At 41.6% G+C, this 60,948-nt stretch overlaps 1 protein-coding gene and 1 long non-coding RNA gene across 3 annotated transcripts; both read left to right on the forward strand.

The window, feature by feature from the left end:
• The first annotated feature begins 8,387 nt into the window (after positions 1 to 8,387).
• LOC140579252 (uncharacterized) lies at positions 8,388 to 15,501 on the forward strand. Its single transcript, XR_011983355.1, has 3 exons — positions 8,388 to 8,813; positions 10,808 to 11,108; positions 11,432 to 15,501. It is a non-coding gene; the product is annotated as an uncharacterized lncRNA (long non-coding RNA).
• An 8,174-nt stretch (positions 15,502 to 23,675) lies between these two features.
• Positions 23,676 to 60,728, forward strand: LOC111844871 (uncharacterized). Of its 2 annotated transcripts, none has more exons than XM_072701366.1 (14): positions 23,676 to 23,901; positions 23,997 to 24,047; positions 33,687 to 33,726; positions 34,610 to 34,758; positions 38,519 to 38,650; positions 39,928 to 40,071; positions 41,151 to 41,173; positions 45,476 to 45,501; positions 46,697 to 46,725; positions 47,069 to 47,166; positions 54,618 to 54,817; positions 55,361 to 55,665; positions 57,390 to 57,437; positions 58,474 to 60,728. In XM_072701366.1, exons 1-14 carry the CDS (start codon positions 23,877 to 23,879, stop codon positions 58,776 to 58,778), a joined length of 1,575 nt encoding a protein of 524 aa, XP_072557467.1. In that variant the 5' UTR covers positions 23,676 to 23,876; the 3' UTR covers positions 58,779 to 60,728. The 2 variants fall into 2 exon arrangements, with proteins under 2 accessions (XP_072557467.1, XP_072557468.1); XM_072701367.1 differs by having other exon boundaries at positions 58,313 to 58,616.
• Positions 60,729 to 60,948: the final 220 nt, after the last annotated feature.

The following is a 60,948-nucleotide window of genomic DNA, read 5'->3' on the forward strand; positions in this document are numbered from 1 at the left end:
ACTAAATACACAAGACTAGGCAAATGGAACAGGCAACAGGTGAGAACAATCAGGGATGAACACGAGGTAACGAGGTGGGCGTGGCACACATTAGGATCGGACGGAGCTGGGCGTCACAATATGTACTTACTTTTATTATTACTGTATAATCATTATTATTATTGCCTACAAATTTGACTTGAAGACAGGCTTAGGGAATAAATCTCATATGTAACCTGGGGACTGCCTGTATTTATGTGTAGTACCATAAGGAGCCCAAGGAAAAGTATTTCAATGCACAGTGTCCTTATGTGTGGATGTGTTGACAATACACAGGTCTTGTGTTTTGGTCCTCGTAGAACAATGGAAGACAGTCATCTATCTAGTGGAGGTGGGATGCCGAGGCATCATGGAAACATCTGTCCATTGCCCACCATAATATTTTCTGCGTGGGTGAGGAGGTCCACAACCGATGATGAGATCTGCCGAGTGGATTACTGTGACGGTTCAACTGGGGGGCAGGGGTGCTGATGAGGAACTGCGCAGAAAACTCTGGGTGGGTGGAACAGTGAGATCTAATAGACTATTGGATGTGAAAATAACAGAATGAATTAGAGTTTGGAAGTTTATCTCGGGTGGGTGAAAAAGCCAAAAGCTCTGGCACTGGAATAAATATAAAAATGTTGGTAGCACATTCATTTTCACACAATTAACTCGACCAGCTAAGGACAACCGAAGAGTATTCCATATCTGAAGGTCAAGTTCAAGCTTATTAATCAAGGGTATAAAGTTTTTTTTAACAGAGAAGACTGTGTGTTATATTAATTCCTAGATATTTAAATCCTGACCTAGAAATATGGAATGATACGGTACGTCCGTGTAAAGTGGAGTGGGTGATTGGGAAGCATTTGTTTAGTTTGTACCCTGAGAATCTAAAAAAATATTTGCAGTGTATCCAAACATGGTCAGGAAAAAGGGTCAGAAATATACTCAAAGAGTGTAATTCTCATTTCAGCCTCATTTTATTTTGGCTATTATGTTCCTCCTAATACTCACTAGGAGAAATACAGGCATAATTGAGTTATATTTGAGACAAAAGAGAGTTGGTGGATTATGAAGGAAAGAGCTCTCAAAACTCTCTCTTCTGAAATAGACTTAATCTACAGTAAGTTAACTTCATGCAGGTGTTTGAAACTGGCTGGGACAAGAATAGATTGAGTTCACAAATATTTCCTCTCGTATTTCCCCACGTTTGTGTTGCCCAGGCTGCAGTGCCTGATCAAATGATGTGTAATGATGTGTAAACCAAGTCCAGGATAAGGGAGCGTGCAACAAATATCAGTGCTGATCCTTCCCACCCAAGCAACCATCTATTCCAAAAGCAACCTTCTGTCACGTGTTTCCAGCCATGGAACATCAAACCAATATGCTACAGCATACAGCTTCTTCTTGCTTGCGATAATACTGATGACTCAGTCTTGAGGTCATTGTGTTAATGTGTAAGAATGAGAAAGATGCCCCTCAAAAATGGTACTAGACCAGAAAATACTATTAAGTAAGTTACTCAGTTAATCAGAATCATTATGTTCATAAAAGTCACAGAAGATATTCAATAAATCCCCTATATTTACTTCTATGGGTTTCTAAAGGATCTCTAAAGCATCATAGTGGAACCTGAGGTGAGGTGAGTTTTCCATGGTGCATGGCCTGACATTCGTGGCGGAATCTCATGATTTGTGTATAATTTAAATATTTCCTGCAGTGTACACACTTAAACTGCCATATTAGTGAAGATCAGGTCACATCTGGTTGGGTAGCATGCAGTAGTACAGTGCATTACCACAGTCACCACAAGACGAAACATGAATGTCAATAAGAACAGAAAGATGAATATTACTGTCACGATCGGCAAGAAGGCGATCCGGGAAGCAGGGAAAAGGAGCCATCCAGTCGGGTAAAAACGGGGATTTATTAAGTCTAGACAGGACCGGGGAAGCACGACAGCGAACATCATTGACAAATCTAGGGAGACTGACTCAGACTAGGACTAAATACACATGACTAGGCAAACGTAAAAGGCAACAGGTGGGACCAATCAGAAGTCAACATGAGGTAATGAGGGGGCGTGGCACACACGAGGATCGTTCGGAGCTGAACATGACAATTACTTTACATGTTTTAATTTTAACAGTAATAATTTATGGAAAAAAATAACACGACTACAGAATCACCCCATAATGTGATGTCATGTCACACCTCTGACCCTGATATACCCAACCCCCCCCCCCCCCCAATGGCCACCTATAATTATCAATAGCTGGGATGTTTTGGCTAGTGGCATGGATTCTTTTGCATCAGTTACTAAGAGCTGATCTCACTGCATGACAGGGACGGGTGTAAATCTCATTCATACAAGATTCAAGATTCTTTATTTTGCCACATACATAGTTATACAAAGTACAACACGTAGTGAAATGCATCCTGAGCCGCTCTTTTGTAGACTGTGCAAGTTAAAAATCCAATTATGCTAAAGTTAAAGTGCAAAAAGGTTAAATGCAAGCTAAAAATGCAAGCAGAGAAGTATGTTCAAAATGAACAGTAACAGACATAAAAAAAAAGTGACCAGGGTAACAGTACAGATATGATGAGGGGTACAAGGGCACAATGCACATCAGGGTGTGAGGTGCAATGGCATGTCACACCCTTATGGCCTGGGGGTAGAAACTCCTCCTGAGCCTCTCAGTCATGATGTTCCTGAGTTTCATACGTCACAGATCCTTATCCCCCCAAGTACACTTCTGTATATGCAAAACACGTTTTTAGCAGGTCACTGTGGTTTTTGCAGAACAATACTGTCTGATAAGATTGCTGGGTAGGCGGGAGATGTTGTGCAACAGATATAATATAACCATTTGCGGTCCAGAAATGTTAACGTGGATCATGTTTGAAAAAATATTAGCACTGCCATAACAGATTAACATTGTCAGTGAAATGTACTTTCTGCGTCAACAGGCAGATGTGAGTCATGTGTATAGTACCAGTAGTCTGCTGAAACAGCTGAAAACTCAGCTAATTGTGGGAAATGGGCCTGAAATGTGCAGCTGTACTGGAAGAAAGCCCAAGTATTTGGACTAAGTCCCTGTTTATAGCATCAGACTGCTCTTTATAGGGAGGTCATTTGTACCTGCATGCTCTACTGGACTATGGCAAAAAAATTCTGTGGAAGCAGAATTTTTTAAATAGATTTGTTATTCACATGCCTGATTATTGAGTCCCTGATCAGCACGGTCCTCTATGTGCCTGTATCCATGGGATGGTGGTCTAGCTGGCTTGCAGAGCGGCTAGGCTGTGCGCTGCTAAAGATCGCATGGTGCCGGGGATGATGGGGGCTGTCAGGACCCCCACAGTGTTGGTGCTGCGAAGACTGAGCATGGGGAACGCAGGAGCGTGAGCTCTCCTCGATGAGATACTCCGACTCAGACTCCAGCTGAGACTGCGCTCTGGGGCCCTTTACGAAACTCCATGGTCGTAAATCAGGGCAACTCCAAGGCTGCTTGTCGCTTTCACCTCTCTGGATAACCATCCAGGCCTCTGGCTTTGTCACTCCAGAGGTAGATGATGAAATCAGCTTTGGCTTACACCCCAGCATATCCCACCTCTGGATTTGTGCTGAGTCCATTCCAGGGGAGGCTAGCATCCGGGTCTGTCACCTGTGTTGCTGTTTATTGAAATAGTCCAAAAATTCCATTTACAGTTCCCTAATTACTAAGTGATTACCTGGCAAATAAATGTGTAGCTGGTAGAATAAGAAGGCAATTTGCGCATGTGCAAGCATGTACACAGGTTTTTTGAAATTGGCTTTTAAATGGGCAGCGTGGGTTCTAAAACAGAGGACCTGTGTACCCATTAAATTGGAAGTATAGAATTGTTTAAAAAGTTCCCTTTTCTGGAACTAAGGGGCTTAGCCCAACCGCTGATGAGCAGCCCCATACCTTATCCCTGCACCACCAAACTTTACAGTTGGCACAATGCAATCAGGCAGGTGACGTTCTCCTGCTATCTGCCAAACCCAGACTCGTGCGTCACACTGCTAGACAGAGAGGTGTGATTCGTCACTCCGCAGAACAGCTTCCCACTGCTCCAGTGCCAGTGATGGCATGCCTCACAGCACTCCCTCTGACGCTTGGCTTTGTGTTTGGTGATGTGAGACTTGCATGCAGTTGCTCGGCCTTGGAAGCCCATTCCATGAAGCTCCCGACACACAATTTTTATGGCCGGGTTATTGCCAGAGGAAGTGTGCAACTCTGCAGTTACTGAGCTAATACAGCGCTGGCAGCTTTTACGCACTACAGTATGTGCCTCAGTGCATGGCGACCCCACTCTGTGACTTTACGTGTTCTGCCACTTCATGGCTGAGTTTCTGTTGTTCCTAAATGCTTGATTTGGCCGTAAGGAAAACAGACCTGGAAGACCATCCTGTAGCTTATTATCTTCACGACATGGTTCTTATGAGGAAATGGACTCCTAATCATCCTAAAGAATAGGCTGCTGTGTTTCAGGTTGTAGTTCCACAACCCAGTAGAAGTCTCTAGCTCACGACCATCCATTTTCTGGTCATTTAAGGTTTAGGAAAATGTTTGCCCGAATTCTCAAACATTTCTTTTGGCCCAGTATAAACTCTGATGTGAAGCGGTACTGTCGTTTGTGTCACGCTTGTCAACTGGTTGGGAAACCTAACCAAACAATTCCGCTTCCTCCCCTGTGCCCAATCCCGGTGATAGGGGAGTCATTTTAACGTGTTCACTGATTGTGTGCGTCACTTACCAAAAACTTGTTCAGGGAATAGCTATTTGCTGACTTTTATGTGCGCTGCTACTAGATACCCCAAAACAACACCTATACGTAATTTGAAAACCAAAGGTGTGGTGAAAGCTATGATTAAGTTTTGCACTATCTTCGGTCGACCAAAATACCTGCAGTGAGACCAGGGTTCAAAGTTTTCCTCCAAGCTGTTCTCAGGTGGTACGGAAGTTAAATATCCAAAATCAGCTCCCCAGTGCTTATCAACTGGATTCCCAGGCAGCTCTAGAGCGATTTCATCCGTTCTTTAAGACTATGTTGCGCACCTGTTGTTTAGAGGCAGGGAAGGACTGGGATGAGGGTGTGCCTTTGCTTTTGTTCGCCATTCAGGACACCAGGCAAGGGTCCCCTGGTTTTCGGACACACTGTACGCGGTTCTTTGAAGATACTGCAGGAGACCACCTCCTCAAGCTAGGAATGTGCTGAGTTATGGATGAACTCTGTGTGAACGTCTTGGTGCAGCCAGGGAGTTAAGCCAGGTGCTCCTTAAGCTCCTCACAGGAGGTAATGAGAGAGTAAACTTTCCAGGAGGGAGATCATGTCTTAGTCCTCTTGCCCCTGCCTGGTTCTTCCCTCTTCCCTCCAAGCCCGGTTTTCCGGTCCCTATAGGATACAGGAAAAAGTAAGTCCCCTTGGATTATGTGATTGAAACCCCAAACCGCAAACAGAAAACATGTTAAAACCATATGTTGATCGCTCTGACTCTGTTCCCTCATCCGCTCCTATCCCACTCCCTGCTGCTGTGGTTAGTGTGGCGATCCAGATCCAGATCCTAGATATCTATCCCTATTCACAGACACCCCTTTGAGAATCCCAATCCTGGAGCATGATATAGATGTTGGAGATCATTTCCCTATCAAACAGCACCCCTATCATGCTAGTCCACAGAAACGGGCTTTGTTGAAAAATAAACTGACTACCTGTTGGAAACGGGTCTAGCAATTTCCAGTTGCAGCCCCTGGAGCTCGTTCCAAAGCCTAATGGTACCTTTCAGTTCTGGACGTACTGTATGAAGATAAATGCAGTAACCAAACTCGATGCTCTTCCCCTTCCCAGAATGGAGGATTGGGAACCGTACAGTATATGGTCCGCTCATTTAGTAACCAAGCTCAATCTCCTGAAAGGATATTGGCAAGTGCCCCTCACCTCTCCTGCTTCAGAGAAATCTACCATTGCTACGCCTGTTACCTTCCTACAGTATACAGTCATGCCTTTTGGGTTACGTAACACTCCTGCCACCTTCCAGTGTTTAATGAATAAAGTGGTAGGAGATTTGAAAAACTGCAAAACGTACCTTAACAATGTATTCATATATTTGGTCTCTTGGGAGCAGCACATTATGTCCTGAGAGTAGGATTTTAGGCGGTTACAAAATGCTTTGCTTGTGCCCAGCCTTGGAAAATGTGAATTTGGACAGGGTAGAGTCTGCTACCTGGGAAGCTGGTGGGTCATGGGATGGTCAGGCCATGGATGCAAAACCCCAAGCTATTGGCTTGTTCCCAGTTCCGCGAACCCCGCAAAATGGCAGGCTTTTACTGCGTTTCTGTAGGACCTTTTCTGACATTGTTTCGCCCCTTACCCATCTATTCCATAAGAACACACATTTTGTTTGGTCCCCCACTTTTTCAATCTGCCTTTAGAATTTAGTGATTATTGTCAACACACCACAGCACACAACAACGAAATGTGACCTCTGCATTTAACCCATTTTTGACTTTCGTGACATAGCAGGGGGCAGCTAATTAGCTAATTCAGCGCCCAGGGAGCAGTGCTTGGGGACAGTACCTTGCTCAGGGTACCTCAGTGGTGACTTGCTGGTGGGAGATTCAAACCTGCAATCTTTCAATTACAAGTGCGCTACCCTAACCATCAAGCCACCACTGCCTTTGATTCCATCAAGTCGTTACTCAATAGCTCTCTTGTGTTGGCCACACCATATCTTACCTTTTAAATTAGCAGTGGATACCAGCGGTTTGGGTGTGGGCGCTGTCCTTCTACAGCAGGGGTGTCACACTCCAGTCCTGGGGGGCCAGAGCCCTGCACATTTTTGGGTTTCCTCTCTTAACACACCTGATTCAACTGCTTGTGCCCCTGGTCTACAGGACGACGACCACAGTCCCAACCACCCCATTTGTTATTTTTCCAAAATGTTTGTGAAACATCAGCTAGCCTATAGCACCATTGAAAAAGAAGCCCTAACACTTCTGCTTGACTTATTTGGTAGGACATCCAGCATGTACTATCCCGCCTACTTTTATGTGAGTCATATCTTGCGCTCATAACAAATTTTCTGTAATGATCTCAACGCTTGAACGCTAAACTAATATTAGATTTTGTTCTATACAAAGATGAACTGATCTTGACTCTGATCTTGGGGGGGGGGATCCATCTGCAAGCAGCAACAACAGCCAACAGGCCAGGGGGGGAAACACTGACTATTCATGGAAAACTTTCCATAGAATTCCATTCATTCCATGAATACTATACAATATTACATCTGACTGGATAGAGACAGGGACACGAAGTTTGTCTGTACATGGCCACTGTCACCAAGCAGGATTCCACTATGTTGTCCCAAGGGACCAAGAAGAATTGTAGAAAATTCTTGAATCAGAAGTTGAACCTTTCCAACGTGCAACAATGTTGGGGAACTCCGCAGTGGGAGTGTGTACTCCTTGTAGATTTATCGAAAAACATTTTTTTACGATTTCTGAAGTCCTCAGCATCTGCTGTAGAGGGACATTCGATGGGAATCTTGCATCCATCAATACAGCTGATTACCCCAGGGAAGGTCCCATATTCATATAAATCTACCTTGTAGGTTGCCTGTTCAGCAGCGTTGGGGAACTTGATGAAATCTTCTTTCAGTTCTCATATACAGTAGCATTGCAGACATTATTTTGCACACTGTTGATTCACTTACACCAAACAAACCTCCTGTTTCATGATGGAATATTCCACACGCCAAAAACCTCAATAATTCATACTTGTAAGAAAGGAGGAATAGGGGTACCCCTTACTATGTTACGTGAAAGCTTGGGCTGAAGCAGATTAATTATTCATGTTGCATTTTCTTTCAAAATATATGTCATCGAAATCATTCAGTGGGTTGCTCCTATCTATAAGCAACCTTCTTTCAGGTCTTGGCAGTGGTCTCTGATCATTATTGAAATAAGCAAAGTAATCCGTTTTCTTCTGTTGTGAAAGTGAGCCTTGCGGCAAGCAGCCTTTAATCTGAAGTTAAACCTGACTCTGACCAGGTTTAATTTAAGTCTTCATTTAGATCTAGATTAGCTCTAATCTTACATCTGGAAATCCAATTGCATAAATCAAGACTAATGCAAGTCTGAGACTATTTTAACAGGGCTAGACATAAGCCGCGGCACCGCGGCCAATCGCCGTCGTGCCTTTCCAAATTGGCCGCACGCCTCCTCAAAATTGAAGTACCTTACGGCCAAGATTGGCCTGCCTTTAATGTTTGTCTGGCCGTATGCCCCCTTTTTTTACCGAAAGTAACGTTCATTACACAAAAGACTTGCGCACGACACGGTCCACTTTACCTCGTCAACAATCGATGCATCTGTACTGAACCCGAACCCAACCTTCGATACGAGAAACGAGGTCGACCCGCACATCTCGTAATTCCCAACTACTGAATGAACCGCAATGAATTCTGGACTAATACGATCATGTACATGTTCGTCGCATGATTGGCTGGTACGGTATGTATCGTCCAGCCTACTATGGAGCCACAGCAATGACAATGGTGCATCATCGGGGGTTACGTTTTTGATTGGAAAAGCCATCCGACGGTTTCCGAATAACAGATAGGTGTCCTCTTCGGTAATCATCGTGTAGTTGTCATCTGCTGCTTATGCTGTCACCATGCCTCGCAAAGATCGAGAACGTAAAAGAAAGCAAGCTGAACTCGTGGCTACTGCCGCAAAATGTTGCAAATTATCTACTTTGTTCAGGTAAGTGTCAGATGGTGTTGTAAAAAAACATTTGCCGAGGCAGAGCAGATTTGACTCAGAGAAGTACCAAGCTCTGCTGGGAGGATATAGGACTGGTAGCGTGCAGTGTGCAAAAAACGAACGTCAAGTCAATTGTCATGTACACTAAAAGAATACGGGTGTTCTGAGCAAACAAATACAAAAATATTGACGGCTCCTTTATTGTTGGATTTTGTTTTTTGAAATAAAGCTATATATATCTATAAATATATATATATATATTCTGTCTCAAATCGAAGGTCGTATTGCGTAGGTTGTCTAAACTTGGTAATTACAGTAATTGGTAATTAGTGACTCAGTATTGGCCCAATGCCTTTTTGGAAAGTTTCTGCTTTTTTGAAAATAAAAAAATGCATCCTTTATGGAAATAAAATTCCTCCACAAGGCCCGAGGTGTCCTATGAAATTTAAATAAATGAAAAAAACATTTTTACTCCAGATTTTGGCCTTGTGCCCAGGCTTAATGGCCTTGTGCCCTAGAAAAAATATGAATAGCCAAGGCCAAAGTGGCTGTGCCCTCCTAAATCCTTATGTCTAGCCCTGTTTTAATCTTTGTGTGAGAAAGCCACTTCCATAAATCCATGTTTAAAATGAAATTTAGTCTATTACTACACTTAATCCCTGTACAGGAATCCAGGCCACAGTGTACATTTTTTGTAAACAAAAGAATTAAGTATTGATTTTGTTATAAAACCAATAAACTTGCAATATTTTTACTGAATTAAGCAAGCATCCCAAGACGTTCTATGTTCACTGCATTTTACTTTATAGTATTTTTCTTAATTTATGGTCTATGCTACTGTATGTGTGAATTAATTAATGTGAATACCATTACTGCAAAAACACATGTGTAGTGCATGCAAATGGAGAAAGAAAATGATTAACAGTCTCATCTTGGTTTCCTACAGATCTGATAATTGTCTAGGAGAAATCAATGAGGCAGTTTTGAGAGCTCTTTTCTGATTTTCTTTTCCTCTAGGCTTGCAGGTGGGCTCACCTGCATCACCTTTTTCTGCTTACATTCCTGCAATCTCTGGGAGTGTCACTTGCAGTGTGAGATCAAGGGCCATATTATGTCTGCAGGAAATTCTTCTGTTTTAAAAATAGCAAAAGTGCATTTTGCTTCCGTGTAGGAATTTGTATGTCATCAAAAGCATGCCTTTTGTTATAATCAAGTCTAGGCTTGAGCCGAACAGAGCAGTGAAAAGGGGTGAGAAAAGAAACAACGGGGTTTGGTTACATGAAATAAACAGGGAAGTGGAAGAGAGTAAAAATGTGGACCCTTTGGGGGTCCCTGGGTGTACGATAGGCTGACAGGTTCTGTTGCCTCACAGACTCAGCACGTGCGAGGGGGAAGTTCAAATGTTGTGCTGAAGTCTAAGTTCAGAGTTAGTCTGTGTGCGTGAAAGGCCAAATGTAAGTATAATAGCCTCTAATTAAGTTACATGTTTGTATCACCGCTATTTTATTTTGTGATTCTTGAGGGGTGGTGTGGTGGTGCAGTGGTTAGCGCTGCTGCCTCACAGCAAGGATGCCCCGGGTTTGGTCCTGGGTCCATTCTGTGTGGAGTTTGCACTCTCTCCCTGTATTCATGTGGCTTTTTGCCAGGGACTCCAGTTTCTTGTGTGGGCGCCCTGTGGTGTGTTGGGCACTGCCCAGGTCCCCCCTCCGTGACCCCAGTTGCGACTAAGCGGTTTCAGAGGATGAATGGGACATTCTTGAGTGGTATTAATTGCCAAATGCTGACATCCTGTTTAAACTGTTACAGTGAGCCCATTGTTAGCATATATATATATATAAACTGTCTAGTACATTAGAAAGTTCAACTATACAACTTACAAGGGTTCAGTGTTTATGTAGCTCCAAAATGGACAGTAGAGAGAGATAAGGGAGGCGATGCTTATATGATGAACAAGCCAGAGCGATGAAACGGGCATTATCACCTTCACCCCACAGAGTTAGTCGGGACATCACCTTAGATGAATGAGAAGCATCTTCCACTTCTACACTACAGTGACAAGACAGGAGTCACGGCTCCCACTGGAGTCAGAAGGGCTTTAAGGAATTTCCGCACATGCAGCCACGGACCAATGCCAGGCCTCTCTCCGCCGCATCCGTAGGACATGATGAGCAATCGACAATCTCCCCTACACGACTTGAGCTGAGATACTGGTACAACGTCTGTGGGACAAGCAGAACGGGCGGGACGATCCACATCCCCCACATGAATTGTTGCAGCCCTGGAAAGAATGGCAAGGTGAGTTCCGATTGCTACCAGGCATAAGCATACCTCGTCCTCGTCAGTGACCTCCATGTCTTCTGTGAAGCCTCAGAGAAGGCATATGGGTTGGTGGCTTACTTGCGTGCAGAGTACCAAAACAACCAGGTCCGTCTGTCTTTTGTCATGATACGTTCTCAAGTGGCAGCCAAGAAAATGTTGTCAATACCACATTTAGAGCTCTGTGGAGAGGTCAGCGGAGCTGAACTGGCCCAGCTTCTGGAGAAAATGTTTTGGACTTACTCCACCACCGTGTTGAGTTGGCTACAATCTGACTGAAACCCTGCTGATGATCTTACCAGAGGGAAGACCTTGAAAGAGCTTATGGAGCCCAATAGGTGGAGTCAAGGGCCTTCATTTCTCTTCCAAAGCCTGGAAGAGTGGCCGGTGAAACCAGAAACTGGTGGTGAGATAGACACCACTGAACTTCGTAAAGCAGCCTTCTGTTGTGTGGTGAGTGATGGAGCAGTCAGTGGGTAGCCAGCGTTTGACTTGGCACAAGTTCCCAAAAGAGCAGCCCGTCTTCAGAATGTCTTGCAGAAAGTCTAAGTATCTTTCACAAATGCTAAAGTACAGTAAGTTTTGGGTCCAGCACTGTACACAAACTCATACATATTCTAATTTTTCCATCTTTATTGATATTTTGTAACACAACATTCATAGTAGTTGAATACCAGAGGAAATAGGAGCATTTTATTTTTTTACACTTAAAATTACCACTCTTGCACACGCAGTCAAATTTCAGTGAGGCCACTTGCAGTTATTTAACAGAAGCTCTAATCCAACACAACACGTATGTTTGAGAATGTAGAGTCAGACAGTCCCTGTAACATCTGGGGGTTAAAGGCCAGTTAAAGGCTCTGACCAAACACAGATTGGAACCTGTAACCTTCTCATTTCAAGCACAGCATCCTAACCCACTTACCCACAAGCCTTCTTGGAAGCACACTAAGGCCCAATCCCAATTCTACCCCTTACCCCTACACTTACCCCTACCCCTCCGTTTGGCGCATTCACGTGTAGGGGTAGGGGTGTCTCAATTCTCTTTTGATTGGAGGGGTAGGGGTAAGGGGAAGGGCTAGATAGCCCTCAAAACGAAGATTTTTCGGGACCTCACTTCAAACGAAGGGCTAAGAGAAATTTACAACATGGCTGCCCACTCGAGCAAGCAGACCCATAAATGTTAAGTAATTTTTGCCATTAATAAGGATTTTTATGACATTTTTTCATTACATGTATATTACCATCAATCTTGTGTTTGTGTTTACGGTGATGTTCTGTAAAGAAACGTTTGAAAAAAAATCGCTAAAGTTTGCTTGCGGATAGCACTGATTGCACAATATTAGGAAATATATTTTTATGTCATATAACGTTACCCGGTAACTGACTGCATGTTGTAACGCGTTGTTTTGTTTTGCTTACGGCCATATGAGTACATGTAAATGAACGGTGCTTACACTATTCGTACTTATTGCAACATGACAACATTTTTGTAAATTATATTCTGTATAGGGACAGCTGAGGAAACCCGAAGGCTCATACGTTTTCGAGGTGAAAACGAACATCTGTTTTTAAAGTACAAATACGGCGCAAAAAAACTTTGGGAGTGAGTAATCTTTACATGCTACGATGCTGATGGCGACATCTTGGAATTTGTGATAAACATCGGAGCATGTCCTCTGACGTAACGTTAGGAGGTAGTGACAATGGATGATGACGTATAACAGCGTAGTAGTGGTGTCCCATTTCTTAGGGGAAATTTTTTAACCCTACCCCTTTCCACTTCATTTCAAGGGGCAAGGGGAAGGGGTGAGGGGTAGGCAAAGGGGTTTAAAATAGAATTGGGATTGGGCCTAAGTCTCCAAATGCCTATAAGTTTCTATGAATTAATATGACCCCATTATTATATTTCCTTGGAAATTGCATCCAGCAGATGAGATTATACCGCGAAATATGATTCAAACCATATTTTTCGTCTAATTGAAGTTGTATGGTTTAGTCAACCACTGTCTCCTGTTGTCTGGAGTGTGTGAATGTTATTTAAGCCAATTATACAAACAATTGAAAGGAAAAAGCAGAACTAGTACATGCTCATTGCTGGTAATCTAGTTTCACTCCCTCTTTGTTGTTGCCTGCATTCCTCCAGGGTATTCGGTCTTCTGTCCTACAAATTCAACTTAAAGACAGACTTAGGACAGAACTCCCTCATAGCCTGGGAACTGCCTGTTTGGGTTCCTGGCTCCAGCTCAGATTGTGCATAACTTGCATATTTTCCTCATTTTTTGGGTGGGATTGAATCATAAAGAATGATTGCGTGAGTGGGCATATCGTGCAATACACTGACATTCCATCTATGATGTACCACTCCCTTCTGCCACATCCTTGCTGCTAAAGATTCCAGACACGTTGTTCAATCTTGTATGCTTTGTTGGCCCTGAATACTGATAATGTGTCCAAGTTGGGCACCTGTGGGTACCCGGTGCCAATTACTGAGCTGAGTTAATAAACTCAAGCAGGAGTACTGGACGAATTCCTCAACCTGACTAGAACTATGCTGTTTACACTTTACCTGTAAGTGCCTCAGATGGTCTATAAAGTGTTGGGGGGTGGGGGGTGAACGTGATCTTAATCCTCTATTATTTTTATGTTTCAGGGTTAGCGGCCAAGAGCCGCCTGAATCGAGTTTTTCCTCGCTGGTGGTGGTCCACACTTTGTCTTGTATGGCATAACATCACTTGGCTTAGCTACAATGAGTGTGCATTCCAGTTAATTATTTCTGGGGTACAACAGTGATTCTGTCTGGAGTTCAATTAAGTATCAGTTTGAATCACATTTCTCTCCTCCTTCAGTTAATCTAACCTATGTGCTTCTGTACTATTTGTGTTAATGTGAGGATATCCCCGGGTCCAAGGCCCAGCCTGACACATTCAGCATTCGGTTCTATTTTAGATCTTAGTAAACTGCTCCACCATATATGCATTCATTGTATTGTGTGCTTTGTCCTTTTTGTTTAAAATGTTGTCCGTTTGTCCTCCATTTGCTCTGTGCAGGCTGTCCCAGGGTTAAGAACGCAAGACTTACAGACAGCTCATACAGTGGTACAAAGGTTGTCGAATAGCTCCGAGCTTGAACAACACACCACCCGAACAGCTATTTTTTATTTATTTTTTTATTTGCTCAGTTTTCATAACGTTGCTCTATAGTCAAACTGAGACGCTTTTAGTTTTGACTAATTGCACACTTTTTTCCCCCTACCCCTCCTGGGGTATGCTGCCTGGAGACCCCAAATTATCAAGATATCCTGCCCACCCTGCTACATGCGATGTCTCCATTACCCATGACGTCCTTCTGTCCAGCTCGCCCTTCTGGCTGTGTCGTCCTCCATGTACGCCCGGTTGCCATACTACTGGTTGCCCGGCGATCTGAAGGAGTGTGAGCACCGGCTTGTCATCACCTCCCTGCTCCCCGGTTGTGCCTCATATTTTACGACTTAGACCAGGTGTGGCCAATTTTATCCGCAAAGGGCCGGTGTATATGCGGGTTTTTGCTGCAACCCTCTAATCAGATTACTAATTAGACGTCTGATTGGCTGAAGAGTCCTAACACCTGGGTTTGAACAGCTGACCTACAGGTTATCCCAAAAACCTGCATACACACCGGCCCTTTGCGGATAAGATTGGACACCCCTGACTTAGACAGTGTGACTTGGCACTTAGTCATCTCTCCAATTTGTCTCTCCCTGCTGCCCCCCGGAGGATGGGCTCCCCCTTTGAGTCTGGTCCCTCCCAAAGTTTCTTCCATCTAGGGAGTTTTTCCTTGCCACTGTCACCTCTGGCTTACTCACTGGGGGCTTTGGGTGGGGATGCGGTAAAGCGCTTTGAGACAATGTCAAATATAGTTCCACTTGAGGCTCTTGAGGAGATTGTAAGAGGTGTAGTAAAATACCTGATTATTAATTTCCAATCATATTCTCTCCATGGTTGACTATTAACTCCTGTATGACAATTTGTACATAGTTCTCCCCATAAATTATCTGTAATTATAACATTTAGCTCGAGTTCCCATTTTTCCTTAATATTTCCAGTATTTTGCATTTCATTTATAAGTCTTTTATATATATGAGAAACATGTTTTTTAGTTGGAAAGTGTTTTTCTGTAATACTAATAAAGTATCTTCTATACTATTTGGGATTTTACTAACCTCCTCTCTTTCTTTATGATTTGTGATTCAGTGCCTTATTTGAAAGTATCTATACAGATCACTAGATGGGAGCTGAAATTCTTCCTGAAGTTTGGTAAATGACTTGAACTCTGTTCCATTAAATAATAAATTAATTGTGCTCAGGCCCTGCTGGCCCACCTTCTAAATGTATAATCCCACACAGCCGGAGGAAATTCCTCCAGTGTCATGCCCCGATCATCTGCTCCTTCTGTGTGCCATGCCCCCTCATTGACCCCATGTGGATCCCCCGTGTTTCCCAGCTGTTTCTGATTGTTGTCATTAATCCAATGTATTTAGTCCGCGTCTCCGTTTGGTTCCCCAGTCCGGTCATTGTAGTGTTAGTTTATCTGTTTGCCTTCCCTTTTATTAAACCTCGTATTTTTCCTGATTCCTGACATTCTGCTCTTTTGTCTGTGCTTTGCGCGCTGTGCAACGTGACATCCAGTATTTACAATGGTCATTTACCCCTATATTAATTTTCATAACAACAGGGCTATGGTCAGAAATATTGATTGGTTCAAATTGTGGCTTCTTTTACTCTAGATAATTGTTTCTTTGAAATACAGGAAAAAAGCATTTGAGACATAAATGTAAAGTTCCTGTCATTAGGTTTTAGGCGGCACCAGACATCCACCAAGCCCAGTTCTGTCGTCATACCTGACAGGCTCTTAGACATTTTGGATTGAGGTCCTATTATTACCGGTAATCTATCCAATTTAGTGCTCAAAATACAATTAAAATTCCCCCGATACGTATAGTTCCTTCACCTTTATCTGCCACAACGGATGCAATCTTTTTAAAGAAATGTGGGCATACGCATTTAAGATAGTTATTTTAATGTCACCAATTGTTCCTATTATCATGAAAAAACGGCCTTTGTCATCTTGAAAAAAAATGTCATTGTTGTAATAAACAGATTTTTGACCTCCGAATTATTACTATTGTTATTATGTACTGTATTATTATTATTTTTCCGACTTACCTACAAATTTGACTTAATGACAGACTTAGGGAACAGAACTCATCTGTAACCTGAGGACTGCTTGCTTACCTTTCGTAAACATTCTACATTCTATGTATGTGTCAGGCCCCGGTCATCCTGATTCTCCCAAGTGCCACGCCCCCCTCTCTACCTCGTGTGGAATCCCCATGTTCCCAGCTGTTTCTAGTCATGTTATTTACTGTGGTGTAGTTAAGTCCATCTCAGTGTGTCTTTCAGTAGTACAGTCATTGACGTCTGTTCTGCATGCTACTCCATGTTCCCAAAGTGTGCCTTTCCCTGAATCTTTAGACTCCTGTGCCTGCTTCCCCGCTCTGTACCAGTGTCATGACAGTATGCGGGTTTAGATTCCTACCTCCAGCTCAGATGGTGCATAAGTTGCATATTTTTCTAATGTTTTACTTGGATTCCTCAAAAAAAAAAAAGGGAGTGTGTCATGTAATAGACTGACATTCCACCCAGGGTGTACCACTCCCTTGTGCCACGTCCTTACTGGGAAAGATTCCAGACACATTATTCAACCTTTTATGCTTTGTTGGCCCTGAATACACATGTTGCATACAGTATGGGCACCTGTGGGTACCCTGTCCCAATTACTGAGTTGAGTTGATAAATTCGAGCGGGAGTACTGGACGAGTAGAGCTATACTGGGTGTTTGCTGATGACTTCAATTATGAAAGTGTCTGAGTTGTGGGAGAAGAGTCAAGAGTAGTCCAATAAAGTGAGTAATCTGAGAAGAGGGTTTCCACGATGTAATGACTGTTTCCTGTATTCATGTCTATCCCAGGCAGATAGGAATCTGGGTGGACATAAGGAATCTAGGTGTGAAAGAAATAGAAATGTATGCTGGTTTAAACATAAAAACTGTTTCCATCAATAATAAAAAATACTTTGTAGTCACCTTTTCAGTTCACACATTTCATAATAAGCTTCTTTATCAGCTTCATCTACTACCCCTCCTGGGGCATAGGATGCTAACAAAGGATGTCTCGTCTCTTGTTGGTGTTTTTGTACATAGGAATTTTTTGATGGGTTGCGGTAACTTAGCCCCATGCCCAACCCACCTCCTTTTTCAGTTGGGCTTGGGACTGTCCACGGAGTTAACTTTATTATAGGAACACTCTTATACCTCACGTAGCTTACACAGCCTGTTCAGAGAGAAGACAAAATTGTACATATATCGTATAATAATAATAGAAGTTCAAAAAAGAAGTTAGATATGGCAACGTTTGGGGATTAGGCGCCAAAGTCGACCATATCAACGCTACAGTGTTCGGGGATGTAGGCCTCCTGAACTGTAAGCCTATTGTAATTCAACTGTAGCCCAATGCACAGCCATACAGTTTAGCCAGACCATGGAAGGTGCCATTCCTAATAATGCAAAAGGTAGATAAGGAGGTTCAGAGGATGCTCTCTACGGGCATAATAAGGGAAAATCACTGAGCCTACACCATATGGTGTGCCCTATGGTTCCAGTTGTAAAAAATTGGAAAACTAGAATTTCTGTGAACCTCAAGCACCACAACAAAGCAGTGAAGAGGTAGGAGTTCATGATACCTATGCTAGAGGCCAGGACGAGCACGTTCTCCACCCTGGATACGCGCGTCGTCAGGCTTCTGGCAAATCCCCCTAAACCCAAAGTGTGCAGTGTTTACTACCTTTATAATACCCAGAGGCTGATTTTGTGTCCAAAGGTTCCTCTTTGGCATTAGCATGGATGATATTCTGCTGTATGGAAAGGACAAGGCAGCACATACGATAGGAACCAGGAACAATACAGGGTATTGGGCTTAAGCTAAAGAGAGATAAATGTCACCTTGGGAAATGCAAACTTCGATTCTTTGGGTACATCATTAGTGCTGAGGCTTGTCAAGCCGGGTCATTAAAGACCCAAGTGATACTGTTACCTGAAAGTTTTTTATATACAAGGGTTGATTTGCTGCACTTTGGTAAATGTTTAGCATATGTGTTGTCATTTGATTACAGTGTTTTAACAGTTTATAGTGCATTGACAGTAGAATTGTGATTTCCTGGTATCATTCACACATGTGACCAATTTTTCATCCTGACATTAAATATTCTGTTTCCTAAATAAGAGACAAACCACTTCAGTGCAGTATCCTGGATGCCAACACTACATTTCTGGCAGTATAATAAAATAGTCTGGTCGACATTATCAAAAGCAGAATAATTAAAACAGCACATCTACCAGAATGAGCAGCTAAAAGTACGTCATTAGATACCCTCAAAAGTGCTGACTGACAATATAGCTCTGTGAAACTGCAGCCTGGTTATTCTCTTGTTCTCATTAATGAAGGGCTTCTTTGCTGCTTTATTGGACTTCAGTCCTGCTTCTGGTATGCACTTACAACTTTTGATCTTAGCAGTGCAATTCACATCTGCACTTAATGTTTCCCATTCCTTTGGAAGGTCATTCGATATGATCCTCTGATTCATGAGAAACTGCCGGATAAGTCTCCTGTTTAACACCGTCCTTGTGTACTGCTGTCTTAGTCCAATGTATTCCTGCTGCTCAGTGTAGCCTTCTGCAGGCAGAACCAGAATTAAACTAGGATTTTAAAATGCAAATATTTAAAAAATACAGACTGGTCTCTTCATTTTCTTCAGAGCTGCATTATATGTATTTATAAATGTGGACAGCTGGTACAAGACATCTTTCTCCAAGACCTTAGACAAGAATGACAGCTCAGAAATGGTCTAATTGATTAGAAGTGATGGGTCTAAACACATTTCTTTTAAAAGAGGCTGGACTATGGCTTGTTTAAAACAAGATGGAACAATGGCATTTAGTGAACTGCTGTTAATTATAGAAAGAATGCTGGGACCAAATATCTGCAGCACATACTGTAGCTAAGAAGTTGTGTGGGACACGCTTCCTGTTATGGGTGTGGAGTTTGGTACCGGTGGAAATGAGGGTGACGATCCATTGGTGGCTCTGACACAAAAGGGGTTTATTTAAAAAAAAAACAGAACAAAAGAGAAACTAATAAATAAAAGGACCTCGAGGGGTCAGAACTAAACATGAGAAAAGACACAACTAAGAAAACAATAGACTAACATACAAAGAAACTGGGCAACCAGGAATAGAACTTAGAGAAACAGCAAAGTAACACACAGAGTAATATCTCACAGCAAAGTAACACACAGAGTAATATCTCACAGCAAAGTAACACACAGAGTAATATCTCACAATAACTGACTGGGGAAATGCACAAAGGCAGGCGCTTACAGTTATGCTAATAAATTTACATACCCTAGCAGAAGTTGTGAAATATTGGCCATTTTTCAGAAAATATGATTGACCATGCACAAAATTTTCTATTTCATTCAGAGTTAGTGGTTGGGCAAAGCCATTTATTATCACACGATTATGTTTTTTTTTTTTTTTAATCATAATGACAAGTGGAAAAACCCAAATAGTCTGGATCAAAAGCTTACATTCCCTTGAAGTTTTGGCCTGATAATATACACACAAATTGACACGCATAGGTTAATTGGATATTAAGGGTAATTGTACACACCTGTGACTTGTTTGCTTGTAATTAGTTGCAAAATTAATTGCTTGTAATTAATTAATTCGCAAAATTAATTGTCTGTGTATAAAAAGTCAGTGAGATTCTGGGCTCTTTACTTCAGCCTTGGGGAAAGCAAAAGCACTGTCAAAGGACCTGAGCAAGAAGGTTGTTCAACTTTTAAACACAGGTAAAGGATATAAAAAGACATCCAAATAGTCGAGAATGCCAATCAGCAATGTTCAAACTCTCATAAAGAAGTGAAAATTGAGGGGTTCTGTTGACAAGAAGCCATGGTCAGGTAGACCAACAAAAATTTCGGTCATAACTGCCAGAAGTATTATTTGAGGTGCAAAGAAAAAGCCACAAATAACTTCAGCTGACATCCAGGCTTCTCAACTGAAAGGTGGTGTGGATGTTTCAAGATGCAAAATACGGAGGGACTTGAAGAAATATTGGCTGCATGGTCAAGTTGCCAGAAGAAAGGCATTACTGCGCAAACATTTTTCTGTTCCTACATTGTACTCCCTACTGGAGTACAGTCTGGGGGCTGTTTCTTTATTCTCCTCCTCTCTCCTCATGTAATTCTGGTTTCTCTGTTCTTCCTGTATCCCCCATCTTCCTGACCTGTCTACCTCCTATAATGTGATGTTTGTGTATGTATGGTCAGGTTGATGGCCAGTTTTTCGCTGGTACTTGTGACTAGTGACATGGTATTGCAACAGCAATAAAGGGTTATCATCATCATCATCATCATCGTCATCATCATCAAAATAGCCCATTTAAAATATGCAAAACTGCACCTAGACAAGTATCAAAACTTCTGGAAAAAGCCATTTGGAGTGATGAGACCAAAATTGAACTTCATGGTCACAACCATAGATGCTATGTTTGGAGAGGAATCAACACAGGCTATGATGAACAGTACACCATCCCTACTGTGAAGCATGCAGGTGGATCTCTGATGCTTTGGGGGTGCGTGAGCTACAGAGGCACGGGGAATTTGGTCAGAGTTGATGGTAAGATGAATGCAGCATGTGATCAGGGAATACTGGAAGACAACTTCCTCACCAGCCTGGAAGCTGCTCATGGGAGGCACTTGGACTTTACGACATGGCAATGATCCCATACACAAGGCCAAATCGACCCATCATTGGCTACAGCAGAAAAAACTAAAGGTTCTGTAGTGGGAGGAGAAACAATGGAACATAACAGAGGGCTGACTACACTAGGAAAGAAATGGGAAGTTAAGCCAGACACAAACGTGGGAAGACTCTGCAGTGGTCCAGAGAAGAGGGGAAACACACAAGGGACTTAGGCACACTGAGGCTGAAATGTAAGTGATAAGGAGGAGTACAGGATGGGGAAGGAAACATGAAGGGCAGGGTCAGATGGGCGCTGAGCCTGACACAACCAGGCAGCACGTGGTAGGCCTCATACGCAAGATTAAGTCAGTGAGATAAGACATTGACACGGCTTCAAATGGGGTATGACTTTTGACCCATTGAGTCTGGTCCATCCCAAGGTTTCTTCCTTCTAGGGAGTTTCTCCTTGTCACTGCTACCACTGGGGGCTTTGGGCTGGGATGCTGCAAAGCACATTGAGGCAATGTAATGTTGTGAAAACGTGCTATACAAAAATAAAGTTGTGAATCCTGTGGGAAGTGCTCCAGGAGTATGGGGTGTCAGGCTTCCTTATAAGGGAATTATAAGACCAGCCTCAGAACTTGGTCCGCATTGTTGGCAGTAAGTTGGACTCGTTTCCGGTGAGGGTTGGACTCTGCCAGGGCTGTCCTTTGTCACCGATTCTGTTCATAACTTTTTTAGTCAGAATTGAGGGTGGCCGGTATGGTGACCTCAGGATTAGGTCTCTGCTTTTTGCAGATAATGTGCTTCTGTTGGCTTCATCGGACTGTGACCTTCAGTTCTCACTGGAGCAGTTTGCAGCCGAGTGTGAAGCGGCTGAGATGCAGTGGTGGAATGTAACAAAGTATTTGTACTTCGTTACTGTACTTATGTACATTTTTACGTATCTGTACTTTACTTAAGTAAAAATAATAATGCATACTTTTTATTTTACTCCATTACATTTTGCGGCAATTATCTGTACTTTCTACTCCACTACATTTCTACAATTTATGCCGTTAGTCGTCACATTTTCTGAACACAATTTCCTCAAAATCTTGCATGAAAAAATAGTTAGCCTATTGCGTTCTGGCGTTGTTTGCCATTTCCTACCAATCAGGTGGCTTTATTAACTCCAATGATGGCAGATGTGTTGAATAGTTTTGCAAGTACATAAATGATTTAAAGATATATCATGTCCTGATTGGTTTATCATAATGGTATATTAGTGGGTAATACCTAGTAGATAACTTGTCATCCACATAATTCTGAGTTGGGGTACACACAGTATTGCAGAGTGCACGCACAATAAGGACACCAAACTTTCCAATGCACATATACTGTATAGTTGCTTGTAATTATTACGAGCAATTACATCGGTAGAGGCGTAAGTCAGTATATCTACTATTCTTTTACAAAATGGCACACCCCAGACGTTGAGACAAACCATTGTGTGAGTACTTTTACTTAAAAAAATACTTTAAAGTAAATTTAAAAGTACTTAATACTTGCACTTAAGTAAGGTTGTTGATATAGCACTTCTACTTTTACTTGAGTACATATTTTGCAGGATATTTGTACTTTTACTTAAGTACTAAGCTTCAGTACTTCCTCCACCACTGCTGTGATGAAAGTCAGTACCCCCAAATCCGAGACTATGGTCCTCAGCCGGAAATGGATGGAGTGCTCTCTCCTGGTCAGGAGGAGTTTAAGTATCACAGGCTCTTGTTCACAAGTGAGGAAAGGATGGAACGGGAGATTGACAGACGGAACGGTGCGGCGTCAGCAGTGATGCGGCGCTGCATTGGTGTGTCATGGTGAAGAAGGAGCTGGCAGTTTTGGTAATTATCTTTTAATGCTTCTTGTCTTTACGGATCATCCTTGCACTATATTACTGTTCATGTTACAAGTTCTACTCTTATGTTCTTATATATCAGTTCATGAGTTTGAGTATCTAATTTGCCTTTAATATGCCAGTAGATATGTTTATGTTTATGTTAAGTTTATGTGTGAAGGCTGGACAGTTTTTTGTGGGGTTTGAGCACCGGCACTCGCACTGGTTTAAGCAGGGAAAACACACTAGGGCTGAAGGGCTATGAGACAGAGAGGAGAAAAGAGGGATGACCAGTGACACCTGTTGGCCAAACAGGGAAGAGACACAAAGGGCAGGGGTGGACGGGCACTGACCCTGACTAAAAGATCACCAGTATGCTCAGGTTACACACTATTTTTCACCTGCTACTGTACATAGCAAACAAGTATGTGATTTCAGATCCACCCTATAGACCTCAGATGGAAATTATTACTGAGTACACCACAACAGGCAATCTATTACTTGAAGTGACATAATAAAATAATGAAATTCCCCACCAATTATTGTCCATTACTGGGTGCAATGGAAAATTTAATTTAATCAAACATCAGTTAACTCCACATTCCATGTGTAAAAGGAACCCCAACCATCCTAATTAAGCATACAAGTTCCTACATCTAACTGCAAACTACTGGGGAAAAAAAATCATGATATCCGATGATCTACTATTTTGCTGTGTAATGTTTTCTAAATGTTAGGCTACTGCAGGAAATTCTGATGGAATCAACAGATATTTTGGCAGAGTATAAATGTATCTGATTCATTCATGTGAGTCATTCAGCTTAGAAGTCTTTCTAGCAGACATGAGAATCCAGTCCCCCAGATATATCAGACACTGGCTCTGACGTATTCATGACATAACAACAGGATCTATATAGGTGTTTGTCCAACAAAAAAGTAGCTAATAGTGAAAACAAAGTGGCAGATTTTTTTAAAATTTTAGTAAAATTTCTGGGAAGAACTGTTACTGTGTGAAAACTTTCTCTGGATTCATAATGGACAGTAGGAGAATATTACTGTGTATGTATACAGAAGTATTTTTATTTTGGTGAATTTTGGTTGTAAATGTAGGTGTTTCTAATTATTTTTACCACTGTATGGTTTATGTTTTGCAGCTCCTGTTATAATCCTGCTCTACACTACACTGATGGTGATCACTGCACAAGGTAATGTATTTAACAGAACTTCATGGGGATATGTAACTACAAACTAACATGAAGTTTGAGACTTCATTCTGCTTAATATCAGATACTGAGGAAATTTTAAAAATAATAAAGATAGGTCTTATTAGTACAAGGAACATCATCCCAGTATTTGCAACCTAAAAATTTTGACACATCTCTGAGTACCAAATGGAATAAGATTTAGGTAACAAATGTGTAACTCCTATCACATCAGGCAAAGTCCATATGTATGCTCTTGTGTTTTTAACATGGTCAAAATGTTTTGTTAGCATGTTATACTTTATTTTTCCATTTCCAATCTGATTTGTAGCATTGCGTATTTCCACACGCGCGATACATTCAATTTAGAGACTGAATATCAATATACGTTTCACAATTTCCATTGTAGTAGATTGCTAATTGCGTCATGTGGCATCTTAACCGTCGTGATGGGATATCAATTGTTTAATATAAAAATGACGTCCGTTATGTGAATGCATCTCAGCATAGATATATAGGCTACTGTATGCAAAATGTAAGATCTTGTTTTTTAATGGATTTAATTTTCAATGAGAAATCGTGCAGCTATTAAAAGAACACTCTAAAATAAATAAATAAATATATATATATATATATATATATATATATATATATATATATATATATATATATATATATATATATATATATATATATATATATCTCAACATGAAAACCTATTATACATTCAATTTCAATGAACACGTCCAAGGCTAGAAACATTGACTTTCGTCATCATGCTGTGTACTTTTCTCCATCTGTGTGATTTTCCCCAACTTTGGGCAACGCAAGGGACCCACTAGGCAGGGAGCGATCACGCACACAACCATGCACATACCACGTACACAATATCACAATATTCAAGCATATACTATTCTTAAACAGGTGCTATGACAATTGATTCATAATGTTAACATTTCCTTCCGATGCGATGGTGAATTTGATGGTATTGTAAACAATATTAAGTATACATTGGGTAGCAACGTCTTTTTACATAAAATGAGTTCCTGACCAGTCAGATTAACAAACTGATCTGGAACTTTGGCAATGTAAAGACGGAGGTGTACTGAATTCAGTATCCCACAGCAATACCCGCCCATGCCTACATGCGCCTAAATGTAACCTCGCGCACTAATGCGTAAAATGAGCAATGCTTACAACAAATATTGTTAAAACCATTAATGGATGGATACCATTTTACAATAAGGCTCCCTTTTGCCACTTACAAATGGTAGCAATTCATTAATGATATAATAAAAAACTGTTAGAACTTGATTACAATTGTTTATTAATGATTTAGAAAGTGTTGCAACCTATTAATAACTTGATAATAAACCATTCATTAACCATCTATAAGGGTAGTCATTGTAATGTGATACCAGTTTCATTATACAATGATCACGTCCAAGGCTAGAAACATTGACTTTCGTCATCATGCTTTCAGTAATTCAGTAAACAGTCCAGAGGCTGTAAAAAGGATCAAACAGGTACATACATTATAGCATCCAAATGCTTGATTCGGCTTCTAAAAATCCTTACTTGAAACAATGCCACTTTTCTCAGTAATTTCTTTGTAATTGGAATCTAAACAGCTACAGCTGAAACAGTCCAGACAGAGGCTGTAAAAAGGAGACATGATGTCTACTGAATTTCCAACGGTGGAGACATTAAAGCAATTTAGTTTGCTTACGATGCCAGGACATTAATGGGACCACCAGATTTATTTATAGGGATCGAGTCCGATTTTAATGCAAAGACAAACACTATTTAAACTAATTAGGCTAATATGTATAAAATTGTCAATGAAACCAAAACAGGCACTGTTATCGAGCATTTATTTAGAGAACCAAAACCCAGTCTTGGCTTTTATTAAATCCTGACTATCAGGATAGAATGTGGGTACTGAAATTAATGTAAATTGCTTCCGGTGTGCAGGCTGGCGCCTTGCCTTGCATGCGTGGGTGGGTGACAGAGAGGCATGAATTGTAAAGCGCTTTGAGTGCTTGTAGGAATAGAAAAGCGCTATATAAATGCAATCCATTTACCATTTAATAATTACAATAATGACAACGGCAACCTCAAAAAAAAAAAACTTCAAAAGGTTTCAAATACTGTAACCACTCAAGTCACACATTGGCGTTCGGCTCTTTCAGCATGTTGAGATAAATGCATGTTTTAATGTCATTTTAAATAGGGGGCGGAGGCAGTGTGAAGCTGATAATCGAGCTTTGGTCACCGCATTTTTCTTGGTGTTTGAATGAGGTCTGATGATAAATATGATGTAAAATCACGATAATGGTTATACATCGATCGGTAGGATGAGAAAAAAACAATTACGGTAACTTTTTATGCTGTTATACTAGCACTACCACTGCTACTGCTAATTACTACTATTGCTAATAATAATAATAAGTATTATTAGTTCGTTGTATTAAATTAATAAAATACGTGAGATTGCAATTAGCGGAACAATAAACGAACGTAGACCTCGACCGAAGCTAATTGCAGCATGTGTAGTCTTTTTAGTCGTGTAAGATATGAAAATGCAAGAGTATACGCTTGTTTATCCTAAAAATTATCACTGTTTACAAAATAATATCCGCCGGAGGCTTCCTATAGGAAACGATGTGGGTCTCCCTGCCACGTATTACTGAATCTCATTTGAATTCTCAGCGATATTACTCTAGGGCTGGCGAATTAATGTTTGCTCCTTTTTTTAAAGTTAAACTTGTGTTTGCAAAATCCCCGTCCGCCGTGCCTGGTTACATGCTTTTATCTCCTCGCTTCCGTGTTTCTCGTGTTTTGGAGTGTTGGTGAAATGCATGCACCCTCCACCGCGATTTTGATTCTTGTCTAGTAGGTCACACCTTTCATAGTGTTGCAGACAATGCTTAATATCGAGGAATATTCAGACATCCCACTTTACAGATTACATGGAGTGATCTGGGAAGGCGGAGGTGCTGGACAGTTATTGGCTACTATTACAGGCAGGTGGGCGAGGCTAAATCAGAGTGATGATGAAACTTCCAGCTGGCTATTTTTAGCACCGCTGAATAGCGGAACCACAGATTTCTGTGACATTGCCTGTCTGTGTGTGGTTGTCAGGGCTGCTGCCAATTCGCGGGAGACTCCTGGAACTTGCTGGAGAAGGGGGGATGTCTTGCTATTTTGCAGTTTAAGCATAAACAGAACCGCTAACTGCAGGAGCAGTGTGAAAAGGAAAGGAAGCAGAAAAGTAGCAGAGAGTGAGCAGGACAGATCCAAACCAGTCCCCGGGACCCCCCAGACTGGGAGAGAGCATAAACGTGGCAGAGAGCTGGGAGGAAGGATCGAAATACTGCAGTATGGAATGTAATGGAAAGAGTAGTCTGATTAAATGCCTCTTTATTCAAAATACCTGGCTTTAATGAAAAGAATGTACTAATATTACTTCTGAAGTTAGTAAGCAAGTATCAAGCTAACACAGCACCACCAAGAGGTGATAAAACAAAAACACTGGAAAAAGAATTGTCAGGCTTTGTCACTCTACAGGCCACAGCTATAATAATCCACTTAGATTTCCATGCCTGGTTTTTTATTGTTTTTGAAATTTAGTACTATTTACACACATGAAGTTATCACTCTTCCCATGCAGATTTTTGATAGATAAATTAAAGCTATTTTTTAAAGACTCATCTAGCGTAGATACGGCAATGCAAATACTGCCCTGCATTGAAATAATGTAAGAGATGCAAATACTGCCATCAGTTAAGGTGCCCTTTAAAAAACCTGAAGGGATTTTTTGTTATCCAGAAAGGAAAATAAAAAGTAAATAAAATCGTTGTAACAATTACATGTACTTGTCAACAATCTTAAACCATATGAAGGCTAGGGTTCAACAACTACAATACTGTCAAGTGTTATTTCTTTTAAATAAGACATACATTACACAATGATTAAAAAGCCTCTAGCCCCTACCTCACGGGGGCCTCTAGCCCCTGATATTCTCCAAAAAAAATGCATGCATAAAATAACTAAGTATTGTAGGTTATTATATGCAAAGTGGAAAAGACGTGCTTTTAGCCTAGCTCTTAAAAGTACCAAGACATGCAGTAGCTGTAAGATTTGAGCAGAGAGTTCCAGAGTTTGTGATCATAGTGACCGAAAGCTGCTTCCTCCCTCCTCAGTCATATTAATCAGCAAATTTCTCCCAGATGATCCGAGAGTTCTGCCTGGGACATACTTTACATTCATGTGACTGAAGAAAGATGGAACAAGACCATGTAACCATTTAGAAATTGGAAAGAGAACTTTAAAAATCAATCCTAAAAGCCACAGGAAGCCAGTCCAAGGATTTAAGAGTAGGTATGATGTCATCCCTGTAACTGGTGCATATTACCTCCGTGTCATGGATGGGGGCGGCTCGGGCACGGGAGCGAGGCATCAGACAGGCACAAAAAGGGCGGACGACCCACTTGCGGCTCCAAGAACAAAAGGGGTTTATTAAAGAAAACAGAAAAACTACAAACACAAAACCAAAAGGACCACAGGGGGTCAAAACTAAAGGGAATAAACTAAGACTAAATCACAAAACCAAATACGCATCAAACACTGAAAATAGCAGAACCATCAAAGAACAACAACAGAACACACAAAACAATGAACCACTGGTGAACTAAACAGAAGCAGGAACTAAAATACTAAAGGGGTAACGAGACTAACACAGGACAGGTGAGACTAATTAACAAAGACCAGGGAAACAGGGCACAGGTGAAACTAATAACTCAAAGGAACTAAAAACAGGGAAACTAAGAACTAACCAAGGAAACATAAACCAACACTAGGGAATTAAACAGGTAAAGACACAAGCAGGGGCACAAGGAACAAAACCAAAACCAACTACAAAATCAGACACAAGAACTAAAGAAACTCAAATGAAACACTAGGGAGCAAAATACAAAAATAGGAGGCAGGATTCAAACACAGGACAGAAGGGTACACAGACAACCACATGCTCAACACATTGAGCCACATGACCAGACAGGTAACAGGGTAGAAACAACACCTGCTGGTCAAACGGGGAAGGGACACGGAAGGACCACAGCAGGGGCTGACCCTGACACTCTAGACCATTCTGTGACATTCTGGACCAGTTGTAGATTTTAAATAGATTTTTTAGGTAGACCATACAGGAGTGCATTAGAGTATTCTATTCTACTTGAAACAAAAGCATGTATCAGATTTTCACAGTCAACATACGACACCATCCCCACCGGCTTTGGCAATATTATGCTCGATAGTAATGATAGTAATGTTTGTAAAGTCACCATCGAAAAGAACTCCTAGGGTTTTAACTTGCTATTTGGCCTTCAGAGACATTGATTCTAAGTAAAACAGTATATCCTTCCTCTGTACTTCATTCCCAATAACAAGAATCTTGTTCAGTTGCAGCAAGTTTTGAGAAATGGAAGGTTAGAGATTGGCCTAAAATTACTAAGCACAATATTATCAAGTTTACTTTTCTTCCACAAAGGAATGACAACAGCAGTTTTAAGACATTATGGGGAAAAAATCCTTCTTCCAGAGAAAGAGTAGTAATACTCAGATCATTCATCCACAAGAGCATTTTTGAGGTCAGGCAGTGATGTTGGACATGAAGGTCATGGCTTGCAATCTCTGTTCTCGTTCATCCCAGAGGTGGTTAATGTGGTTGAGGACAGGGCTCTGTGCAGGCCAAGGCATTTAAGCCCTTTTTGGCTGGTCTCAAATTTGTGGTTGTCATTGTGGACTCCCATGAACAGTTTCTTAAAATTTATATCTCAGAAACTAAAACAGCACAAACCAAAATTTCAATGGCAAAAACCAGCACTACTGCAGCACAACCGATTGAGACCAGTTTGATTAAAACCTGAAACATACAGGGGGCCAACTTCACACAAGTGCAATAACGTGCTTACAGCAGGATTTCATGTAACTTCTTTTGAAATTGACCCGGAAAAACAAATGCTGTTCTCAGATTGGCTGGTAGGTGGCTACTAACTCTGTGTAACTTGGGACAGCTATGGACTCAGCGGAGAACTGCACTCTGTATACCCGTGCCTCGTCCATTAATGCTATATAACAGGACAGCAGAAGTTCGTTTTATGTTAGATATTTGCTAGGTTTTTGCCATCTAAACGGCAATATCTTCCTGAACATTGCAATAATTCCTTTCAGATTAGGTTGGTTTGAAAACCATGGTAATATTTCACACTTTTAGTTAGCTCGACATTTTCCAGCAGTATGAAAAAAAAATCCAAAGCAAGACCAAATATCCTTCTGCTCAAACAAAACATCCGGAAGTCTTGAAAGTGCAATGCCGATCACCAGAACACAACTTGTATGTGACCTATAACCGTCTATCAGTATTGCAGGTGGATATATTGTAAAAACTGCAACTTTTTAAAGCCAATCAGCATCAAACTAGGTTCAATGAGTTCCCCAGGAGCAGTATAATGTTTCACACTTTTGTTTTCTAAAAAGAGAAACTGAAAGGAATTGATTGTTGTTTAGTATTAGGTGATCAGTGTTGACACACCACAACAATTAAATGTGTCCACTGCATTTAAACCATATGTGACATTGCAGGAGGCAGCTAATTCAGCACCCAGAGAGCAGTATCTTGCTCAGGATTCCTCAATTGCGCTGTGTTGGTCAGGGATTCAAACCAGCAATCTTTCAATTACAAGTGCACTTCCCTAACCATTACGTCACATCGCCCACATGATCTTTAAATTGTCACATACTAACATCAAACCATACAATTAGTGTTCTTTCACTGTTCAGGAAATGTTCACGCAAGGCGAACTTAGTTTGATGTTGATTGGTTTAAATTAAGGAGTTATTACAATATGTCCAACTGCAATATTGATAGACGGTTATAAGTCACATACAAGTGGTGCTCTGGTGATCGCCATTGCACTTTCAAGACGGTCCCTACGTTATCCGGCAGTTTTGTGCGAGGATATTCGCGTTTTGTTCATATTGCTGGAGAGTGTGGAGCTCACGGAAAATGTGTAACATTCCCTTCGTTTTACTTTACAATCCGAGCCTAATCTGAAAGGAATCACTTACATGTTCATGAAGATACTGCATTTTAGATGGGAAAAACCTAGCGAATATCGAACATAAAACCAACTTCACCGCGCTCCTTAACTCTCAGCGTGAAAAACACGAGACGTGTTGTGTGAAATGGTTGAAACGAGTTTCTCACGGTCAGTGGGAGAAACTTGAGATCCCTGGCCCTGCTCGAGTTTTTTTTTTCTTCACATACGCCGCTCCGTGCTCGCTTCCGCTGCGCCCCGGTCACATGCTCTGGTTATTGCATCAGTTGCTGGTAATAGTTTGGGGAATATCCATTTCTGTTATGGAATACCTTGCAATCGTCACAAAAAACAACCTTTCAGAGATTCCACACAGCTATTGTTTTATTCTCCGGTTTACAATTTTTCAAAACTGCATATAAATTAAGGTAACACCAGTTCTACCTTACAGTGATTAATATCTCCTAGTATAAAAAACGGGGCTCCTGTTGTGCCTTATATGTAGTTGCCCGTGTGAGAAAATAGTGTAGTAAAGTATTTACTTAAAAAATACACTTAGCACAAAAAATATACTTTCAGCAAAGTCTATTAAGTGTGTTATATCCCGAAAAAATGTACTAAAGTGTATTTTTTAGACATACTTTTATTCAAGTGTGCTTCAGTGTACTTGATTATGTTTATATATATTTTCTAAAAGTACAAAAGTATAATGTCATTGTATTACAAAAATATGTGTAAAGAGAATGCATTTTTATTACACTTCTAGGGATATGTGATCAAAGCACACTGTTAATACATTGTAGTACACCATTTTTTCACAAGAGTGATCATAGATGCAAATAGATCATAGATCATAGATCATAGGGCAGTTATGCGTTCAGCAGCTCAGGAGGTACAGAGGCTGTGCAGAGGGTTATACTCCATAAATATCTGGGCAGATAAAAGACAAGCAAAGAGGGTCAGTGGCAGATTTACATGCCGCTGCTCTTGCTGTAACCTGTCAGCTCCATTACTCAACTTAAGACGCTTCACACTAATGAAATGATACTTATCTGAACCTCTCTGCCAAGCCGCATATACTGTTACTGTACAAATACCAGGGATATTTTGAGTAGTGGTACGGATTCCTACACATCAGTTAGTAACAGTTGATCTCTTAAGGTATGACGGGCAGAGGTGAATCTTGGGCCCCTATGGATTTTTTCCATAGGGCCCTCCAACTCACTCCCTGCACAGTAAAATTTTTTTACCAATATTTCAACGTGAAGTCTAAATCAACAAAAAGTATTACACAAGATTTTTATTTTCACTTTTGCGAAAAACTGAATACACATATAATGCAGAATTGTCATTGCAATGTAGTAAACAATCGGCGGCCCTTGGGGGCCCCCTCCCAGCTCGGGGCCCCAGACAGTTCCCTGCCCTGCCTGTCCTGTTACTGTGCCTCTGATGACGGGGACAGGTGTAAATCTCATTCATAAGACACAGATCCTCATCCCTTCCCCCACGCACGCTTCTGCGTATCCGAAGCATGTCTTTAGCAGGTGACTGTGGCTTTTGGTATCGATGAAATGTACTTTGGGTGTCACACATGCAGATGTGAGCCAGGTGTGCAATCCGCGCAGTGGGCCTGATATGTGCACCTGTACCGAGAGAGATGTGAGCCAGGTGTGCAGTCCGCGCAGTGGGCCTGGTATGGGCACCTGTACCGAGAGAGATGTGAGCCAGGTGTGCAGTCCGCGCAGTGGGCCTGATATGTGCACCTGTACCGAGAGAGATGTGAGCCAGGTGTGCAGTCCGCGCAGTGGGCCTGATATGGGCACCTGTACCGAGAGAGATGTGAGCCAGGTGTGCAGTCCGCGCAGTGGGCCTGATATGGGCACCTGTGCCGAGAGAGATGTGAGCCAGGTGTGCAGTCCGCGCAGTGGGCCTGATATGGGCACCTGTGCCGAGAGAGATGTGAGCCAGGTGTGCAGTCCGCGCAGTGGGCCTGATATGGGCACCTGTGCCGAGAGAGATGTGAGCCAGGTGTGCAGTCCGCGCAGTGGGCCTGATATGGGCACCTGTGCCGAGAGAGATGTGAGCCAGGTGTGCAGTCCGCGCAGTGGGCCTGATATGGGCACCTGTGCCGAGAGAGATGTGAGCCAGGTGTGCAGTCCGCGCAGTGGGCCTGATATGGGCACCTGTGCCGAGAGAGATGTGAGCCAGGTGTGCAGTCCGCGCAGTGGGCCTGATATGGGCACCTGTGCCGAGAGAGATGTGAGCCAGGTGTGCAGTCCGCGCAGTGGGCCTGATATGGGCACCTGTGCCGAGAGAGATGTGAGCCAGGTGTGCAGTCCGCGCAGTGGGCCTGATATGGGCACCTGTGCCGAGAGAGATGTGAGCCAGGTGTGCAGTCCGCGCAGTGGGCCTGATATGTGCACCTGTGCCGAGAGAGATGTGAGGCGCTCCATTTGGTGGACAAAGTCCCATTTTAGAGTCTCAGACTGCTCTTTAGGAAGTTTAGATTTGTGAACTTATGGGTGTTGGATTTTTTTTTCAGGGGCTGACTCAAACAACTTAACACAATTCTGCCAGTGCAGGTAAGTATATCTCATTGTCAGAGATGGACTATACCATTATGCAAGATAGGTAACCGCCTGGGGCCACCAATAACTAGGTAGACAGAATTTCCAGAAGTTACATTTAAGGATCTAACAATATATGATTGATTTAAATTATTCCAAAATACCTGTATTCACATTTGTTGCAAAAGTTTTCTGGATAGACACAGTTGCCCCAATACCAGTTGTAATGGACTAATCTACTTTGAGACTTAAATTGCCCACTTAGGGAGTCCCCCACCCATGTCAGCCTAGGGCGCCCAGTAAAGTTACCCATCCATGCTCACTATCATCAGAAAAACATGCATTTTTCCATTCTATATACCAGTGGCTGCCAACCAGTCGATAGCAAAAACGTTCCCAGTCTACCACAACACCCTCTACCACCCCCCCCCCCTCCCGCCCCCAGGACCATCTGACAAAATATACCATCACTGTAACTTTTTAGATTTTAAAAATTTTTTGTAAAAGAAGCTCTCACTGTCAAGAAGGTTGGAGACCACTGCTGTTTACAATGATCACTAATCTCTGAATACTAGTGATCTTAAATAGATAAAAAAACACAGGGGCAGTGGTGGCCTAATGGTTAGGGAAGTGCACTTGTAATTGAAAGGTTGTGGGTTCAAATCCCAAACCAGTCAGATACCCCTGAGGTACCCTGAGCAAGGTACAGCCCCCAAGCACTGCTCCCCAGGCACTGAGTTAACTGCCCCCTGTTACATCACATTGTCACATATGGGTTAAATGCAGAGGATGTGTTTCTTTGCTGTGATGTGTCTACCCTGAACTCTAAATTCTAGTGGGAAAAAGTGAAATAATTCTGAAGCTCTTAATTTTTCACTCTCTATGTATCTCATTTTAGGGACAGGCAAGACAGATGGGCTCGCTGTGGTTGTTATGACTATGATGTCACTGTCACCTCCTGCTGTGACAACCAGGTGTTCGCAGGAGAACACCTGCCCTGCTGTGACGGCAGGGCATACAACCCCAGCCGTGACACCTGCTGTAGTGGTAAGTAGGATGTTTATTTGGAAAATGTGGAATAAAGTTGAGTTTAAAAGCCCATGGAATTAAAATAAATATGTAAACCTACAAAAAGGAATATAGTTGTAGCGACTTGGAATACAAGTTAAATTGTGTCATGCAATTAAAAAGAAAGTGGCTCCGCACAAAAATGCTTTCAAGTTCGACCCCATTGACTTCATACAGCTACTTTATTTTTAAAGGGCTGCCAGTACGTAAGAGTTGGGAAATAGCTTTCAAAACTAACATTTTTAGCGAGGGTGATTCACCATTTGCTGGACAACAAACCAGAACGTTTGATCTGAGCCTGTGAAATAAAGCAGTATGTGCACTGAGAGGGGAAAATAATCACTACAGGAAAATGGAAAATGATTGCTTAAAGAATCCTGTGACTCATTCCATGAGCTAACGCAAGAACCCATATACTCAGCAAATTTCCTTGTCCAAAAAATAAACAATACACAACATCCGTCCTCTGTAACCTCAGGGTGATCATATGTCCTCTTTTTTCCTCACTTGTTCTCTTTATTAGGGACCTAAAATGCCTGAAATGTTTTGGATTTCCCTTGTTGTCATTTGTTTTCTAAGGCAGAATGTTCTCTGTGTGCTTATATTTGTTGCCCAAGCCCAGAGATCGGCAACCTTTATAAAGCAAAGAGCCATTTTCTCCTAAATGTCAGACCCAAGATTTACAAAGAGCCGCAGTGGGTAACGGAAGGGATTTTTAATGTGATATGTGCATATATGGATTTAACACGAAAACAAAAGTTCAAGTACTCACAAAAACTAAAGGAAAACAATTTCGGGAAGCATCTCAGTTTTAAATCACTCAGGCGCATAACAACGTAAATGAACAATGCTTTTTTATCGGTCCTTATCGGTAATCATAATAATAGTACACTATGATAAACAGGTACAGTAAATACATCATTACTGACACGTATTTAGTGAACCTTTTTATACCTGTTTTACTATGATTACCAATAGTGAAAAAAAAAAGTATTGTTCATGGCACTTCACCTCTGTAGCGACCATTCACACGGACTATGTAACTCAGCCTTAATGCCAAAGTAGTGCGCAGCAGCGTTGCATTTACTCCTTCGAGTAATATTCATTGCAAGGCTACTGTATCTTATTATGTTGTACCCTGATGCCAGCAATGTTTTTTTAGGAGAACGATTTGGTTAAATAAGCGAGTCACATCAAACACACAGCAATTCGTCTGTCTAATTATGTCAATGAAATAAGAAATAAGTAAACTCTTGAAAATTGCAAATGCAGCTTAACCTAGAGGTCTAGCAAACATAGTTAACCTCTTCCTTACAAATATTAACTTGTGCGCACAAGTTATTTTCTTTGTGGTGGGCAAAAAATATATATATTAATTTAATTCACGTCACTTCATATTTTTGGAATGCAGTACACAGAAGAGACGCAAACAAAAATTCCATGTGAGTTCTTCGCACACTGAACCTCAGAACCAGGCACAGCGATGAAGCCACAACCATAAATTATAAAGCCACCAGTCCTGACACAAATTAAGTTGACATTTGTTTTGGAAGATGCTGTGTAGCTCCTGCTCGAGTGCTGAGTACAACTGTGAAAAGGGTTTATTTTTAAGCACAACCCATCCATCTTTTGACTTAACTCTGTAAGCACAGCATGTGGCTAAGTGGGCTAAGCCTGTGTGCTTATAACCACAAGGGCATTTGCTGGGGGACAGCGTGTGGCTCAGTGGGCTAAGCCGTGTGCCTGTAATCACAAGGTCGCCAGTTCCTCAGCACTCAATTTGCAAATATTATCCCTGGGCACCACTACGGGTGGCTGTCCTTCACAGACAACTTGCTCTTTGTATGCTCCCTGAGGGAGGGAGGCATAAAAAGAATTTCCCCACAGGGATTAATAAAGTGTTTATTATTATTATTCCTGGGGCTGGCTGACTGACCCTGCCTTCTCAGTTATATGTCACTTTGAAGTTCCTGGAAGTCTATCCCTTAATTTGACTCAGGGACGGATTTCGGACCGGGCCAGCGGGGGCGCTGCCCAGGGGGCCCCCGGCCCTGCTATAGGAACTTTAAAGGGAAATGGGTGCATGGGAGCCTACTTTTAGAAGGCCCTCTTAGGCCCTCCTATTATGGTCCTGGCTTCTGGCTACCAGGGGGTCCTAGGGAGGATGGGGGCTTTGGGGGCTTTTAGAGGGCCCTCTGATTATGAGGGCCCTACTAGGAGGGCCTAGGGAGGAGGGTGTAGTGTACCTTTAGAGGGCCATCTGATTACAAGGGCCCCTACCATGGGGCCCCTGGCTTCTGGGGGGAGGGGAGGGGGGCGTGTTAACAGCCTTACAGAAGGCCCTCTGACTAGGGAGCGGTAGCATGGTGGGATGGAGGCGGTTAACCTGCCCGCTGAGTGGCCCCCAGACCAGTGTAGCAGTGTAAGAGTTTGACCAGTGTAATCACTCCCAGGGCTGTAGTGGAGGCTAAACGCAAGTAAACACGGTTTACCCACCTCTGAAATTTCAGAATTGGAATTTACCCACTTCTCAATTGATCTAAATGCACATCATAGTATAGTTTATGCACAAAATGTGATCACAGAATTCGTAGTTCACCCACCTCTTATTTTACCACTACACCCCTGATCACTCCGTTCTGTAAGGGGATATGGTACACAGGTGGATTCTGGCATGGTTCAGCTGGACACGGTACACATGTAGTGTGATCACTAACCGTGCCCCAACATGGCTCTCACTGTACGTTCACACCAGGAGAGACCAAAGCGAACACGTCGCCAAGGTCGTTGAAGAAGCTTCGTTGTTGAATTTGCTTTATTCACAATGTTTGATTTAGCCTGTTACCGTGGGGCATTGGTAAATCTATATATTAGAATTGGTTTTCACCGAACCGCGTCATAACTCATTACATAAGGTTAACTGACTTTTAACTTCTTTTGGTTCACTTTTATAGACATTTCCATTTCTATTTCAAACTAGCACATTCTGGATTATTCAAACAAATAATGTTTGTTATGGTACGATCTGGTTGTGCTACGTTGCTACCTGTCTCTATAAACAGAGATGGGTAACCTGGTGCTAACATTAACGTGAGGTAATGGCATTAGGCTGTACTGATTATAATTTGAGATCCAACTTACTGTATCAACTTAAGCCACCTTCTTTTCACTTTTTCCAAGGTAAAAAGCGGCAAAAGATAGTTTTGTCAACACCATTCTGCTTTTACAACACGGTACGCCGCACTAGTTTGGACCCACAAGTGGCATGATGATGTAGCAACTAGCCATCCCAGACAATGCTGGCGTTTTTTTTTTTTTTTTTTTTGAGGGGGGGGGGGGGGGGGGGGCCTCGCGAACGTTTTGCCCAGGGGCCCACACAACCCATAATCCGTCCCTGATTTGACTCATAGCAGTCACTCTGTATTGCTCTATTTTTCACACAGTCCAATCTTAACTGGATATTAATCTGGACTGAGAGATACACAATTGCCTCATAATTCTGTACGTGACGTATTTCGCTTTGGATGAAAGTGTCTGCTACATAAAAATAAAAATGGAAGTATTTACATAAACAACATCAAGGTGGTAAATTCACAATTTTAACATGCTGAACATTACAAAAAGCAGGTTTCATCGCAATATACCATTATTTGAATGTAACATAGGAAAATTGCATTAAAACATGACTGTCATGCACTCCCCTGCATATAAGCTGTATATCTTGTCTTCCATGCTGCAGGCAAAATTACCCCCTATATAAGCGAGCAGGTGTCCGACTGTTGTGGATTGGTGGCATACAACCCACTGAACCACCTGTGCTGTAATTCACGCCTTTACCCCTTGGAGCCTGAGATCACGTGCTGTGGGGCAGGTCAGTGATCGTGTCACCAAAACTGTGGTCTTCCTATAACTTTTGCGTGGCTGGCTGTTATATGGTTTTTCAATTCATTAGATGAGCATATTGCATTTTAACCCACTTTGTAATTATATATACAGTCAGGGGCGGATTAACGCACAGGCTAGATATGGCTTAAGCCTAGGGGCCCCACGTGTGCCAGCCTGCAAGGGGGCCCCCATTGGTGCGGAGGGGGGTGGGGTTGGGGGGCCCACAGACTACTGTAGCCTAGGGGCCTCTGTGCACCTTAATCCGCCCCTGTATACAGTATATGTCAGACTATGCAGTTGTGCCTACTTATATCACATACTGTAGATTTAAAAAGTTAAAAATGCTAAATTTTTATAGATTATATTTCATACATGTATTTAGGGCTGTGTGTAGCTCATGAGTTCTATGCCTGTAGTCAGAAGGTTATTGGTTTGAGGCCCGGCTTTAGTTGAAGAGTCACATGTCTGTGGGCCCTTGATCAAGGCCCGTAACCCCAGCTCCAGCAACACTGCATACTGGCTGACTCTGCACTGTGACACTAACTTTTTTTCCATTTGTCTTAGTAAATTGTTGTTTAAGTTGGGCTGGTGGTGCTTGTTAACTGCAGTGTTGAAAACGTGCCAGAGATTTTCAGAAGGATCGAGACCGGGACGTGGATATTTACTTTTTCATTCCCGTCTCTTTGGCCCAGCACTTATGATAACGGCCCTGCTGAAAAGTCTCCTTGTTATCTGCATACGTCAGTTTCCTTGTTTTTATCACACCTGAGTAACGTCACTTCTGATCTATGCTCTGTTCCATACATGAGTTGCTCCCAAGTTTGCTAATACGCATCTCTGAAGTGTGACACAGCCACCCCCATACTTTATGGCACAGATGGTGGATCTTAAAACATGGGGGGGGGGAGATAGGATGATTCTGAGCACCCATGATTGACAGCGGCTCTAAAAAATTTGGAACATAATTTGATTGCTCTGGGCTGGGGGACCGATATGATATATTTTCATGGGTTGAAAATCTCCAGCAGCTCCCCCCTGACTGCTCATTACTGTTTATTTTAAGTGTTTATTTACATTTGACAACTGATCCATAAACAACATGGGATTTTTATCCCAATGTGATCGCAACATGAGATACTGACAGTAGCATAAAAGACTTGTTTTTGTTTGTGTATTCCTCGGGTAGCCTGTAATTAAAGAGAAATATTGAATCTTAAATGAAAGCATATTGAATTATCACTGTTTTCTGTACCTCCGTTTCAGAGGCTATTAATACTACGGAGCAGCTGTGTTGTGGTTCCTTTGCAAACATTACTGCCAAAAAGTCTAACGATGACCTGTGCTGTGGGGATGTATCTTACAATCCTTCTACACACTGCTGCAATCGAGCGACTCTCAAGATTCAAGGTCTGTGTGCTGCGCATACTCGCGTGCTGCGGAATATGTTAGTGTACCAGGATAAGCGGTTTGGAAAATGGATGGATGTTAAGTGTACCAGTTAAACACAAGAAGATTTGCATGCCGACTGAGCATAGTGTCACATGGTATATGTGTTTTAGTAGCACTAACATCAGACCAGGAAAAAAAAATTACCTAGCTGAATCTGAACTTTGAGAATAATAATAGAATAGAATAGCCACTTTTATTGTCATTCAGAAATATCAGAAATAGAATACCTTTTGTCATTGTACAGCATACAACTAAATTTGGTATTTCACTCGAGTGACAATGCAGAAGAAATGAAAATCGCATAAAGAAATAAAAGTAATTTAAATAATAAATAAAAACAAAATATATACAAAAATATACAGCTCTGGGGAAAACGAAGAGACTACTCTGTATTTTTTAACAAATCTGCATTTTTAAATCCTGGTTTAATCCCGGTTCTGTTGGCTGAAGCTACGCTGAGCAGCAGGTCACATCCAGGCTCAAAATTTCTAAGACAGCAGCACACAAAAATAACGTGAAGCGGGAGACACTGGGAACGACCCCCGAAACCAGCCAGGTGAAGGCAGAGGTGGATAGTTTCAGTCCTGAAAGTAAAAATCCAGCCCAAAATTTAGTTTCAACTAACCAGTTGAGTATAAAGAGTCACAGTCACAGAGTACTCAACTGGTTGGTTAAAACAAATTCTTGGTCCGGAATTTTACTCTCTGGACCTGAAATGTCCGCCTCTGCTTTTGGGGTTCAAGGCATTGCTCAAGGGCCCAACAGTGACATCACTCTCCCAACCACAGGATTTGATTAAGGGTGCAATGTCGTAACCCAGTGTGTGTGTGTGTCTATACATATACAGTATATATATATATATTCACAGACACACATCCATATGTTGAGAAATGAGTGAAACAAAAAATGTTACTGTGGTCTCTTAATTTTTTCCAGGGCCGTATAAGTATATGCATTAAGAAATTTATAACAAGGATAAAAAGATGTCCCTTTGTGTCTTTTTTAATGTTTTCTTTCGTATCCCTTTTCCTCATCAGCAAACGGGTCATGTCCTGAAATAGTAAGTATGATGGCTTTGTTTCACACAAGTATTTATAATTTATTCAGGAGCATTGCTTGCATACGAGGCATATCCCTGAGTCTGAAACTGGGAGCTTGGCTATTAAAACATCTGAGCGGAACGAATTGGGCTTGTTTGGATGCACTTGGGGCTTCAGCAACCACATATACAGTGCTAAGTCATTGGTGATTTGGAGTTCCCTTTGTGTGCGTTATCACAGGCCTACACCCCTGCACCCTGGGTAATTTTATATACACCAAATACACCTGTCTGTATACGCCCCTGCACCCTGGGTAATTTTATATACACCAAATACACCTGTCTGTATACGCCCCTGCACCCTGGGTAATTTTATATACACCAAATACACCTGTCTGTATACGCCCCTGCACCCTGGGTAATTTTATATACACCAAATACACCTGTCTGTATACGCCCCTGCACCCTGGGTAATTTTATAAACTCCAAATACACCTGTCTGCATACACCCCTGCACCCTGGGTAATTTTATATACACCAAATACACCTGTCTGTATACGCCCCTGCACCCTGGGTAATTTTATATACACCAAATACACCTGTCTGTATACGCCCCTGCACCCTGGGTAATTTTATAAACTCCAAATACACCTGTCTGCATACACCCCTGCACCCTGGGTAATTTTATATACACCAAATACACCTGTCTGTATACGCCCCTGCACCCTGGGTAATTTTATAAACTCCAAATACACCTGTCTGCATACACCCCTGCACCCAGAGTAATTTTATATACTTAAAATACACCTGTCTGCATACGCCCCTGCACCCTAAGTAATTTTATATACTTAAAATACACCTGTCTGTATACGCCCCTGCACCCTGAGTAATTTTATATACACCAAATACACCTGTCTGCATACACCCCTGCACCCAGAGTAATTTTATATACTTAAAATACACCTGTCTGCATACGCCCCTGCACCCTGAGTAATTTTATATACTTAAAATACACCTGTCTGTATACGCCCCTGCACCCTGAGTAATTTTATATACACCAAATACACCTGTCTGCATACACCCCTGCACCCTGGGTAATTTTATATACACCAAATACACCTGTCTGCATACACCCCTGCACCCTGGGTAATTTTATATACACCAAATACACCTGTCTGCATACACCCCTGCACCCTGGGTAATTTTATATACTCCAAATAAACCTGTCTGCATACACCCCTGCACCCTGGGTAATTATATATACTCCAAATACACCTGTCTGCATACACCCCTGCACCCTGGGTAATTTTATATACTCCATATACACCTGTCTGCATACAGCCCTGCACCCTGGGTAATTCTATATACTCCAAATACACCTGTCTGCATACACCCCTGCACCCTGAGTAATTTTATATACTCCAAATACACCTGTCTGCATACACCCCTGCACCCTGGGTAATTTTATATACTCCAAATACACCTGTCTGCATACACCCCTGCACCCTGGGTAATTTTATATACTCCAAATACACCTGTCTGCATACACCCCTGCACCCTGGGTAATTTTATATACTCCAAATACACCTGTCTGCATACACCCCTGCACCCTGGGTAATTTTATATACACCAAAAACACCTGTCTGCATACACCCCTGCACCCTGGGTAATTCTATATACTCCAAATACACCTGTCTGCATACACCCCTGCACCCTGGGTAATTTTATATGCACCAAATACACCTGTCTGCATACGCCTATGCACCCTGGGTAATTTTATATACACCAAATACACCTGTCTGCATACACCCCTGCACCCTGGGTAATTTTATATACTCCAAATAAACCTGTCTGCATACACCCCTGCACCCTGGGTAATTATATATACTCCAAATACACCTGTCTGCATACACCCCTGCACCCTGGGTAATTTTATATACTCCATATACACCTGTCTGCATACAGCCCTGCACCCTGGGTAATTTTATATACTCCAAATACACCTGTCTGCATACACCCCTGCACCCTGAGTAATTTTATATACTCCAAATACACCTGTCTGCATACACCCCTGCACCCTGGGTAATTTTATATACTCCAAATACACCTGTCTGCATACACCCCTGCACCCTGGGTAATTTTATATACTCCAAATACACCTGTCTGCATACACCCCTGCACCCTGGGTAATTTTATATACTCCAAATACACCTGTCTGCATACACCCCTGCACCCTGGGTAATTTTATATACACCAAAAACACCTGTCTGCATACACCCCTGCACCCTGGGTAATTCTATATACTCCAAATACACCTGTCTGCATACACCCCTGCACCCTGGGTAATTTTATATGCACCAAATACACCTGTCTGCATACGCCTATGCACCCTGGGTAATTTTATATACACCAAATACACCTGTCTGCATACACCCCTGCACCCTGGGTAATTCTATATACTCCAAATACACCTGTCTGCATACACCCCTGCACCCTGGGTAATTTTATAAACTCCAAATACACCTGTCTGCATACACCCCTGCACCCTGGGTAATTTTATATACTCCAAATACACCTGTCTGCATACACCCCTGCACCCTGAGTAATTTTATATAGTCCAAAAACACCTGTCTGCATACACCACTGCACCCTGGGTAATTTTATAAACTCCAAATACACCTGTCTGCATACACCCCTGCACCCTGGGTAATTTTATATACTCCAAATACACCTGTCTGCATACACCCCTGCACCCTGGGTAATTTTATATACTCCAAATACACCTGTCTGCATACACCCCTGCACCCTGGGTAATTTTATATACACCAAAAACACCTGTCTGCATACACCCCTGCACCCTGGGTAATTCTATATACTCCAAATACACCTGTCTGCATACACCCCTGCACCCTGGGTAATTTTATATGCACCAAATACACCTGTCTGCATACGCCTATGCACCCTGGGTAATTTTATATACACCAAATACACCTGTCTGCATACACCCCTGCACCCTGGGTAATTTTATATACTCCAAATACACCTGTCTGCATACGCCCATGCACCCTGGGTAATTTTATATACTCCAAATACACCTGTCTGCATACGCCTATGCACCCTGGGCAATTTTATATACACCAAATACACCTGTCTGCATACACCCCTGCACCCTGGGTAATTTTATATACTCCAAATACACCTGTCTGCATACACCCCTGCACCCTGGGTAATTTTATATACTCCAAATACACCTGTCTGCATACACCCCTGCACCCTGGGTAATTTTATATACTCCAAATACACCTGTCTGCATACGCCTATGCACCCTGGGTAATTTTATATACACCAAATACACCTGTCTGCATACACCCCTGCACCCTGGGTAATTTTATATACACCAAATACACTTGTCTGCATACACCCCTGCACCCTGGGTAATTTTATATACTCCAAATACACCTGTCTGCATACGCCTATGCACCCTGGGTAATTTTATATACACCAAATACACCTGTCTGCATACACCCCTGCACCCTGGGTAATTTTATATACACCAAATACACCTGTCTGCATACACCCCTGCACCCTGGGTAATTTTATATACTCCAAATACACCTGTCTGCATACACCCCTGCACCCTGGGTAATTTTATATACTCCAAATACACCTGTCTGCATACGCCTATGCACCCTGGGTAATTTTATATACACCAAATACACCTGTCTGCATACACCCCTGCACCCTGGGTAATTTTATATACACCAAATACACCTGTCTGCATACACCCCTGCACCCTGGGTAATTCTATATACTCCAAATACACCTGTCTGCATACACCCCTGCACCCTGGGTAATTTTATATACTCCAAATACACCTGTCTGCATACACCCCTGCACCCTGGGTAATTTTATATACTCCAAATACACCTGTCTGCATACGCCTATGCACCCTGAGTAATTTTATATACACCAAATACATTACCCATGTCTGCATGTCTCTGGATTGTGGGTGGAAGCTAGAATAATCTGTGAAAACCCATGCAAACAGGAGAAGAACATACAGGGACAGTATTCAAACCCCCAACCCTGGAGGTGTGGGGCTATAAAGTTCAACTTTATTGTAATGTGTACAAGTACAGTGTACAGAGTACAATAAAATTCTTACCTGAATGTCCTCTTAGCAGGCTAGGCAATCACAAACAGTGCAAAATTACAATTAATACAATAAACACAGCTAAATACTGTACCAATCCATTTTGGAACATTGGGACTATGTAGGATACGTTCATACCTCATAACACTTATGTTCCTCTCTCTTTACAGAATAAAAAAACGAGTGACAACAAAAGGTGAGGCTGCGTTGTCATCAGGTGCCTTCCTGCATATCAAGCTGCATTGTAATATTTTATGGTATTGCAACCACATGACAGAACAAGAATAGACAGTAATAGACAGTAAAATGCCAGTAATCTTTGCTTAACCACTTCTCAAAAAGCACAGAATGTAAGGCAGGGGATTCCTGTCCATAACTGATCACACTCTCAATTTAGAGACTCCATTTCTGAGTCCATTCGGTATGCCTTTTGACTGTGAGAGGAAACTAGAGTACCCAGAAGAAACCCGAATTAATAAATGTTTCATTATACATGTTAGAGCTTTTCAAGACACCCAAAGCGCTTTACAGAACCAACGGGGAGCCACTTGAACCATGACCACTGTGTAGCCCCAGTTGGATGATGCAACAGCAGCCATTCTGCACCAGTAATGCCACCACACAGTAGCTAAGGTGGTGAAGGGGCAGGAGAGAATTCAACATGTAGATATAGGGGATGATTTGGAGGCCAGATCTGAAATGGCCTCAGTGGGCAGCTATAGGCAGGATATCAGGGTACCACCCATACTCTATCAAAAGAGGCCCAGGGATCTTCTATGACCTCAGAGAGTCAGGACCTCAGTTTTACATCTCAGACGGAGCAATTTTTACAGTGCGGTGTCTGCATCACTGCACTAGGGAATTGGGATCCATACTGACCACAGGATGGGCTAATCTGCTGGCCACACCAGCACCTCTTCCAGGAACACAGGGAGAACATTCAAACTCCACATATCTGGTGGCAGGAGACGCTGGAGGTGCACAGAGCCTTAGCAGCGCCCCCCAACTGGTTCTACAGAATATAACTACCTCGGTGTGCCATGTCGCAAGGGTTAAGCGTGAGTCACTAGGATTCATGATGGCTGTGTTGCACTTTTTTTAAAAGACTCTCAAAAGACTGCAGGACAATTTGAAGCTAAAACCAGGATCCAGATGGTAACACTGCTTTGGTGTTAATGGCTTCCCAAAGTGCCACTGACTGGTGTATTTCAATACGATAGCAGTTGGCAATAGTGGATAGAAGGAAAGAAAGAAAAGAGCAAATCGATGGGTGGGAAATCAGCGCTTTTTTACGTAATTAATAAAACCAACATAAACAGTTGCATCATTTTATTTTTCTTTTTTTCTGTTTTTCTTCCTGATCTGAACATCGTGGTGTTTGTTGAACCCAGGAACAATGCCACTGTTTCTTCTTGCCCAGGTTATTATTTATTGCAATTTTTATACACTTAAATAATTTTGTCTAATACCTCAGTTTTGCATTTATCTGTTACCTTATCGGCTGTTTTATGTCTTACTAACACCTCCTAATAAGAACCTGTCTTCGCTGTACAGCAGGTCCTTAACCTCTGTGTGACCCTGCTCACTTCTGATTAGCTTTCTTTCTGTGTCCTTTTGAAGAAAATTTTATTTGTGTGCATTCCATGCCATAATATTGTTTCCATTCTGCTACTCATTGATAGTTACTACATTTTTAAGTGTGCTACCATTTTTATATTAATAGTTTGAGCAATGACATCTACATCCTTCTGCTTTTGGTCCAGAACCCTCAAGGGAGAACATCTGTGGTTCTAAGACCTACAACCCCTATACCCACATATGCTGCGAGAGTGAGCTGTTGAAAAGGAACGTTGAAACCAGGGTAATGTACAAACCCACGGATTATCATGATCACTTCTGATAACAGGTGTCACCAAGCACGATGTTCTCATGATACTCTATGCTGATTGAGGGGGGAAAAAAACCAATTGATTGTAGAAGCTTGCATGCATTGATTTGTTTCCCAAAAATGCTGATAACTTGGCAAGGAGGTAGAATGTATCCAATAGGCAACTGAGATTCTACTGAAATTCCTGAACCTTGTAGATCTTTAATGACTAACTGGAGATCAGAAAAGTGAGGACACTAAAAATCAGTTGTAGTTATGCTTGTATTTTGGAGGGGTGGTGTTCTGGGTCAATAGTCAGCTTCCAACATTTTGTTTCCTAGTTCAGTGCTTTAAAGCAGACAGGTCAAATTACTTATCTTTTAATCTTTGTTGTTTTAAAAGATCTGTATTTCTGCTACACTGTCAGAAATAAAGGGTACCAATTTGTACCTGTGTTTGTCACTTGGGCTGTTCCCTCAAGGGTCTGCCAATTGTACCATGTAGCTGTACGTAAATGTATCTTTTAAGGTACAGAAATGGACTCTGAGGAACATCCCCAAGGTACAACCAATATCAATGTACTGCCAATGGTACAAATGTCCCTCATTTGCACATCCAGTCAAGTAAGATTGATTGTACCTCTATTGATGATACCACTGGGTTAAACACATTGGATCAATGGCATTAAAAAGTCTGCCTAGCAAATACTGAATCAAAATGTAGTTATACAGTAGCTAGCTACCCTGTAAATCTGTTTTACCGGTAAATGCAAGCTAGCTAACACCATTTCATTGACAATTTAACCTTTGGAACCCCATTGCTGCACAATACATTGCTTGAGTTAAAAACAGTAACTCACAAACCATTTGATGCACAGCAATCATACACATACCATCAGAATCACGAATCCAAAGGTGCCAAACTTGATGGCACTAATAGTGATGTCATTGTGTAATGAACTGCTTGTGAATAATTAAATTAGCATCTACATCAGGGCTATTCAATCCAGGCCTTATTTTCAGTTCTCCCAGGTAGTTAGTTTAATAATTACTGATTCTGATTGGCCAGAGGCTTCACACCTGACTGACAGGTAAAGGAAGGCTGGAAAACATGCATCTACATGTTGATATCCATGGCTGAGTTCCACAGCTTGCTGAAATAGTTCGACTCAGCTCATTTATAATCGACAAAACGCCTGTTATAACCTATAAATAGCAATACAACGCAGCATAAAACTTGAAATATCTCCATAATTCCCCATGGAAAGTTTCTAGAAATGTACTGGAAATTTTCCGTCCCTTTGCAGCCCTAGTGCTGACATAAACATTTAATCTCTGTAAATGTTGCATTGTTGATATGATTACAAACAGGAGGAATTGTTGGGAAACCTGATAGCAATGTGGAAGAGACTGTTCTTAAAGTGTTCTTTTTTTGAGCAAGCTGAGTGGGTTCCGTTAGGGAGCAGCTGAACCAGGCAGGGTGAGCTCCCCCATAATTGTTTTGTGGTCCCCCCATGGTCCCGGCCCCCCAGGACTGGAGTTTGACACCCCTGATCTAAACACTGAGGAAGAAAGGGAAAGAGGCATCTGCTGGCCAAACAGGGACATGACAGATATAACAGGCACAAATCCTGATATTGAAAGACGAGTCGTTCATTTGTCGAAAGGGCAACACCAAAGATCTTTGAGGTCTTTGTGACAATTCGCTGTAGTTTTTTCTTAGTGATAGAGTCTGTTCCACCATGCCAAACTGTAATAGAACATATCAGGATGTGCTCTGTGATGGAAGTGTGGAGTTATATAAGGTGACGACGACACCGGATGTTTTTTAGTTGCCTGAGAAAATTTTGCTGGTTTTCCTTCTTCATGAGGTGGTGAGTCGATCTGCAATTTTACGGCTGTAATTTGCTGACGTTGATGCAGTGTGGTGCTCTGTAAGTGCCTGAAGTCCACAATGATATCAAAGGCTTTGGATGCATTGAGCTGGAGGTCAATGTCAGTGCGCCAGGTGACTGCCTCGGGGTCAGGGTAGGTGGGCACGCAGTGTTGGGGTACTCCAGTGCTGATGACCAGGAATGTGGACAGTAAACTGTTAAGGCAGCAGCAAAGAGGAGCATGAACGCCCATTCTTATTAATCTAATGAAGCGTGTGAATGGGTTGACAGCATTGAAAGTTGCATGGGCTGGTGTGTATAGGTATTGGGTGTCTTCAGGTGTTGCACAATGTTGTGCAGTGCTAGACTGATGGCGTCTTCCACAGACCTGTCAGGGCAGTAAGCAGATTGAAATGAGTCCAGCAGTGAGGAAATACAGGATGTGAGATGAGATAGAACAATATTTTCAAACACCTTCATAACTGCCTGCATTCAAGCAACAAGTTATTATTGATTGAGGCATTTGGGTCTGGAGGATTTTGAGATAGGCGTTACAGTAGCTATTTTAAGGCATTGTGGAGAGAGTGCTTGAGCACTGTGATTAAGTACAGTAGGGGTTACATTGTCAGGAAGTGCAGTTCCCCTTTTGTTCAGCTTTTTAACAGAAGTTTGCACCGCTTCCTTTTCCTCTGTGTCTATAAAAATATGCAGAATATTAGGCAGGATATCAAACGCATGCTTTGAGAATGAAAGGTTGTACTTCCTGTGGTCGTACTTCCTGTAGAGTTTTCAATGACGGTCTATTATAGATTAAAAACACCATGAATGTGTACTTTCTGTAATTAGAGACAAAAACAAACCATAAATAAACCATAAATATGCGCTTCCCGTAGTGTTCAAGATGGGAGTACATTAACCGATAAAAACAAACCATAAATATGTGCTTCCCTGCAAATAGTGTTTAGGCAAGGAAAGGCAAATATATTCATGGAAAACATGGCAATTCAAAATGCTTTACAAAGGCACAGGGATACATTACAATAGAAAACACTAAAATCACATTTAAAAGACAATAAAAAACTGAAAGCCAAACAAATAAATAATTAACTAAAAAGAAGTTACATTATAATGGCAGTGTTTGAATAAACCTGCTGATTTAATTTATTGAAAAGCTGCAGCAAACAGTAATGTTTTAAGGCCTGATTTAAATGAGCTGACAGGTTCTGCAGACCTCAGGTCTTCGGGAAGCTTATTCCACAGACGGGGAGCATAGAAACTAAATGCTGCTTCACCTGTCTTTCTCAGATGACCTCCGGGGTCTGGATGCTTCATACGATTCAAATAAATCAGGAATGTATTTAGGCCAGAGACCATTTAATGCTTTGTACACAAGTAATATTTTACAATCAATCCTGTGATGCAAAGGAAGCCAGTTCAGTGATTTAAGGAGCAGTGTGATATGCTCTGCTTTCATGCAGTGATTTAAGGAGCAGTGTGATATACTCTGCTTTCATGTAGTGATTTAAGGAGCAGTGTGATATGCTCTGCTTTCATGCAGTGATTTAAGGAGCAGTGTGATATGCTCTGCTTTCATGTAGTGATTTAAGGAGCAGTGTGATATGCTCTGCTTTCATGCAGTGATTTAAGGAGCAGTGTGATATGCTCTGCTTTCATGCAGTGATTTAAGGAGCAGTGTGATATGCTCTGCTTTCTTGCAGTGATTTAAGGAGCAGTGAGATATGCTCTGCTTTCTTGCAGTGATTTAAGGAGCAGTGAGATATGCTCTGCTTTCTTGCAGTGATTTAAGGAGCAGTGAGATATGCTCTGCTTTCTTGGTGTGGGTGAGGACTCTGGTAGCAGCATTCTGGATGAACTGTAGCTGCCAAGACGTGCAAAGACACTGTTACAATAGTCTAGCTTGCTACAAATAAATGGATGAACAAGCTCTTCTGTATCTTGTTTAAACAGAAATCCTTTAATTCTTGCTATGTTTTGAGGTGGTAGTAGGCTGATTTTGTTATTGTCTTTATGTGCCTGTTGAGATTTTATGCGCCTGATGAGAGGCTACCCATCCATCAGCAGTTTGACAAAACATACATGCAGTGTGCATCATGAGTTACTACGTGCTAATTTCCACTACCGTGTCTATGAGAATCACCGCAATATGTTAGCATTGAATGCTAGCAAAATTCACATTCATTTGAGTAAATTTGCATTATGAATCCATTCTCTTCAACCGTTCTCTAGTTCTTTAAGTTAGAGGTAGAGATTCTTGTTTGTCTATTTTTATTCAAGTACTTTAAAACAAGAGCTTGTATGATTCCATTTTTTATTCAAATTGATTTTGCCGATTACTGTTCGAATTCCGCTCTGTCATTTTGCAAAGTAGACTTCTCAGCTGGCTTGTGTGAGTAGCTAAGTTTGTTAAAACTCTGTTAAAGAGCTGGAGATTCCATAATGACATATAATGCAGCTGCCACATAACCTTTCCGAATTGCTGAGAGTCAGCAGTTACCTGACAGCGATTTTACATTGTCCTGCCCAGCAGCCCTCCAGCTGATAAAACACAGTAGGATGTTAGCTCATGCTAGTTTCCTGTATAAATATGTAAAAGGAAGGGGAGAAAAGTGGAAGCAAATGGATTATTTTAACGGGTAAGAGTCTATGTTCTTGGCTGAATTAGTTTGTACTTAAAATGCATTTTTTAATTCATGGGGAACAATGACGTCCTCCCCCCACCCAAAAAAAAATTAAAAATGAAAACAACATGTTTTGATTTGCAATCACGCTCCCTTTCACATAAACACTTTGACCCGATTTTGAGTAGGGAATCCCCATTGCATCATCTCTGTCAAGTGATGTAATTGTTATGTCGTCTCTGACTCTTTTTTTCATTCCATCCTATTACTGAAAGAGCATTACTTTGTTAGTCAGTAGGTCTGCCACAAGGAATGGGAATGGGCTCTGTTTCTTCTGTGTGTTTACCCTGTATTCTTTTTCCCTGTGCGTTGATTGCTTTATATTTAAGCCAAGGTAAGTATAAAGGTCAGTATCTGTGTGAGCCATTGTATTTACGCATTGTGACCCATGGGGGTGCATGAGAGGCAGGGATACCCTGGCAGATTCAGGGGACCCAGCACCTTACAGTGGACCATGAATACATTAAATTCCATAATGTAAGGGGGTCACATTATGACATTTTGTCAGGGATCTCAGAATTTCCAGTTAGGCCCCTGCTAGCCCATCTTATAATCTTCTTCACGCCAGGATATTCAGGCAGTTGAGTTGGACACCTGAGGTCCTTAGGTGACTTCTTCAGCCTGCGTGAGAAGACAGTGGTAGCAACTGTGAGCAGACTTCTCAAATGTGGGTGGCAAGGTAGCTGTTTTCCTGTTACTGGACTAAGAACATAAGAAATTTACAAACGAGAGGAGGCCATTCAGCCCATCTATCTTGTTTGGGGAGAACTTAACTAATAGCTCATAGTTGTTCAAATCTTACCTGGCTCTGATTTAAAGGAACCCAGGGTTTTAGCTTCCGCTACACTAGCAGGAAGACTATTCCACACTCTAACTACACGCTGTGTAAAGAAGTGCTTCCTCAAATTCGTTTTAAAATGATCTCCCACTAATTTCCACTTATGGCCACAATTTCTAGTATTTAAACTAATATTGAAATAGCCATTTGGCTGAACAGCATCCAGACCTATTAGAATCTTATAGACCTGAATCATATCCCCCCTTAGTCTCCTTTGCTCGAGGCTGAACAGATTCAGCTCAGCTAACCTCTCCTCATAAGACATTCCTCTAAGACCTGGAATCATTCTCATAGCCCTATGTTGCACCTTTTCCAAGGCAACAATGTCCTTCTTAAGATATGCCGACCAAACCTGCACACAATATTCTAGTTGGGGTCTTACCAAGGAATTATATAATTGTAGCATCACCTCCCTTGACTTAAACTCCACACACCTAGAGATGTAACCCAACATTCTACTGGCCTTTTTTATTGCTTCCCCACACTGGCGAGAGTGGGACATGGAAGCATCAACATACACACCGAGATCTTTCTCATAATCAGCTACCTTTATTTCAGTAGAACCCATAAAAATATCTGTACTTTATATTTCTGCTCCCTGCATGTATTACATTACATTTATCTATGTTAAATTTCATCTGCCAGGTATCAGCCCAGTCGCTAATTAAATCCAGATCCCGTTGTAGCCCCTCTGTTGCTAGATCAGTATCTGCACCACCACCCACCTTGGAGTCGTCTGCAAATTTAACCAGTTTACCGTATGTATTGGTGTCAATATCATTAATGTAAATTAGGAACAATAGTGGTCCTAAAATTGAACCCTGCGGTACCCCACTATGAACGCAGGCCCACTGTGACATTGTGCCTCTCATAACTACTCGCTGCTTCCTGTATGTTAACCAGTTTTCGATCCAAGCTGCTACAGTTCCTAAAATCCCTGCAGCTTTGAGCTTAAGCAAGAGCCGTTGGTGGGGGACAACATCAAAGGCCTTCTGGAAATCTAAGTAGATCACATCGTAGGCCTTTTTGCGATCAATTTCACTTGTAGCTTCCTCAAAGAACTCAAGTAGATTCGTTAAACAGGCTCTACCTCTCCTAAATCCATGTTGGCTATCCCTCAGAATGTTATTTGCATCCAGGTAATCTACCATTTTCACTTGGATAATAGTTTCCATTATTTTTCTAGTAATGCTAGTTAAACTGATTGGCCTATAGTTTGCTGGATTACTTCAATCCCCTTTTTTGAATATGGGTGTTATATTAGCATGCTTCCAATCAGAAGATACCACACCCGCAGATAACGATTTCTGGAATATTAAAGTTAATGGTTGGCTAATAATGTCCCTCATCTCTTTTAAAACTATAGGTAAGATGCCATCAGTGCCCTGCGATTTATTTATTTTGAGCTTAGCTAGGCTTAGTACCACATCAGCCTCAGTTATACATATATTGGTAATAGATGACACTGTATTCGTACTAAATGGTGGTAAGTTACTCATGTTCTCTACTGTGAACACCCATGTAAAATAATCATTTAGCTCATTTACTACATCAATTTTATTTTCAATTATAAGGCCCTTAGTATCATGAAAATTAGTGATATCAGCTTTTAGAGCTCTTTTGGAGTTAAAATATTGGAAGAAACTTTTCTTGTCATCCTTAGCCACCAATGGTTCTAAAACCTCTAATTTTCTAATCCTATCCTGGTTATTAGAGAAAACTAGATCCTGACTATATTCCTGCCAGATAAAATGAGGCATTGTGTGAATTGTACATCAGGTGTGCTATAGGTATATATCTTGACCCTGCCCTGCTGGACTGGCAGGGAGTCACTGCTTCATCTTAACACTGCGCATGTACAGTCCCTCCTTTTCACAAATGCGTAACACAGTGCTACAGAGTATCGCTGCTGCTGTTCTCTGAATCCCTTTCTCACAGGGCAGGGCTTCCCAGTCGGCACATACCGCATGCTCCTTCTTCATAGGCAAAGTGATTCTGCCACTTATTTCACATCATAGCTGTATGTTTGCTGCAGTTTCTGTTGGCTGGCATGCTGTGCTGCAACGGGAAGCTGCACCGCAACGTGACCGAGGGCAGCCGGTGCCACGGGGTCAGTGTCTATGACAGCAGCAAGGTGACGGTCTGTGAATCCACCACGCACCCCCAACCTCATGGACAATGTTGTGGACGGGAGCTGTTTGACCCCAGAACGGAGATGTGCTGCAAAGGACACAGGTGCTGCCTTTTCCTCATTATTCTTTTATGTATATTTTTTGGGAATCTTCATGTGCTTATGCAGTCTCAGAAAAAAAGGGTAGCAATTTGTACCTTTGCTTGTCACTGGGGCTGTACCCTTAAGGTACAGAAATGGACTCCTCAGTGGTACAAAGATGTTGGTACCCTTTTTTCTGACAGTGTGTGAGAAGCGGTGTGTGAATCAGTGTGTAAGGACCCAACTGAAAGGTCACTGGCTCGAGTTCCTGAACCCGGGACAAATTTTGTAAGAATTCCCTCCCTATTTTGTTCAAATTTCCACCAAAAATACTGCCTATTTCACGTGCTGGAATGGTAAAGTTGTGTGAAAATAAGGACAAAATTCAGATTCCTAGTAAACAGGAGTGGTGAGTGTGAGAGATTTCAGATGGGAAAACCACATGGATTTCATTTGAGGGGAATTCCTGGTCCTTCTACTTCAACGTGAGAGGAAATCTTCTCATTTTCCAAATATGAAATATTATTTTTGCATTTTTACCAGACTCCATTATGTTTTTTTTGTAGAAGGTCAAGGTCAGGAGAATTGGAATGCTGCGGAGCTCACGTCTACAATGCCTCAGATCCCAACCAGAAGTGCTGCTCTGGGCAGATCTACAAGACGGAGAACAGTACGGTGCAGTGCTGTGGGATGCTGCTGGTGGAGGACCCGACCACACAGCAGTGCTGCTCCTCTCCCCAGCTGCAGCTGGTTTACACCAAGCAGCCCGGTTTCTCCTGTTGCGGCCACCAGTTCTACAACACTTCCCTCTACTCCTGCTGTGAGGAGAACCTGCAGAGGAGACAGCACCACAGCCTCAGCTCTGCTGCAGGTTAGCGGCTCTGCTCTGGGATTTCTGGAGTTTTAGCAGCAGGTCTGGCATGTCACGGATCCATCTGAGACTAGGGTCTGGAATGTCTGCACCGCGAGGTCTTGTCCGCTGCCCCAAATAAACTGTCTGGTTTGTATTCCCTGAAATTTCCTGTGTATTCAGTTTCCACTCTACTATTTTCCATTCTTCCTTTGACAATATTTTCTCTTGGCAGATGAACCCAACAGCCATCGGGGCGTCTAGTCGTCTCGGTATTTTCTTTTAGTGCCTCTGCATGCATGACATGTGAGGTCCAAACGCAGTACTTTAAAGGTTGCCAAGTTTTAGAGACGCCCTTCTGCGAGCCACTGCTGTACTGAAGCATTGCACTTTTGACCTTCCCTTTAGCTTAAATAAGTCTGGCCATTCTTCTTCAAACTTTCCTGTTAACAAGGGGATTTCTGTAACAGAGCCGCCTCTGACTTGATGTTCTTGTTGTTTGTCACACCTTGTAAACTCTAGACATGGAGACTAGGAGCGGCACGTGCGGCGCCGACAATCACGCCGCCTTCAATATCATTCAGTCCATGCCTCTTAGCTGCATAGTTACTGAATCTCATGAATTCATCTGCAAAACTGTAGATATTCAGTCATAGTGAGATGATTTCCTGTTAGGAGGAGGATCTTGTTTTGCATTTTTGAGCATGAACTTAGTGCATGTCTGACTGTCGGTGCATAAAATAACAGTTATGAAGACCAACAATGAGCAGTAAGTAACAAATAATATAGTATTTATAAAAAATTAATGCATAATCTTTTTATCATAACAATTAGAAAGGCCAGACATTCCTTACAGAAAGACAGGGGTTCCGTTAGAGATTTTTGCCTCCATTAAAGCATATAATATTGAGCCCTCAACCCAGACCAATCCAATTATGTTCTATATTTTTTGGGGCCCCTGTCACTCAGCGGTGCTTAGAATCCTCTTAATCACCCTCCCTATCCGCAACGTGTTATGAGAGCAGCCACCTGTGACCAAAAGTATGACGGTAGCAGAATCATGCTTTGGAGATGCATGTCAGTAACTGTGGGAGCAAATGGTGTGTGGAACAAAGCATAGATTACAAGTGCAGCTATTCAGGTCTGCTAAAAAAAAATAAAAGGAAAGGAAAGAAAAACGAACCTATTGATACAACAATGACCTATTGATATAACAAAGGGGCCTTTCAGCCTGTGCTGACTGCTTATGATAAGCATTTGGAAGGTGGACAGATTAGAAAGAAAAATTCAGAAAATAAGCTTTCAACTCCTACCAGATATTTGGCAACCCACAGTCAGAGTACTACTGTAACAGTCCCTGCTAGTGAGTGAAATGTAAGAGATGGACTGCTGTACTTTTGTTTAATTCCAAAATTGTTTCCCCACCCTGTGAGCTGGGAAATGTCACGGCTGAACTTCATTTATGTATCTATTTTACCTCGCCACAACATGCAGCTGTCCCGCATACTACGCAAGAGATAACTGATGACAAAATGATTGACTGCTCACATCATTTAATAGTATTTTCTCACGGAGGATGCTAAGAATAATTTATAGCATGAAATGAATCATTATATTTTGGAAGGTTGTCTGACTCTTACACATTGCCTACAATAATTGTTACCATGAGAAACCTGACGTATGCTTACGTGTGAGAGCTGAGTAGGTAGCTACTGTAGATTGATTATCTCTTTACATTCCTTCAGGGGATATTGGGCGATGCAGTGTTCACCCTGATGTTGGCAGCGTTTCAGGTAACTATCATTAGTACTATTTAAAATGGTTTCTTAACCGCTTTTATTAAATGTAGCTACGTGTAGTTGTTTATCGTAAAATAAAGCCAAAGAAGTTACTTAAAAGACCTCAACTATTATATGTTTCAGTCAAACAAATAGTTTGTTTGGTATAATTAACAAATAAATTGCAGGTGATTTTTTGATGAGTCACTCAGTTTACTGATTTGGAACAACATCCTTTTTATGCATTTATAAGGAAGGCTATAGATATAGTAACAGTTAATTCTTAACAACAACTGTTGCACGTACCCAAAGTATATTACTTTATTATTTTTTATTAATTTTCTGTTTTGTGCTAGCTTTTGGCTTTCGCTTAAAACCTGTATACCATATGCAAATAAAACCAGAATTAACCTGATGCAATATTATATGTCATGATGTAAGTTGTCACGCCCCGCTCCATCTGCTCCTAATGTGTGCCACGCCCACCTCATTACCTCCTGTTTCTCCCTGATTGTTCTCACCTGTGGCTCGTTACCCGTAGCTTGTCTGTTGTATTTAGTCCTTGTCTGAGTCAGTCTTCCCTAGACTTGTCATTAATGTTTGTTGTCATGATTCCCCGGTCCTGCTTCCCGTAATAAATCCCCGTTTTGTCCTACTTCCTGACTCCGTTTCCCTGCTTCCCGGATCGCCTTCTGACTGACCATGACATAAGTGCAACAAAAGTGAAGTTAGATTCTACATTTGGTGCAGGGCAGTGGTTGTCAAACATTTTGGAGTTTAGCTCACAGAATGCTAATGATAAAATTTGTCGATAAAACTACCAACAGTTTGGTAACAGTGGTGTGAACCACTGAAATTTGAAATCCTGCGGATGTTTTCCTTCCTTTCAGACGGTGAATAATGTGCACCAAGAACACCAGGTGACCTCAGCTTTTCAAAGGCTGGGGGTTGAATGAAAATTAGCACAGTTTAGTAGCTTAGCGCTACAGCACAGCAGACTACAAGTAACTGAAATGAAACAGTAGCATTAAATTTGTCTCTCTCTCTTCAGCATCCCTTAGATTATGCAATTCATCCATCTACATTGGCACACTGAAAATCACATGGCAGGACGGCTCACAGCGCCATATTGAGATGACGAGCATTTCCTCAATTAAACGGAATCTCAAACATAGATATAACATAAAACCTGCAAACAAACCTTTGACGGCTGTGGTGGACCACTGCAGCTGCCCTCCACTGGACCAAGGCAGAGAGTACCTGTGGTGCGGTACTGGAAAAAATATAACCTTGTTTGTTGACAGTCAGATCCACCAGAATTCCTTACTCGGTGCTGTTATTTCTGCTTTCGAGTAATTCTGGTATAAGAAAAAGGGCATTTTCATTCCGACCTTAATAACCTAGGACATTCATCTACCATATATCCAATCCTGGGTTTCTGCATGGCCTGTTTCATTGTTATTTAGTCTTTTATACTTCTCATGAGGTTAAAACCATATGATTAATCACTGAATCTGTGACTGCAAAAATAATAACTGGATATGGATATTTTTGTAAACAACCATCAACTGTCTTTTTCCGTACTGGAACTATCCAAATGTGGTGCTTTTCATTTAAATTTAAATTGGTTTGTTTAATAATGTCATCCCAAGTGACCTCTTACTGTTAAAGAAGGTAATATATTTTGATATAAAATAATCAGTTTAATAACTAGGTAATTTGTGCCATTTATAAATTATTGATGTATGTTGCATCTCTTTGCACTTTGAAAGGATAGAATGAGCTGCTCCATCAGTCCCAGATGCCTCAGGCCTGGCCTTCCCAATCATGAGCACTGTTGGGCAAGTTACTCAGGAAGAGCAATAAGTTACTTTTTACTTATTACCCGTTTTAAGAATAATAATATTACTTTACTTATTACTTAGTATAAAAAAAAAGTAATTAGTTACATTACTCATTATATTACTATACTTCTTTGGATGCCCAACCCTCTATGACAGGGTAATACAACTAGATTTTTTTTTTTGAACAATTTTTTTATTGGAACAATTACCATTGTACAGAAGGACTCAAAAATCAAACTGCATAACCACAAACACTAGAGCCTGTATGAAAAACTATAAACATATAGCGGTGCTGTATCAGATGCTCTAATAAATTTGACATTGTATTTTTTCGTAGTTGAAAGAGTTTTGCTGCCGGGACAAAGTCTACAACGAACGGCAACAGTCCTTTGCATCTTTGAATGACAGGGTCTCAAAAAAAAATTACAATACTTACACTTTTTGAAGCTATTCCACTCTCCTTCATCCTCCATTATTACTAAGCTTTTTAGGTAGCACTGACCAGATCTGCCACCCATGCATTTCATACTACGTACAACAAACTGTAACTGTAATATTATTACTGTTTTAGAAATTGTAATCCCTTACACTGCCCAAAACATTACTGCCCAACACTGATCATGAGCCTGGAAAAGCATATGCCAGCCAATCAGGGAGTTATTTAAAAAAATAGGAAGGAAGCAGACCAAATCATTTTGGGAGCCAGGCCTGCTTTGTGACCAAATTTATACTATGTTAATCCTCATTGTTAGTCGGTGCTGTTCTTGAGCCATGACAAACCTCAGGGGCTTCAGAGCAAATGTGGGAACAAGTTGACGTGCACTTTAGTGCTCGGTGAATAGCCAGTCCTGTGCTTTATCCAAGAAGCACTCCAAATGCTTGAAATTTATCAGGTAGAGAAACAACCTATTAATTTAACCATCTTTGCCTAACTTTATGGATGACAATACCAGGAGTAACCCTGTTCTGCCTTCGAGCAAGGGGCTCAGTCCGAAAAATATCCAGCTATTTTAATGGGTAAAACAGCCACTTTGAATAAAACCATAAGCTTAGTAGTTAGACAAGATACAACATGTTAGCAATAATAAACTACACCTAAAGCTAAAAAATATATATTCACATAACACAGTATGTATAAGCTTGCCAGAAATGTGATTGTTTTACATTACGGGGTATGGGTGGGAGTACTATAGCACACACTCCTAAATATTATTTTAAAATTGCAAAAGCAAGTAGTTACATGTTTCAAAGAACATTTATTGTTTACAGATGTTTCATGCTATATTGGATAAGCTTCTTTTACTAACAGTTTTAAAGCTTTTGGTCTTTACATGGATGTTTCTCTCCTTACCAATGTTTTCTGGAGTTTTGTGAAATTTAAGTACAGTCAGTCACAACTATGACAAATATACGTGCAATTATTGTAACTATTGTTTGAATGCAATAAAATTTATAAATGGCATTTCTGTTTTGAATGTGTCTGCTTGTTCATCTAGTAAGTGTTGTCAGCTGGTTTGCTTGGTGTTCTCACACATTTTACACATTAAACAGCGGAAAGAAAACACACAGAGGTTGGTACATCACTTGCTTGGAAAGACAGTGACGGGAGGTGATATTTGCATTGCCTTTTCACAGCATGAAGACTTTTTTATTGGGGTAGAGACGGTCAGTGTATTTACTGT

Source organism: Paramormyrops kingsleyae, chromosome 17 (genome assembly GCF_048594095.1).
Source record: "Paramormyrops kingsleyae isolate MSU_618 chromosome 17, PKINGS_0.4, whole genome shotgun sequence".
In the NCBI taxonomy this organism is placed as follows: Eukaryota; Metazoa; Chordata; class Actinopteri; order Osteoglossiformes; family Mormyridae; genus Paramormyrops; species Paramormyrops kingsleyae.

Coding starts and splice junctions, on each gene's coding strand:
- LOC111844871 (XM_072701366.1), top strand. CDS start 23,877: ATGGACAGTAGGAGAATATTACTGT. Junction 34,759..38,518: donor CCGTGACACCTGCTGTAGTG/GTAAGTAGGATG, acceptor TCCATGCTGCAG/GCAAAATTACCCCCTATATA. Junction 55,666..57,389: donor CAGCCTCAGCTCTGCTGCAG/GTTAGCGGCTCT, acceptor ACATTCCTTCAG/GGGATATTGGGCGATGCAGT.